Below are 72,089 nucleotides of genomic sequence, written 5' to 3'. Positions count from 1 at the left end.
GCAGATGCCAGGAGAACGCTACCTGCCCCAATGCATAGTGCCAACTGTAAAGAGGCATCATACAAATGGTCAGTTGTTCCTTCACAGCTAACTTTACCAGCAGAGGGTGCTATGGACACAGAAATACAATATTATGCCAGACCAATAAGCCATTGAAGCATTCTGTTTACTGTAACATGAGTGCTGGTTAAGGCGGTAAATACTCGTTATTTAGGCATAGGAACTTTTATATGAGGGACCTTTTGGATCCAGTCCGTCTCTAACAGGGCAAAAATATTTTAAAACCTGTTATAGGATCCTATGCCTAATGTTTGATATAGTCATTCTACCCTCATCTAACAATTTATTTCTCTCCCACTCACTACCCTTCCTCTCTCCATTCTCATCATTATCAATGTGAAATGGGAGACCCTGGCCTACTGTACTCTTCTGTCCATCCCCCCCTCCTCCCCCTGGCCAGCTGTTGAATACATACCCACCCTTTGGTGCAGACAGCTGCCCATAGCAGGAGGTCCAGCACAGTCACACCAGATTACATAACACCTCCCCCACGAGACACAACACCATCACACACACCATACTGGCATGGGAGGTATGTTTAGACGTACATCTATACATCATGGGAGATATGCCATGGACATCATTTATCTCTCATGTACAGTATGAAACCATTTCCACGAAGAGTAGTATATAGGCTACTGGATAGCAATGATTGAGTCAGAGAAAGGCAAGACCAATGAAGTCCTGAGCAGTGAAGGCTATGGCTAACATATAAAGTGCCTTCTGCCCTGTAACTCTGAAGCAGGCTTTACAATTACAGTGTTGTATGGGGTGGATATCTAATATCTCCCTGAAACTTTAGAAACACTCCATCATGAATACTTCCTTTCACCCCAATACGTTTGATTAGAGCAGGCTTTACACTTACAGCCAGTCTGAGCTGTCTTCTATACTGATACTGCAGAGCGTCATTGAGCGTTGAGGGACAGGCAGGAAACACGTCTTTCAGCGGGGTGTGAACAGAGACAGGAAGTGGAGGTGCCTGGCCCAGTAATATCTCTGCCTCTCTGGCCCCTCCCACAGGAAATGCCAGTCCAATGTGCGTCTGGATCAACAGGCTTCTGGAGGTCCTTAGACAGGGGACTGGAGTGCATCACAAATAACACCCTATCCTCTATATAGTGCAGTACTTTTGACCAGAGCCGTTTGGGCCCTGGTCAAAAGTACTGCACTATAAAGGGAATAGGGTACCATTTAGGACTAACCCTGGAGTGAGAAAGAGCAGGGCAGGGCAAGGGGTACGACCCAGTGAGGGGGCAGACTAGGCTGGGTTACATTCTTATAGTTTGGGTGTGATATTCCGGGAAAGGGGGGTAGGGGAACAGTAGTAACACACACGCAACCACATATCGGTACACATCCTCTGCTATTGTGACCCCCTTTGGTGGTTTAGAGTATATGTCCAAATGTGAAGGAATTCATAAGAGATAATACATGACGTTGTCCTAATTTTATAAATCCTATTCCTCCTATTCGTCCTCTGGAAACATGGAGGTATTTGAGCTGAATGTGCCCTCTGCTACTTGGAAGCTCAAGTTCAGCTCAGTGAGTAGTCCTCCCTCTCTGTCATTACATTTTGATGAGAGTATTTTCCATAGCAGCCTAAAGCCACCAATCTAATTATAAGACATTGTAAATACTTCCAGATATTCTTGGTTAGACCATGCAATGTCATGGTGGAAGACCACTCGACACACTAAATAAAAGGATTCTGACTAACCAACCATTGGATGATCAGTCATTTGACTAAGTTTCCATCTGCATCTCATTGACGAAACACTCCTATTAAAATATGTATCATTCAAATTCATAGGATGAAGTTATTAGAATATTTCAAACTTACTTCAACATTTACGTTATTCTACACCGATCTCGACAAACCATTTTTGTATGTACCTCACTTTGTGTACTGGGGCATTGTCATGCTGAAACAGGAAAGGGCCTTCCCCAAACTGTTGCCACAAAGTTGGAAGCACAGAAACGTCTAGAATGTAATTGTATGCTGTGGAATTAAGATTTCCCTTCACTTGCCTCCTGAGTGACGCGACCGGGAGACCCATGAGACGGTGCACAATTGGCCCAGTGTTGTCCAGGTTAGGGAAGGGTTTGGCTGTCCCATCGAGCTCTAACAACTCTTGTGGTGGGCAGGGCACATGTACGCTGACATGGTCGCCAGTTTGACGGTGTTTCCTCCGACACATTGGTGCGACTGTCTTCCGGGTTAAGCGAGCAGTGTGTCAAGAAGCAGTGCAGCTTGGCAGGGTCGTGTATCGGAGGACGCATGGCTTTAGACCTTCGCCTCTCCCGAGTCCATATGTGAGTTGCACTGATAGGACAAGACTGTAACTTCTAATTGGATATCACGAAAAAGGGGTAAAGAATATAATAATATTTATAATAATATTTCCATTCACTGGAACTAAAGGGCCTATCCCTAACCATGAAAAACAGCCCCAGACCATTAATCCTCCTTCACCAAACTTTACAGTTGGCACTTTGCAGTGTAGGTAGCATTCTCCTGGCATTCGCCTTAACACAGATTCATCCGTCGGACTGCCAGATAGTGAAGCGTGATTCATCACTCCAGTGAACGCGTTTACACTACTCCAGAGTCCAATGGCGGCGAGCTTTACATCACTCCAGACAATGCTTGGCATTGCGCATGGTGATCTTAGGTTTGTATGCGACTGTTTGGCCATAGAAACCCATTTCATGAAGGTCCTGACGAACAGTTCTTGTGCTGACGTTGCTTCCAGTTTGGAGCTCAGTAGTAAGTGTTGCAACCGAGGACAGGGAATTTTTAAGCACTCGGTCCCGTTTTGTAAGCTTGTGTGGCCCACCACTTCATGGCTGAGCCGTTGTTGCTCCTAGACGTTTCCACTTCACAATAACAGCACTGACAGTTGACCAGGGCAGCTCTAGCAGGGCAGAAATTTGATGAACTGACTTGTTGGAAAGGTGGCACACTATGACGGTGCCATGTTGAAAGTCAGTGAGCTCTTCAGTAAGGCCATTCTACTGCCAATGTTTGTCTATGGAGATTGCATGGCAGTGTGCTCGATTTTATACACCTGTGACAGGTGTGACTGAAATAGCTGTGCACTAATTTGAAGGGGTGTCCACATACTTATATATATATAGTGTATGTACAGTTGAAGTCGGAAGTTTACATACACCTTAGCCAAATACATTTAAGCTCAGTTTTTCACAATTCCTGACATTTAATCCTTGTAAAAATTCCCTGTCTTAGGTCAGTTAGGATCACCACTTTATTTTAAGAATGTGAAATGTCAGAATAATAGTAGAGAGAATGATTTATTTCAGCTTTTATTTCTTTCATCATATTCCCAGTGGGTCAGAAGTTTACAAACACTATATTAGTATTTGGTAGCATTGCCTTTAAATTGTTTAACTTGGGTCAAACGTTTCAGGTAGCCTTCCACAAGCTTCCTATAATAAGTTGGGTGAATTTTGGCCCATTCCTCCTGACAGAGCTGGTGTAACTGAATCAGATTTGTAGGCCTCCTTGTGTTGAGATGGTGTTCTTCTTTCTCTAGGAGACAGAACGCATCTCCTTCCTGAGCGGTAGGATGGCTGCGCGGTCCCATGGTGTTTATACTTGCGTACTATTGTTTGTACAGATGAACGTGGTACCTTCAGGCGTTTGGAAATTTCTCTGAAAGGTGAACCAGACTTGTGGAGGTCTACATTTTTTTCTGAGGTCTTGGCACAGTCAACTTAGTGTATGTAAACTTCTGACCCACTGGAATTGTGATACAGGGAATTATAAGTGAAATGATCTGTCTGTAAACAATTGTTGGAAAAATTACTTGTGTCATGCACAAAGTAGATGTCCTAACCGACTTGTCAAAACTATAGTTTGTTAAAAATAAATTTGTGGAGTGGTTGAAAAACAAGTGTATGTAAACTTCCGACTTCAACTATACATACAGTACCAGTCAAAAGTTTGGACACACCTACCCATTCCAGGGTTTTTCTTTATTTGTACTATTTTCTACAATGTCAAATAATAGTGAAGACATCAAAACTATGAAATAACACATATGGAATCATTTAGTAACCAAAGAAGTATTAGACAAATCGAAATATACAGTATTTTATATTTGAGATTCTTCAAAGTAGCCACTCTTTGCCTTTGACAGCTTTGCACAATCTAGGCTGTCTCATCGTCGTGGGTGATCAGGCTACCACCCTCGTGTCATCAGCAAACTTTTATTTATTTATCATATTTTTTTTTTTACCTCTTTATCGCCCCAATTTCGTGGTATCCAATTGGTAGTTACAGTCTTGTCTTATCGCTGCAACTCCCGAATGGACTCGGAAGAGGCAAAGGTCGAGAACCGTGCGTCCTCCGAAAACACAACCCAACCAAGCCGCACTGCTTCTTCACACAATGCCCACTTAACCCGGAAGCCAGCCACACCAATGTGTTGGAGGAAACACCGTACACCTGGCGACCGTGTCAGTGTGCACTGCGCCCGGCCTGCCACAGGAGTCGCTAGTGCACGATGGTAGAAGGACATCCCTGCCGGCCAAACCCTCCCCTAACCCGGACGACGCTGGGCCAATTGTGCGCTGCCCAATGAATCTCTAGTGGCACAGTTAGCACTGCAATTCAGTGCCTTAGACCACTGCGCCACTGGGGAAGCCCCGTCAGCAAACTTAATGATGTTGTTGGAGTCATGCTCTGCCACGCAGTTGTGGGTGAACAGGGAGTACATGAGGGGACTAAGCACGCACCCCTGGGGTGCCCACGTGTTGAGGGTCAGCTTGGTGGATGTGTTGTTGCCTACCCTCACCACCTGGGGGCGGCCCGTCAGAAAGTCCAGGATTCAGTTGCAGAGGGATGTGTTCAAGCCCAAGGTCCTGAACTTAGAGATGAGCTTGGATGGCACTATGGTGTTGAACACTGAGCTGTGGTCAATGAACAGCATTCTCACATAGGTGTTTCTCTTGTCTAGGTGGGAGAGGACAGTGTGGAGTGCAATAGAGATTGTGTCATCTGTGGATCTTTGGGGTGGTATGCGAATTGGAGTGGGTCCAGGGTGTCTGAGATGATGGTGTTGATCTGAGCCATGACCAGTCTTTCAAGGCATTTCATGGATACAGATGCTTGAAACATGTAGGTATTACAGACTGGGTCAGGCAGAGGTTGAAAATGTCAGTGAAGACACTTGCCTGATGGTCAGCGCATGCTCTGAGTACGCGTCCTGCTAATCCATCTGGCCCCACGACCTTATGAATGTTAACCTGTTTAAAGGTCTTACTCACATTGGCTATTTATAGGGAGATCATACAGTAGTCCGGAACAGCTGGTGCTCTAATTCATGGTTCAGTGTTGCTTGCCTCGAAGCGAGCATAGAAGGAATTTAGCTTGTCTTATAGGCCTGTGTCAATGGGCAGCTCGCAGCTGGGTTTTCCCTTTCTAACCCTCGATAGTTTGCAATTCCTGTCACATCCCTGCCATAGACCTGTATTGACGTTTTGACTGTTTGATGGCTCGTCAGAAGTCGTAGCGGGATCTCTTATAAGCGTCCGAATTAGTGTCCTGCTCCTTGAAAGTGGCAGCTCTAGCCTTTAGCTCAGTGCGGATGTTGCTTGTAATCCATGTTTTCTGGTTGCGATATGTACTGTACATATGGTCACTGTGGGGACGACTTCATCGATGCACTTATTAATAAAGCTGGTGACTGATGTGGTAAACTCCTGAATGTTATCGTATGAATACCAGAACATATTCCAGTCTGCTACCGAACAGTCCTGTGGCTCAAGGTTACCCAATGAGCAGTACATCCACAGCTGCCGACTCCTTGTATAAATCTTCATCCAAATCGAGGTTCGTGATCACTGTTCTGATGTCCAGAAGCTGTTTTCGGTCATAGGCGATATTATTTTTTAAAAAGTGAAGCTCAACGTAAAAAAAACACAAAATAGCAGAATTGGTCAGGAGCCCGTAAGACAGCAGCTATCCACTGCGGCGCAATTGTCTTCTTTTGTGTGTGTATGTGCGTGTGTGTGTGCGTGCGTGTGTGTTTGTATGTGAGAGAGGGGAGGAGGGCAGGGGCAGAATTGTCTTTAGCTGGGCAGTAAGGGCCCTGCATACGTGGCTCCTCAGTTGTAGTCAGGGTTTAGCACCAAGCCAAGCTCCATATCCACAGTCTGACTGTCCCCATGCCAGCAGCTCCCAATGAAGATACCATACACACATACACAAACACAAAAACTCACACACTTGCACATACACACTCAAACTAAAGTTCCTCAAAGAATGGTATGTGTATAACAGGTTGGAGTCCCTCCTGCAATCTCAGCATTACAGTGAATTTGTTCCAAACTGCCCTGTACATCATAAATCAAACCTAAGATATGACATTCCTTCCTTGTCTGTGTGTGCATGCATGCGTGCTTTCCTCCCTGCGTGTGTTTTCATAGCATTTTTGCCGATCATTTGTGTGGTAATGTGGCATATCTGTGTATACAGTAACAAGCAGTGCTTTGAGTGGCTGTCTTAGGAGAGTAGATGCGAGCTATAAACAGAGCTGTTGAAAGGAACATTTATGGTAAGTAAGCACTATCAAGACATACAAAATTACTTAAGACATAAAAAAATGTGTTTAAACCTCTCAGCAGGGTCAATGTGGATTTTACATGCAGTAAACCAGTGTCGCTGTGGAGAGAGTTGGGTCTCTATATAAGGAGGCCTCCTGTGCCTCACTCTGTTTCTGTCCCAAATGGCACCCTATTCCCTATATAAGGCCCTGGTCAAAAGTAGTGCACTATATAGGGAACAGGATACAATTTGGGATGCAGATCCTCTCTCTGGACCTGGCCTCAGGGTAAGGAAGGAATGCTACCCAGCGGTGGCTAGCCCTGGGTAGAAGGTCTGGGCTCTGTCCGCCTCCCTGGCCTGGCATCATCCCTACACCACCATCTGTCTTTCTGAGAATACACCAATACAAAGACCAGTACAGACTAGAAGATATACCAGCACAAACCAGTACAGATACCAGAGAGGACTAGTTAGAATAGCAAAGACCATCATGGATTTTCACATAATTGACAGACCAGATGCAAAGACCCGAATGGTCCACTTCAGAGACCAGCATAGAAGAGTGAACAGCAGCATACCAACCAGCACAGAAAAGCTCAGACCACAGGGACCCATTGGATGAAGACAACAAGTCCAGCTGTTTGTTTCTCATGGCAACAAAACGTTTGTTGGTTGTTTCTATAATTCTGGAGAGCAAGGACCTTTTAGCGCCCTCGTTGTTGAATAGAAAAATGGCCAATCTCTACCCCCACCACAGAATGGGTGACCGCATGCCTCTTTTTCAACTTACATGCCCACTGTTCAAATACACTCTACTGTTAAGATGCCACTCTTCACCACATGTTGAGTACTAATTACTCTGAGGTGAATACTGTCACGGTCGTGTGGAGAGACGGACCAAAGCGCAGCGTGATTGGAGTTCCACATCTTTATTTTAGTGAAACTTAACCTAACCAAACCGCAACCAACAACCATGCAGTACTGAAGTGCTACATGCACTCTCTCAAAAACAATATCCCACAAACACAGGTGGAAAAACGGCTACCTAAATATGATCCCCAATTAGAGGCAAAGATTACCAGCTGCCTCTAATTGGAAACCATACAAAACACCAACATAGACAATATAAACTAGAACACCCCCTAGTCACATCCTGACCTCCTACACCATAGAGAACCAAGGGCTCTCTATGGTCAGGGCGTGACAAATACAAACACACACTCTACTGTTAAGATGCCACTCTTCACCACATGTTGAGTACTAATTACTCTGAGGTGAATACAAACACACAGACACTGTCTCCAAAAACAGAATGGGAGAGAGTGTTATCCACATGTTGACTGACATACAAACACACACATTACATTTCAGTATGTTGCATGTCTTTTGCACGCAGGGAGGAGTCAAGAGTGTGCCTGGTTTGTGTGTGTGTGTGTGTGTGCGCGTGCGTGCGCCACTGTGCATGCTATGAGGAATGTCTGTGATCATGACTTTTGGGCTCCTGAGTGGCGAGGTCGTCTAAGGCACTGCATCTCAGTGCAAGAGGCAACACTACAGTCCCTGGTTCGAATCCAGGCGGAATCACATCTGGTTGTGATTGGGAGTCCCATAGGGCGGAGCACAATTGGCACAGTGTTGTCTGGGTTTGGCCGGGGTAGGACATCATTGTAAATAGGAACTTGTTCTTAACTGACTTGCCTAAATTAAATAAAAATAATAATAATCTGTGGACCACTGGCCTGAGAGGCTGACCCTTTATGTGTCTGCTACACACCTGGCTACACACACTGCTCCACTCCAGACACAGACACACGCTCTTGACCCCTCCTGTCCCCTGCTCCTCGGATATACGGCTCAAACTAAATAAACACATACAGTTTATGTAGCTAAGCTCCCCTTCTCTCTCTTATCACATGGACAGATACAGGCTTAGAGGACAACACTGGCTTTTTCCATAAGATCCCTGATAACTGGGACCTGGAGTCTCAGCATAGTCCTGTGAACTCAGACACGTCACCTTTACAACAAAAGAGAGGAGGGTTGGGACTGGGATGATCCATTTGTTTAGGATGGGTACGAAAGGATAAAATATCTATTGTGGGAGAGATTCAAAGCTATTTGGAGACTGTGAGGTATGTGTCAGACGATTTCTGTTTGTGAGTGTGTGGGTCTTTTGAGAGAGAGAGAGAGAGTGTGGGTGTGTGTGTGTGTTTCAGTCCGTTTTCCTGTTTTAGTCTTGCATGAGCATATTGCTGGACCTTATAATAGCCCATTGTCTCTGGTCCCCGCCACATTTCCTTCCAGGTCAGAATTCACGGAAATAGGGACACAGTCCAAACAAATACCAACAGCTACACCTCCATCCCTACCTCACTACTGCATCACTGGAGGAACCGTGTGCCTACAGGGGTCTTGTTTCCTAGAAGAAGCTAATCAACGTCGCACCTTGACCTGAGAAAAAGCCACATGCAATTGTGCTTGGGTGTGGGTACATAGAGATAAATGGGCGGATGAGGGTTTTAAAATGAAACCAAGACTGTGATATTCAATAGTAGCCCATGTAGCTTGTTTGGTCATAATCCAAGGTAAGGATTTGAGGAATGTAAACTGATCCTAGATCTGTGCGTACAGGCACCATCCACCCAGAGAGGTTCCACAGCAGATCACTGGCCTCAGGGATATAGACTGGGTACCAGGGATACAGGCCTCTCCTGTACATCCCCTCCACCTCCCACCTTCCCTTCTGAAGGCAACATCTGGGATTTATAATAACCAAATCCAGCTCTGCTCTCCAGCTCCTAATAGAGCTCAAATACCGCGGCTGCATGGCCAAGGGTCTCTGGGTCTATGCTTTGGCTGCTCTGACTGCTCCATTACATAAATATTTGCTTTCTGGGAAAACAAAAGAAGAAGAAAATTACCCAACATGTTAACTGTTGATGTCCCTGCTGTTCAGAGACTAGAAAAACAGAAAGTTGATATAGAGAAGTTTCTTTCATGATGTGAATGTAAACATATAAATACGCACACACTTGCACACACACGCAAGTACACACACAAACACACACAAACCTTTCCTACACTAAGCCCATGGCAGTATAGGAAAGGAAAGAGTAGGTCAGGATACAGACTTCATGAAAACAAGAATTTGGGGATTTTTCATCTGGCCACTAAGATTTCACTGTGACTGCAGTAAGTCACTCCAAAACATATCAAACCCTGTGCCATACTCCTGGAGAAGATGTACTATACCTGTGGTCCCTCCAGACTTCTCCCTCCCTCAGAGGGCTGAAAAACACAGTAGTTGCTGTTATTTTAGGAGTCAAATTAGTTTGGACCTCAACATGGAACCTCATTGCAGCTCTAGATGAGTAATTGAAAACAGTTGTTAAGCCCACAATTAAGCATTCACTGCAATAAAGATATGAAGATATTGGTTAGTGGTATCATTTGAATTGAACTAAGTTAAGTTACATTTGTGGTGTAAATTGCAATTTAAAACATAGTCTCATCATGGCACTTATTAGTAGTAGACCCAGTCCAAGATCTGCCCCAAACGGTGTGTCTATGTTATTAGCAAACTGTTGCTGGACCATTTGCAACACCATTTTTTTTCAAACCATTACATATACATTTGTAAAGTTGCTTATTACCGGAACATTTTAAATGATACAGTAAGATAAGCATCCTGCTAAATCCTGAAGTAAATCATTAAATTTAACAAAAAATGTGAGGAGGCGTTTGGTAAAAGGGTTTCAACATAGCTGGCAGACCTGCTATACTGTGAAAGTCATTTCCTGGAAAGACATCCCTGTTCTGTTTGTGATATATTTATCACATTTTACTGGCCCCTTGAAGAATGTAAGAATATCCAAACTGTTCTTCTATCCAATTACAATGACACAAACTCAAGACACAAATCACAAGCAAAGGTTTGGAAAAGATTGGCACATTTACACTTCCAAACACAAAACTCAGGAGACAACAGGAGACAACATGGGCTAATACTATGAACCAGACATACACACAGCCATGTACACACCTCCCCCTACCAAAGAACCCAAAAACAAAACACAAAGTCAGTCCACTAAAAATGAAAACCTGTGAGGCACGTTTGTCTCTCTTTGGTTCTTGGCCTCAACCTCTCTCTATCTCCCTTCTCTCTCTCTCTCGGTTATTGTTGCTCTGGTTATTGTGTAATTACACCCTCAACATGCTCAGGAAGCCAAACAGTTATCTGTATCTCTATATAGGAATGGTGGCCCAGTCTAAACACGGGATACCGTGTTTGTGTGTGTGTGTGTGTGTGTGTGTGTGTGTGTGTGTGTGTGTGTGTGTGTGTGTGTGTGTGTGTGTGTGTGTGTGTGTGTGTGTGTGTGTGTGTGTGTGCGTGTGTGTGCGTGTAGGATGCTGTGGTCTGACAGTAGCTCGCCTCGCCGGCTGGTTACTGTGCTTGGAGGACGGAGGTTGCTGTCATCGCACACTATCGCACAGCTGGTACACAGTGCTGATGGGCCGTAACACAAGGAGGGAGAGAGGAGAGAGAGGCAGACAGAGGGTAAAGAGATGCAGACAGACAGAGAGTGTTTAATGTCAAGCCAAGTACCAAAGACCACAAAAAAAAAAAAACAATCAAGACAATTATCCAAACCTAAAAGAGAATGTAGTGTGTTACCGCCAACTGTGTTGTTAAAGTGTGTGTGGGTGACTGTGTGTGTCTGTGCATGCTTATGTGTGTGAGCTCCTGTGGGACTATACTGAAGTTTAGCCATAGCTTTGAAGCCTGAGAACCAGAGGTTTTCCCCTTATGATAATTTAGGGAGAGTGTTGAAACCCCTGGCCAGTCATAGAAACATGTCAGTGATTGTTAAACAATGAGGGAGAGGGGGACTTGATACAGTATAACTGCTGAGCTATGGAGAGGGTGTGCAGGTCAAATGTAAGGGTGCCAGTATTACGGTACTGGGTGTGATAATTACGCAAATTGTGAGTCCACAGGGCCCTTTGAATGATTGACTTAAACCTCATCTGAGAGAGTGAGGGAATGAAAGAGCTAGTCAGACAAAGGGAGACAGAGAGAAAAATAAAAAGGATTACATTTGTAATCTTGCCTCCCTGTGGGGACCCATATATCTGAACAGTGTCCAAAATCTGTGGGCTTTTTTGGACAAATAGCTGGCATGCTTCAGCACGGGGTTGTTTATCTTGGGACGGAGGGGACGGGGGACGGGGACGGAGGGGGTGGGGGTAGTACAGAGGGACTCAGGGATAGCCTGTGAGAAAAGAAGGAGAAAACAGACCCAAATAGATGGATTGGAAGATAGAGTATGAGCTTATGCAAAGGCAACAGAATAAAGAAACACAGAGGGAGAGATGAGAAATATGAGAGAGAAAGAAAAAGAAGTAGGCTTAAGCCTGATGCTATCCCTTCATCCATCCCATGTTAAACCAGATTGGAAAGCCGGATCGGTTTACTTCAAATTGCTGATGTCACAATGCTCCTTGTCACAAGATAGATCACAATATCGATCAGGCATTGAACCTAGTTTGGGGGTGAAAAAAAGTCAACTTTGGTTTAAGACACCTAGAGCTGTGCACAGCAAGTGGTTTGTATAAGTACCAGCCTTGTCAACGTCTCATGCCACACCATTTGAATCAGAGAAACGTGGGTAGAGGTGGCAGCTGAACACAGCACAGACCATATACAGCCCTGCCATCCTCACATGCCCTAACCTATTTGTTTAAACTGATACAAGTGTGTGATCCACAATGGCCAGGCAGACACCTCAGCGAAGGCTTGGGGTAGACATTGTTGCTAGGCACAGATTTGGATCAGCTTATTGTTCGACAGGACTACAGCCATAAACATGTGGAGGTGAAAAGCAAAACTGACCATAGATCAGCACTGAGGGGAAACTTTGTCCTACATTTAAGTGATGAGATGAGGAAGGGTGTTTACTTGGTTTTTACAGTTCTACGGAGGTGGTGTGTTTGTGTTTGTGTGTGTGTGTAAAACATGAAGAGTGGGTGTCATCAAAACTCGAACAGCCTTGCCAGAAGCTCAGGCCACCTGGGAGTTGTTACTACTTAGCGGCCGACATAAAATACTTTGAAGACCATCTTCAGGATACTTCTGTGTTCCTGTTGATAAGAACGTAGTATCCTGTTGAACATGTCAGCATTGGAAACTGGAAATTGGTTTCATTACTGTGTATATGTATATGCCTCACAAGTCCTCAACTGGCAGCTTCATTAAATAGTACTTGCAAAACACCTGTCTCAATGTCAACAGCGAAGAGGCGACTCCAGGATGCTGGCCTTCTAGGCAGAGTTCCTCTGTCCAGTGTCTGTGTTCTTTTGCTCATCTTAATCTTTTATTTTTATTGGCCAGTCTGAGTTTGCAACTCTGCCTAGAAGGCCAGCATCCTGGAGTTGCCTTTTCACTGTTGACATTGAGACTGGTGTTTTGCGGGTACAATTTAATGAAGCTGCCAGTTGAGGACTTGTGAGGTGTCTGTTTCTCAAACTAGACACTCTAATGTACTTGTCCTCTTGCTCAGTTGTGCACCGGGGCCTCTCACTCCTCTTTCTATTCTGGTTAGAGACAGTTTGCGCTGTTCTGTGAAGGGAGTAGTACACAGCATTGTACGAGATCTTCGGTTTCTTGGCAATTTCTCGCATGGAATAGCCTTCATTTCTCATAGAATAGACTGACGAGTTTCAGAAGAAAGTTCTGTTTCTGGCCATTTTGAGCCTGTAATCGAACCCACAAATGCTGATGCTCCAGATACTCAACTAGTCTAAAGGCCAGTTTTATCGCTTCTTTAATCAGAACAACAGTTTTCAGCTGTGCTAACATAATTGCAAAAGGGTTTTCTAATGATCAATTAGCCTTTTAATTATAAACTTGGATTAGTTAACACAACGTGCCATTGGAACACAGGAGTGATGGTTGCTGATAATGGGCCTCTGTACGCCTATGTAGATATTCCCAAAAAATCTGCCGTTTCCAGCTACAATAGTAATTTACAACATTAACAATGTCTACACTGTATTTCTGATCAATTTGATGTTATTTTCATGGACAAAAGAAATGACCTTTTCTTTCAAAAACAAGGACATTTCTAAGTGACCACAAACTTTTGAACGGTAGTGTATATATATATATTTTTTTTAGGGGGTATATCAGTATTAATATTGCAGATAGATTGTGGCTTCTATCAATGTAATTGTCTGTATAATTTCCAATCTCCCAAGATTTTTAATTCTGCACAAATTATAGACCTACTACAGTCAGTGTCCAGATTTCCATTTAACCCATCTGAACAGTAGGCTACCGTTCCCTTGACGTGCCATAGGCCTATTTGAAGTCCTCGTCTTCTGACTGTCGAATTTGTATAGCACGCCTCAGTCATCTGTCACAGGCGTCATTAAGGACAGACCAAGGCGCAGTGGGTATAGTGCTCATTCTTACCTGTTTATTTCAAGAGAACACTTAAACAAAGAAAAAAACAAACGACTGCAAACAGTTCCGTAAGGTTCACAGACTATAACGGAAAATAACCACCCACAAAACCCAACGGAAAACAGGCTGCCTAAGTATGGCTTCCAATCAGAGACAACGAAAGACACCTGCCTCTGATTGGAAACCACACTTGGCCAAACCTGGAAAACGAAACATAGAAAATGAAAACTAGAACCAACATCCCCTAGACCAAAAACCCCAAAACACACAAAACAAACACCCCCTGCCACGCCCTGACCATACTACAATGTGTCACATGTTTCTTCGTCTTCAGACGATATAACGAAATCATCGTCGGAAAAGGTAGACCAATACGCAGCAGGTACGCGTATGCTCATTTTGACTTTTATTTAACTATCAAAAGAACACTCCAAAACAACAAAACATGAAAACGAACGAACAACAAAACAGTCTGGCAAAGCCTAGGGCTGAACACAGAACAATCACCCACAAATCACAAACACAAACACACCCTTATATATGGGACTCTCAATCAAAGGCAGATAGACAACACCTGCCTTCAACTGAGAGTCCCAACCCCAATTAACCAACATAGAAACACACTCACCAGACTAGACATAGAAATACATAAACAGACTATAAACCAAAACCCCGGAAATACTAAATCAAACACCCCCTTTGAACAAACACACCACCCTGAACCACATAAAACAAATACCCTCTGTCACGCCCTGACCAAACTACAAAACAATTAACCTTATATACTGGCCAGGACGTGACAGTACCCCCCCCCCTTAAAGGTGCTACCCCGGAAGCACCTTAACAAAAAAAAAAATACCCCCAAACAATACCCAAAAGAAAAATTCCCCCTTACTGAAGGGAGGGAAGGGAGGGTGGCTGCCGTCAACGACGGCACTGTGCTACACCCCCCCTCCCCAACCCACCTATTTTTGGAGGTGGCTCCGGCTCAGGCCGTTCCAGGCTGTCTGGGCAGTCTGGCAGCTCGGGACAGTCTGGGCAGTCTGGCAGCTCGGGACAGTCTGGCAGCTCGGGACAGTCTGGGCAGTCTGGCAACTCGGGGCAGTCTGGCAACTCGGGGCAGTCTGGCAACTCGGGACAGTCTGGGCAGTCTGGCAACTCGGGACAGTCTGGGTAGTCTGGCAACTCGGGACAGTCTGGGCAGTCTGGCAACTCGGGACAGTCTGGGCAGTCTGGCAACTCGGGGCAGTCTGGCAACTCGGGGCAGTCTGGCAACTCGGGGCAGTCTGGCAACTCGGGGCAGTCTGGCAACTCGGGGCAGTCTGGGCAGTCTGGAAACTCGGGACAGTCTGGGCAGTCTGGCAACTCGGGACAGTCTGGCAACTCGGGACAGTCTGGCAACTCGGGACAGTCTGGCCACTCGGGACAGTCTGGGCAGTCTGGCCACTCGGGACAGTCTGGGCAGTCTGGCCACTCGGGACAGTCTGGGCAGTCTGGCCACTCGGGACAGTCTGGGCAGTCTGGCCACTCGGGACAGTCTGGGCAGTCGGGACAGTCTGGGCAGTCGGGACAGTCTGGGCAGTCTGGCCACTCGGGACAGTCTGGGCAGTCTGGCCACTCGGGACAGTCTGGGCAGTCTGGCCACTCGGGACAGTCTGGCCACTCGGGACAGTCTGGCCACTCGGGACAGTCTGGCCACTCGGGACAGTCTGGGCAGTCTGGCCACTCGGGACAGTCTGGGCAGTCTGGCCACTCCGGCAGTTCAGCGCAGTCTGACCACTCCGGCGACTGTTGACTGGCGGGCAGCTCCGACGACTGTTGACTGGCGGGCAGCTCCGACGACTGTTGACTGGCGAGGCTGGGTTTACGCACTTGCCGTTTAGTGCGGGGAGCGGGAACAGGACGAGTCGGACTGGGTGGACGCACTTCCGGGTCCGCACGAGAGACAGGAGCTGGAAACCCAGGGCTATGGAGGCGCACAGCCGGTCTAGATCTTACCTCCTGCACAACCCGCCTTGGCTGGATGGAACTAGTAGTCCTGTACGAGCGGAGTGCTTGTACAGGGCAGACTAGGCTGTGCAGGGGCCTGATGGTAGCCGTGCGTAGAGCGGGAGTTGGGTAGCCTGGTCCTCGGAGGCGTACCGGCGACCAGATGCGCTGCGCAGGCATCCTCCTACCAGGCTGGATGCCCGCTCTAGCACGGCACCTGCGAGGGGCTGGAATAACTCGCACCGGACTGTGCGTGCGTATGGGTGAGATAGTGCGCTTCTCAGCAAAACATGGCGCTCCCCACCTCATACGCTCCTCCATATAACCACGGTTAGCTGGCTTCCGGCTCTTCCTTCGCCTAGCCAAACTACCCGTGTGCCCCCCCAAAAAAATTTCTTGGGGGTGCCTCTCGTGCTTCTCCCTCAGCGCGTCTCTGGCCTCGTACCATCGCCTCTCCGCCTTGGCTGCCTCAATTTCCCACTGCGGGCGCTGATAATCCCCAGCCTGATGCCAAGGTCCGGCCCCGTCCAGAATTTCTTCCCAAGTCCACTTCTCCCGCCAGTCCAACTCGAACGCCGTCTGCTCCTTCCTCTGCTGCTTGGTCCTTGAGTGGTGGGTGATTCTGTCACATGTTTCTTCGTCTTCAGACGATATAACGAAATCATCGTCGGAAAAGGTAGACCAATACGCAGCAGGTACGTGTATGCTCATTTTGACTTTTATTTAACTATCAAAAGAACACTCCAAAACATGAAAACGAACGAACAACAAAACAGTCTGGCAAAGCCTAGGGCTGAACACAGAACAATCACCCACAAATCACAAACACACCCTTATATATGGGACTCTCAATCAAAGGCAGATAGACAACACCTGCCTTCAACTGAGAGTCCCAACCCCAATTAACCAACATAGAAACACACTCACCAGACTAGACATAGAAATACATAAACAGACTATAAACCAAAACCCCGGAAATACTAAATCAAACACCCCCTTTGAACAAACACACCACCCTGAACCACATAAAACAAATACCCTCTGTCACGCCCGGACCAAACTACAAAACAATTAACCTTATATACTGGCCAGGACATGACACAATGACAAAAGACCCCTTTACTGGTCAGGACGTGACATCATCACACATAACATAGCCAGCACTGCTATTATCCTCTTTTACCACCTCAACTCCGGCATTGTCCTTTTTGCCTCAGTGGATCAAATCAAATTAAATGGTATTGGTCACATGCAGTGAAATTCTTACTTAACAGCCGATTCTCCAAAATGCTGAGTTTAAAAACTAAGACAAATATTTGCTAATTAAAAAAAGGAAATAATAACACAATAAAAACAATAACAAGGCTATATATACAAGGAGTACCAGTACGGAGTCAATGTGCAAGGGTACGAGGTAGTTCAGGTAATTGAGGGAATACAGTATGTACATGTTGGTAGGGGTAAAAGTGACTAGGCAATCAGGATATATAATAAACAGAGTAGCAGCAGCATATGTGAAGTGTGTGTGTGTGTGTGTGTGTGTGTGTGTGTGTGTGTGTGTGTGTGGAATGTCAGTGCAGTATGTGTGAGTGTCTGGGTAGAGTCTATAGAGTCAGGGCAAAACAATGAAGATCATTTATTTATTTTTTTATGTCACCTTTATTTAACCAGGTAGGCTAGTTGAGAACAAGTTCTCATTTACAACTGCGACCTGGCCAAGATAGAGCAAAGCAGTGCGACACAAACAACACAGAGTTACACATGGGATAAACAAACGTACAGTCAATAACACAATACAAAAGTCTATATACAGTGTGTGCAAATGTTGTAAGATTAGGGAGGTAAGGCAATAAATAGGCCATAGTGGCGAAATAATTACAATTTAGCAATTAAACACATAGATGTGCAGAAGATGACTTAGTACTTGGTGGCAAAACCCTTGTTGGCAATCACAGAGGTCAGACGTTTCTTGTAGTTGGCCACCAGGTTTGCACACATCTCAGGAGGGATTTTGTCCCACTCCTCTTTACAGACCTTCTCCAAGTCATTAAGGTTTCGAGGCTGATGTTTGGCAACTCGAACCTTCAGCTCCCTCCACAGATTTTCTATGGGATTAAGGTCTGGAGACTGGCTAGGCCACTCCAGGACCTTACTGTGCTTCTTCTTGAGCCACTCCTTTGTTGCCTTGGCCGTGTGTTTTGGGTCATTGTCATGCTGGAATACTCATCCACGACTCATTTTCAATGCCCTGGCTGAGGGAAGGAGGTTGTCACCCAAGATTTGACAGTACATGGCCCCGTCCATCGTCCCTTTGATGTGGTGAAGTTGTCCTGTCCCCTTAGCAGAAAAACACCCCCAAAGCATAATGTTTCCCCCTCCATGTTTGACGGTGGGGATGGTGTTCTTTTGGTCATAGGCAGCATTCATCCTCCTCCAAACACGGCGAGTTGAGTTGATGCCAAAGAGCTCCATTTTGGTCAAATCTGACCACAACACTTTCACCCAGTTGTCCTCTGAATCATTCAGATGTTCATCGGCAAACTTCAGACGGGCATGTATATGTGCTTTCTTGAGCAGGGGGACCTTGCGGGCGCTGCAGGATTTCAGTCCTTCACGGCGTAGTGTGTTACCAATTGTTTTCTTGGTGACAATGGTCCCAGCTGCCTTGAGATCATTGACAAGATCCTCCCGTGTAGTTCTGGGCTGATTCCTCACCGTTCTCATGATCATTGCAACTCCACGAGCTGAGATCTTGCATGGAGCCCCAGGCCGAGGGAGATTGACAGTTCTTTTGTGTTTCTTCCATTGGCGAATAATCGCACCAACTGTTGTCACCTTCTCACCAAGCTGCTTGGCGATGGTCTTGTAGCCCATTCCAGCCTTGTGTAGGTTTACAATCTTGTCCCTGACATCCTTGGAGAGCTCTTTGGTCTTGGCCATGGTGGAGAGTTTGGAATCTGATTGATTGATTGCTTCTGTGGACAGCTGTCTTTTATACAGGTAACAAGCTGAGATTAGGAGCACTCCCTTTAAGAGGGTGCTCCTTATCTCAGCTCGTTACCTGTATAAAAGACACCTGGGAGCCAGAAATCTTTCTGATTGAGAGGGGGTCAAATACTTATTTCCCTCATTAAAATGCAAATCAATTTATAACATTTTTGACATGCGTTTTTCTGGATTTTTTTGTTGTTATTCTGTCTCTCACTGTTCAAATAAACCTACCATTAAAATGATAGACTGATAATTTCTTTGTCAGTGGGCAAACGTACAAAATCAGCAGGGGATCAAATACTTTTTTCCCTCACTGTAGGTATTTGTAGTTGTCCACATATTCTAAGTCAGAACCGTCCAGAGTAGTGATGCGAGACGGGCGGGCGGGTGCGGACAGCAATCGGTTGAAGAGCATGCATTTAGTTTTGCTTGCATTTAAGGGCAGTTGGAGGCCATGGAAGGAGTGTTGTATGGCATTGAATCTTGTCTGGAGGTTTGTTAACACAGTGTCCAAAGATGGGCCAGAAGTATACAGAATGGTGTCGTCTGCATAGAGGTGGATCAGAGAATCACCAGCAGCAAGAGCGACATCATTGATGTATACAGAGAAGAGAGTCAGCCCGAGAATTGAACCCTGTGGCACCCCCATAGAGACTGCCAGAGGTCCGAACAACAGGCCCTCTGATTTGACACACTGAACTCTATCTGAGAAGTAGTTGGTGAACCAGGCGAGGCAGTCATTTTGGTCAGTGATCTGTTTGTTAACTTGGCTTTCGAAGACTTTAGAATGGCAGGGTAGGATAGATATAGGTCTGTAACAGTTTGGGTCTAGAGTGTCACCCCCTTTGAAGAGGGGGATGACCGCGGCAGCTTTCCAATCTTTAGGGATCTCAGACGATACGAAAGAGAGGTTGAACAGACTGATAATAGGGCTTGCAACAATTGTGGCGGATAATGTTAGAAAGAGAGGGTCCAGATTGTCTAGCCCGGCTGATTTGTAGGTCCAGATTTTGCATCTCTTTCAGAACATCAGCTATCTCGATTTGGGTGAAGGAGAAATGGGGGAGCCTTGGGCAAGTTGCTGTGGAAGGTGCAGAGCTGTTGACCGGTGTATAGGTAGCCAGGTGGAAAGCATGACCAGCCGTAGAAAAAGGCTTATTGAAATTCTCAATTATCGTAGATTTATCGGTGGTGACAGTGTTTCCTAGTCTCAGTGCAGTGGGCAGCTGGGAGGAGGTGCTCTTATTCTCCATGGACTTTACAATGTCCCAGAACTTTTTGGAGTTTTTGCTACAGGATGCAAATTTCTGTTTGAAAAAGCTAGTCTTCGCTTTCCTAACTGCCTGTGTATATTTGTTCCTAACTTCCCTGAAAAGTTGCATATCACAGGGGCTATTCGATGCTAATGCAGAACGCCACAGGATGTTTTTGTGCTGGTCAAGAGCAGTAAGTTCTGGAGTGAACCAAGGGCTATATCTGTTCTTAGTTCTACATTTTTTGAATGAGGCATGCTTATTTAAGATGGTGAGGAAAGCATAAAAAAAAAATATCCAGGCATCCTCTACTGACAGAATGAGGTCAATATCCTTTCAGGATACCCGGGCCAGGTCGATTATAAAGGCCTGCTCGCTGAAGTGTTTTAGGGAGCGTTTGACAGTGATGAGTGATAAAGATAAGTAAATAAATAATAAAAGGGATCAATGTAAATGAGCAGTCTTATGGCTTGAGGGTAGAAGCTGTTCAGATGCCTTTTGGTCCCAGACTTGGCACTCCGGTTTTGCCATTCAAGAAGCACTTCTACTTTTTCTTCTTGTTCTCGTTAGTGTGTGCTTTTTCCCTGTTGTTGCTCTACTGTTGACATCACGTTCATAGAATCTAGTGATTTTCTCTTCTGTAGCTTTGGTAATTATGTTGCACTGCTTTTTCCTGGAGTATTGAAGACTTGTTGGCCTGTTTTCATTTGCCCTTTGACCAGGCCGTACTTTCTCAGGATGTTGCCTGTGAGCATTTTTGAATCCACTTGTTTGCACTCCGCATTTTTTGATACTTTTGCTTTAGCTCTGCAATGGTGGCATTTTGAAACAATAAAATCCTTCTCAAGTTCTTCGGAGTTCCCTTCATTTGCTGTTTTGACTTTGTCTTTGTGGAATCTTGTCTCTCCATTTTCTTCATCAGTTGATCATACTTTTTTTCCTCAGCTTTCTGTAAAGTTTGATCAAGTTTGACATTTGTCATACTAAGATCTCTGTATGTTTTTGAGCAACCTCTTCCAACCTTTTTCCTTCCAGCAAGTATTCGACTTCTCATTCCTGTTGCAGATGAGAAAGGGGTATCAGGGCGTGCATCAGGGGCAGGTAAGTTAGGGGCAGGTAAGTTAGGGGCAGGTATGTTGGCCTCGTGTTCTGGCTGCAAATCATCTGGTGACTGAGGTGGTGTGTCTCCTGATAGGTAGGTCTCCATTGCAACTGTTCTCTTTAAAGTCTGTCTTCTATTCCATTGGTTACATTTCCATGGCCTCCTCTTGCTTCTTTGTTCTTGCTTTGTAAGCTCAGAGATAGATATCACTTCTCCCTTCTCTTTTTTCTTCCAGTATCTCTCCCTGTCTATTTGCAGATGTAACAGGTATGGTATAGGATATTTTTTAAATGTTGTTTCTATGGCTCTATGTCTTTATGTGGCATCTTTTAAAAGCAAAGAAAAATACTACTTAAGTTTTGAATTTGTGCACCAATTGGAGCATTTTCTAGATTAAATGAATTTAAAGCATGATTAAATAAGCCTAAAGCAAAACAAAGTAAAAAGTAATAACATAATGGATTTTTGTGAATACGTAAAATAAAACATAAATGATACTCCAAATTAACGAAATTATAGCCTGTTTGACCCTAAACCTGCATATAACTGCGGGACTGCAGGTTATGAGTCAACCCGCGTATCACTAGCTACTTCATACAGTAAATTCCTCTTGCCTGCTTCGCTGCTGCTGATTCGATGATGGCCCCGTCATCAGTTTTTGAGTAGCCCGCCCCATTCTTCACCGCCTACTCAAGCTCATTCTACTGAAGCTCAACGCGCTAGCAGTACTGTCCGGTTACAAGACCGGCTACTAGAACTCACACTACTTCATGATACTTCATTATAAATACGGATTTTTGGGGTTATCATAAAAAGTACTGGTTTTTAATCGTATCCTAACTGTGTGAACGTCTCAGTCTACTTGCCCAGGTAAGTTTTTCTTTACGCTCAACTTTTTTCTTCTTGTCTTGTATAAATATTAAGGCTATTAATTAGCCTTCTATAAATGTAATCTCTCAAATATCAATAGACTCTGTGTCAACTGAAAATAAAGTATGGAGGAAAACTTTTTTGTTGTTCAATTGTTTAATGTTCTCTTGCTGTCTATTCACAATCAAGTCATCATATTTGATATCTGAAATTATGAGCCATAGGCTGCCGATGTATACGGTTCTATGGCTCTGTAGCCTAACTGTAGCCTAACATGCACATGTGTTATTGTGCTAAAGGTTTTGTGGGTGACTGTCCATAGATCATTTGGCATGAAACATAATCTGTCCTGCATTATATTTAGGGTTGCTTGTGTTGCAATATATCACTGGTCTATGCTTAGGTCTTAGCAGATCAAAAATATTGTCCACAAATTATATGAATCTATCCTCTCCTGTGGTCTGCATTCTGCATATGCTCATCTGATGTTTTATGGGGTGAATCAGAACATTTACCATTGAGGATTCAACTATTCATTAAAATGACTTGTTTAACAGCATGGTTATTAAACTGTAGGGGACCCCCTGACTCACATATTGACAAGTTAATGATGCAGCCCCTGCTCCACATGTCAAGGGTAGCAACACCACATAACAGAGCTCTCATTACTCTGACCTCATTAGGGAGATCAGCCAATACAATTGGTTGGAGAGCGTGTTAGCTTCACACACAAGACAGATCAATGAAGAGGGCAGGCTCTGTGATAATAGCAATGGTTTCCTGGCGCTCTGCCTGCAACACCAGGCAGGTCTGCTGGATCAACTCTAGCTCACGCATGGCCACAGTAGACCTGTTTGACCATCGCATGCCTCTATTGATTTTTGTTTTTCAATTTTGACCTGCTGCCGGCCTTACTCATGCATATTGAACCAGAATAACCAAGCAAACACCTAGAATCAGAACCTGACGATGAGGTATTGGAATGTAGAGTTGGGGCATTCCTTCCCTGTTGGCCTCATCCAATGAGATTCCTTCATTTTAACTCTGGACAATTGTACCTGTGCCCCTCCTTCCTCCAATGTGACCTGTGTCATTGACGCCAGAGACAGAAGAGGAGGCGAGACACCCCACTCGCAGGTTTTTTTCTGCTTACATTGAAGTCAATGACCTAATCAGACCAGACTCAGATGCTATCGCATTGGTGTCTATGGGAGAGCCATCCCGTTAAGCAGACAGAAAATAATTCAATGGTAAACGGCCTGAGTGAACTATCTTCATTTATCCACCATCTTTGATTAACGCAGCCAGGAAAGAGTTCAGTTTAGGAGGCGTGAACTCCCAGTATGGGCGCACTGTCTGTTTTAACACCTGAGGCTACTTGTTGTTGGTGTCTTGGTTGCCACACATAAAGGGTAGGGGATACATGCTCCATCATGGCCTGTCAATGTCACCAAATGGGCCTGACTCATTCCTTCCCTGACCCCCTCAAAGTCTGTCCACAACAGCATAGCAAATGACAAATCGAGAGAAAGAGGGGTAGAGAGAGAGTGAGGGAGGTGGGAGAGAGCGCTGAAAGGGGGGAAAAGGAGGACAAAGAATGAAGGAAGGATAGATTCTTCAAGAGCCTATGGATGTTTGTTGAAGAAGCATTAAAAAAATGATTGGCTTAGGGGAAGTGTTGCTCTATTTTCCTTGGATTCAAATAGAGCACAGCTAAGGGGAAGATAAATTATTTGGATGTGGCGGGGGAGTGAAAAAATGCAGCCTTATCTTGTATGTTTGTTCACCTGGTTAACTTAGTTAGTGAGTACGGGACTTACAATAGGACCGGAGTTTGGAAAGGAGGAGAGGGGTCAAATGCTGGTTGGTATAACCAACAAAACATAATTCTGTATAAAATCTTGACTCATTCGATTCAATAAATGATGATTGAGAGTACAGTACAGTATCTCTCCAGTCCATTGATCTAGCCGTGTGTTTTTTTTTGCATGTGTGTGTGCCAACTGTATCTCTCCAAACCATGAGATCTTCATACAGTACTGTAACACAGCCAGCCTCAGAGAAGGGAAGCGGGATCAGACCTAAAGGTGTTTCTAATCAGGGATGTGGTTGGGTTCTTTTCTTCTCTGTCTGTTGTGATGGTTGTAATGGAGAGAGAGAGAGTCCAGTGATGTTGCTCCCAGGAATGTGTTCACACACACACGGCTCCTATTAGAGCCTGACTTCTCTGGTTTACATCTACAGTGCGTCCCAAATGGAACCCTATTCACTACATAGTGCACTACTTTTGACCTGACTATATAAGTAATATGGTGCCATTTGGGATGTAGCCATACCATACCTCACAGGCCAGGCAGTGAACATCCACCATCCCTCACCTTGGCTCACAGGTATGGAAGCTACATGGTGGAGGGGGTGGATTGGATGGATGGTTCTGGGATGTAGCCTACCAAAGAGATATTCGGGAAACCCCCTTAATACTCAGCTTGTGTAATTTTGGAGTTTTGCGTTATGTTTAGCCAGTTGAATTACAGTCAAACAGAAACTATTATATAGTTACTACTTGAGTAGTGGCAGGAAAGGAGTGGGAAAAAATATGGAATACAAACAAAAACAACTGTCAGTACCAGCTGCACTTTGAAAACAACTGTCAGTACCAGCTGCACTTTGAAAACAACTATCAGTACCAGCTGCACTTTGAAAACAACTGTCAGTACCAGCTGCACTTTGAAAACAACTGTCAGTACCAGCTGCACTTTGAAAACAACTGTCAGTACCAGCTGCACTTTGAAAACAACTGTCAGTACCAGCTGCACTTTGAAAACAACTGTCAGTACCAGCTGCACTTTGAAAACAACTGTCAGTACCAGCTGCACTTTGAAAACAACTGTCAGTACCAGCTGCACTTTGAAAACAACTGTCAGTACCAGCTGCACTTTGAAAACAACTATCAGTACCAGCTGCACTTTGAAAACAACTGTCAGTACCAGCTGCACTCCAAATGCCAGATGATTTATCTTTCATTATATTTATATGTGTGTCTTACCTACAGTTGAAAGCGGAAGTTTACATACACCTTAGCCAAATACATTTAAACTCAGTTTTTCATAATTCCTGACATTTTAATCCTAGTAAAAATTCCCTGTCTTAGTTCAGTTAGGATCACCACTTTATTTTAAGAATGTGAAATGTAAGAATAATAGTAGAGAGAATAATTTATTTAAGCTTTTATTTCTTTCATCACATTCCCAGCAGGTCAGAAGTTTACATACACTCAATTAGTATTTGGTAGCATTGCCTTTAAATTGTTTAACTTGGGTCAAACGTTTCGGGTTAGCCTTCCACAAGCTTCCCACAATAAATTGGGTGAATTTTGGCCCATTCCTCCTGACAGAGCTGGTGTAACTGAGTCAGGTTTGTAGGTCTCCTTGCTCGCACACGCTTTTTCAGTTCTGCCCACAAACTTTCTATAGGATTGAGGTCAGGGCTATGTGATGGCCACTCCAATAATTTTACTTTGTTGTCCTTAAGCCATTTTGCCACAACTTTGGAAGTATGCTCGGGGTCATTGTCCATTTGGAAGACCCATTTGCGACCAAGCTTTAACTTCCTGACTGCTGTCTTGAGATGTTGCTTCAATATATCCACATAATTTTCCTACCTCATGATGCCATCAATTTTGTGAAGTGCACCAGTCCCTCCTGCAGCAAAGCACTCCCACGACATGATGCTGCCACCCCCGTGCTTCACGGTTGGGATGGTATTCTTCGGCTTGCAGGCCTCCCCCTTTTTCCTCCAAACATAATGATGGTCATTATGGCCAAACAGTTCTATTTTTGTTTCATCAGACCAGAGGATATTTCTCCAAAAAGTACGAACTTTGTCCCAATGTGCAGTTGCAAACCATAGTCTGGCTTTTTTGTGGCGGTTTTGGAGCAGTGGCTTCTTCCTTGCTGAGCGGCCTTTCAGGTTATGTCGATATAGGACTCGTTTTACTGAAGATATAGATACTTTTGTACCTGTTTCCTCCAGCATCTTCACAAGTTTCTTTGCTGTTGTTCTGGGATTGATTTGCACTTTCCGCACGAAAGTAACTTCATCTCTTGGAGACAGAACGCGTCTTCTTCCTGAGCGGTATGACGGCTGCGTGGTCCCATGGTGTTTATACTTGTGTACTATTGTTTGTACAGATGAACGTGGTACCTTCAGGCGTTTGGAAATTTCTCCCAAGGATGGACCAGACTTGTGGAGGTCAACATTTTTTTTTCTGGGGTCTTGGCTGATTTCTTTAGATTTTTCCATGATGTCAAGCTAAGAGGCACTGAGTTTGAAGGTAGGCCTTGAAATACATCCACAGGTACACCTCCAATTGACTCAAATTATGTCAATTAGCCTATCAGAAGCTTCTAAAGCCATGACTTCATTTTCTGAAATTTTCCAAGCTGTTTAAAGGCACAGTCAACTTAGTGTATGTAAACTTCTGACCCACTGGAATTGTGATACAGTGACTTATAAGTGAAATTATCTGTCTGTAAACAATTGTTGGAAAAATGACTTGTGTCATGCACAAAGTAGATGTCCTAACCGACTTGCCAAAACTATAGTTTGTTAACAAGAAATTTGTGGAGTGGTTGAAAAACAAGTTTTAATGACTCCAACATAAGTGTATGTAAACTTCTGACTTCAACTCCCCTCTCTCTCTCCCACAGCAGACAACATTTTTTCAGGCGAAGGTAGCTTCTCAGACCCAGACAACCAGCAGATAACCAGCAGGCTTGGCGGAGAGAACCAGCACAGACCCAGAGAGAGGGAGGTCAGTGCCAGAACAGAGCCCAGAAAGAGGGAGGAGAGAGCCCAAAAAAAGTATTTACGGACAGGCGAGGGGAAGAAGAGATCCATGGATTAGGGGCTAATCCAGTCTACGACCAATCCCCTGAGGAGACCCCCCTTTTTCCTTCTGAAAACTCAGACAGCCGCCTGGATTACTGCATTAAACTTATTACCTTTTAGAGACTTCTGTTTTTGTTATTTTTTCTGAAACCAGCTGGTGCTCAGTTTCAGCCCTGCTCTATCAGATGCCTGGAGTGTGGGCGGCTGGATTTGCGTAACTCTGAAAACAAAGGATCAGAAGGAGAGGAGGAGGACAGAGCAGGGTATGGGGGGATGCTGGGACGTTTAGGAGACATCTAGGAGCGTTCCTTAAAGACCTGTGGGGATAAACCTTCGGGCTCCGGCTGTGTCTGCGGGAGTCAGACGAGAGGTCAAAAAGTCTCTCTCTCTCTCTCTTTCTCTTTCTTTCAACCATGAGAGAGAATCTGCTTTGCTTCACATTCACACACAAGCTGAGGATTGCATGATTGCTTTTGCGTCTGCAGCTCACAGTCACACAGGAGAGTTAGTCAGGGATGTTGAGGTGGTGGCTTGAACTGTAAGTATACGAAGTCTGGTTATGAGTGTCTGGTTCATGCTCTCGAGAGGTTAAGACCATCTGAAATTCAACATCACACCTAATAGAAGTCTGTTGGTCTGGTAAGTAGACCCCTGGTACTGCTCTCTCTATCTCTCTCTCGCTCCTCTCTCTCGCTCTCTCTCTTTCCAGTCTGTGGTATGAGGCGTGCTTTCTCCCTCTGTGCTGCTACCAGCTGCCCCTCTTAAAACGCCAGCCAGTGGAGACCTTAAGGAGAGGGCCTGGGACTGTGGTCAGGAGCAAATTAAAAGGCTGCTTTAACCCTGAAGCAATACCATTCAGAGGTCTGCTCCAAGTCATTAATAAAGACAGGCTATCGCGCGTGGGAGGGCCTCTGAAGTGGAAAGCTCTAAAAAGAACAAGAACACCTTGTCAGTGTACGTTACACTATCAAATTATTACAGAAAGCAATATCCATTACTTTGCTGGATAAAGATAACAGGAAAAGTCCATTATTTGCATACCTCCTGCCAGTGTTGACTTAATGGGGTATTTTGTGCAATAAAAGTCAGCTAAGTGATTTTCTTATCAGTACATTTGTCGGTATTTTATGAATTTTGGGCTAAAAATAGAACACTGTTTTTTTCTGGTGGAATATATTTTTCATGTTTGAAAACAAGATTTGGGGCTTCTGGTCAGATCAGTTGTAAGTGTTGAATGAGGGTCTCTGCTCTGCTTTTATAGAGATTTTGCAAATGTATTTCGGGGAAATATGTGATATGATTAAGTAGCACTCATGTTGTAACAAAACTTAGGACGAGAGAGAGACAAAATACCCTGAAACTCTCAGACAAAAAAAACAGACTTACATTTAATTTGTTCTCGAGGGCAGTGACAGGAGAGTCACTGTGGTCTACATTTAGAAGGTTCCAGAACAGTGGACTTTGAAACCCGGAACTTTGACGACTAACAGCAGGCAAGGGTCTTTAGAAAAACCTGATCCAGTTACTTTATGACTGAATGTTCCAGATAGTGATGTGTTCTGTCAGATCTCCTACCTGGTTCTACATCTTTACACTAAATCAGTCTCTAGCATAGAAAGTCCCCTCATGGTTACTGGACTGTTATAGCTGCGTTTGAGCCTCTTCTAGACAGAGAATTGAATAACGTTTTGTGCTTTCTTTTAATAAATGGTTCCAGTGTACAACCACAGGAGGGATATTTGCAGCTAAAACTGGGGTTATTCCTAAGCTGATGTTTTATAAACCCAAAGCCTAAAACAACTGTTGAGCATAGCGTCTCTGACCACACTCAAACTGGCAGTGGATTCCAGGAACTGAGCTGCATACTTTTTTCCTCCATTTCTCTCCACTTAATCCAGCTGGATATGGATGACAACAAACAGCAGAAAATGGGACTGAAATTGCAAACAGCACATGATAACAAGAGAATACAATAGACATCTCCATTACTGAGGTTGACCCTACAAGACCTGGTGGTGGAATTCTATTCAAAACCTAAACGATCACGATCATTACTTTTGAGCCACACAATCCCCCTGGGAGAATTTCTGAAGCAAATCTTTCACCAAAGATATTTAAATTCCTTTTCCATCCCTACTTTCAGTGGATTTAAAGGGATTTTTGTAATTTTGCCATCACCATGAACCTGGGGAAGATCCCTGGGCTGAAGGGCCTGGTGGCCGGCTCTCACGGTAAACGTCATTTCAAGGGTGACCTCACCTTGGACATGATCAGCCCTCCGCTGGGAGACTTCCGTCACACCATGCACGTGGGCCGCGGAGGGGACGTGTTCGGGGACACTTCATTCCTTAGCAATCATGGCGGGGCTGCCAACGGAAACGAGGATGATGTTTCCGTCACAAGTCCTGACAACAAGATCGGGGCTTTCTTCTCCCGGACCCTCCGGCATGTTCGGAAGACACCAGAGCATCCCAAGGGGGGGTCGAAGGACCTGTCCCTGCCACCCCCTCCCATCTCCCCCATCATCAAGAACGCAGTGTCCCTTCCCCGGCTGGATGTGGACGGCTGCCCTATTAAAAACCTCTTCCACACCCCTCCTACCTCCCTGGATGAGACCACTTATGGTTATGGTGAGTCTTACTGTACACCCACATACACACACACACAAACATATGCACGCATCCACACAATAAGTGAACATGCAACCATACCTGTGAAGACTTGCGGTAGATCCTGGACCTAAGGTCTAATCTTAAGCTCAGAAAGCTAACACTGTTTGTGGCATGCAGGAGACTTGGATTTTATACATTGTCATGTATCAAACATAGACGCAATAGCTGCTGTTGGACATGCTGTGAAAACGCTCTCATTTCCACAGTAATTCAAGCAAATTTTCCACAGCTGTCATGATGAATCACCTTGGCTGACACACAACAACCCTCACACTCTCTTTAGCTTGTTATGTGATGATAAGAGAGAGGCACATCAGACATTACTCTGCTGTTGTGTGTCTGGTCTGAGGCCCTATGTGACTGACTGCCCCACATTAATACCCTCATGTTTCACTGTCTGACCTCACTGCTCTATTTTGGTGTGTATGTGTGTGTTTGGAAGCATGTTTTTGTCTATGTGCGTGCATGCATGTTATTGGTGTAAGAGCCCTGTATTCCCAGGCAGAGGGCACTTCCCATTCAAACTATGTAGTGGTACTAATTTACCTTGTATCATGTTTGTTTCCAGCAGACCTGGGCAGAATATTTTAGCATTTTGTAGTTTATTTGAAAATACCAACTTTTTAAATACTTAAGGTAGTCGAATATACTGTAGTTTATATAGAGTTTAAACTAAAAGGCAACTATTTTCTTTGATATTTAAATACAGGTCCAGAAAAATAAATAATATTTGAATGTATTTGAATATATGCAAGTTATTCGAAATATATGATCATAAGCACATGGTTTGGAGGGCTCTTAGATAATAATCTTAATGTAGCCTATAGCCTACAATTAAATATACAAGGGACATGGAATCACCTCAACATTTCATTAGACCACTTTTGCAGCTTCAAAATTACTAACAAATATATTTTCATAATGTCTGAGTCATAAGGTAATACCAACAAACTCTCACAGTCTAACTTCATCCACATTCTCCAAACATTAAATTTCAATGTTGCTCAAAATGTCAAATTTCAAAGTGTTTTTCACACACTGGGTTTACTCCTGCTGCTCTTTATCGCTCCATTTCTCCAAATGTCAAATTTTGAAGTTAAGGGGTAAGTTTAGGCACTCTTTCTGAATGGTTAAGGTAAGTAAGGGTTAAGGTTCGGGATAGGGTTAAAACCCCAAAATGCCTCCAGAGTGGCGCAGCGTCACTGCATCGCAGCGCTAGAGGTGTCACTACAGATCCGGGTTCGAACCCGGGCTGTGTCGCAGTCGACCGCGACTGGGAGACTCATGAGGTGGCGCTCAATTGGCCCAGCGTCGTCTGGGTTAGGGGAGGGTTAGGCCGGCTGGGATGTCCTTGTCCCATCGCACTCTAGCGACTCCTTGTGGCGGGCCGGGCGCATGCACACTGACTTCGGTCACTAGCTGTTCGGTGTTTACTCTGACACATTGGTGCGGCTGGCTTCCGGGTTAAACGAGCAGTGTGTCAAGAAGCAGAGAGGCTTGGCGTGGTTGTGTTTCGGAGGAGTCCGTACGGGAGTTTCAGCTATTGGACAAGACTGTAACTACCAATTGGAAATCACGAAATTGAGGAGAAAAAGTGTTAAAAAGTAAAAAAACATATACAGTATATATAATTTTTTCTAATAAAAATAAAAGAACAGTGTTCATGACTGGGATCGAACATACAACCTTCTGATCCAGAGTCATGGGATTACTATTTTTGAATGGTTAAGGTAAGGGTTAAGGTTTGGGATAGGGTTAAAAGTATCATGCTTGAAGGTAAGACCCAGAGGTGGGGCAAAGGTACAGGACGGCAGGAAGGGTCAGGGGCAGGCAGAGTGGTCAGGCAGGCGGGCTCAGAGACAGGGCAGGCAAGGGTCAAAACCAGGAGGGCGCGAAAAAGAGAGACTGGGGAGAAGCAGGAGCTGAGATGAAAAACGCTGGTTGACTTGAAAAACAAGACAAACTGGCAACAGACAAACAGAGAACATAGGTATAAATACACAGGGGATAATGGGGAAGATGGGTGACATCTGGAGGGGGGTGGAGACAATCACAAAGACAGGTGAAACAGATCAGGGTGTGACTGTACCCCCCCCCTCCCCCTCTAGGGGCACCACCTGGTGTCCTACCTGGGCGCATATCTGGTTGACCGGGGTGTCAGCGTTGAAAATCCGCAATGAGGCCTGGGTCGAGGATGTCCCTGGTGGGGACCCAGCACCTCTCCTCCGGGCCATAACCCTCCCAGGCAACCAGGTACTGGAACCCCCTGCCCCGAGGCGAAACTTCAGGAGACGCCTCACCGTGTAAGCCGGTTGGCCATCGATGAGACAGGGAGAGGGGTGGGCCTGGAAACAGGAGACAAAGGGCTGTGAGACATGGGTTTAACTCTGGACACATGAAAGGTGGGATGTATACGAAGGGTATGTGGCAACAGAAGACGAACAGCTGAGGGGCTAATCATTTTGTCGATGGGAAATGGGCCAATAAACCGTGGGGAGAACTTGCGGGATTCCAACCGGAAGGGCAGTTCCCGGGTGGATAGCCATACCTTCTGCCCAAGATGATGCCGGGGAGCCGGGGTCCGATGGAGATCCGCTTGTTGTCGATATCTGGAGGTGGTCTTGAGGAGGGCCGACCGGGCTCTCCTCCAGGTATGATGACAGCGGCGGACAAACATCTGGGCAGAAGGAATGCTGACCTCTTCCTCCTGCTTGGGGAAGAGCGGGGGCTGATACCCCAAGGAACACTCAAAAGGAGATAGGCCCGTGTAATATGTCCGGTGGCGATTTTTATGAATTGTTCAGCAGTCTAATGGCTTGGGGGTAGAAGCTGTTGAGGAGCCTTTTGGTCCTAGTCTTGGCGCTCCGGTACCGCTTGCCGTGTGGTAGCAGAGAAAACAGTCTATAACTTGGGTGACTGGAGTCTTTGACAATTTTATGGGCTTTCCTCTGACACCGTCTATTTATAGGTCCTGGATGGCAGGAAGCTTGTACTGGGCCGTTCACACTACCCTCTGTAGCATCTTACAGTCAGATGCTGAGCAGTTGCCATACCAGGCGGTGATGCAACCGGTCAGGATGCTCTCGATGGTGCAGCTGTAGAACTTTTTGAGGATCTGGGGGCCCATGCCAAATCTTTTCAGTCTCCTGAGGGGGAAAAGGTTTTGTCGTGCCCTCTTCACGACTGTCTTGGTATGTTTGGACCATGATAGTGCGTTGGTGTTGTGGACACCAAGGAACTTGAATCTCTCAACCCGCTACACTACAGCCCCGTCGATGTTAATGGGGGCCTGTTCAGCCCGCCTTTTCCTGTAGTCCACGATCAGCTCCTTCGTCTTGCTCACATTGAGGGAGAGGTTGTTGTCCTGGCACCACACTGCCAGTTCTCTGACCTCCTCCCTATAGGCTGTCTCATCTTTGTCGGTGATCAGGTCTACCACTGTTGTGTCGTCAGCAAACTTAATGATGGTGTTGGAGTCGTGTTTGACCATGCAGTCGTGGGTGAACAGGGAATACAGGAGGGGACTAAGTACACACCCCTGAGGGGCCCTAGTGTTAAGGATCAGCGTGGCAGACGTATTGTTGCCTACTCTTTTCACATGGAGGCGGCCAGTCAGGAAGTCCAGGATCCAGTTGCAGAGAGAGGTGTTTAGTTACAGAATCCTTAGCTTACTGATTAGCTTTGTGGGCACTATGGTGTTGAATGCTGAGCTGTAGTTGATGAACAGCATTCTCACATAGGTGTTCCTTTTGTCCAGGTAAGAAAGGGCGAGTGTGGAGTGCAATTGAGATTGTGTCATCTGTGGATCTGTTGGGGCGTTATGCGAATTGGAGTGGGTCTAGGGTGTCCGGGAGGATACTGTTGATGTGAGCCATGACCAGCCTTTAAAAGCACTTCATGGCTACCGACGTGAGTGCCACGGGGCGGTAATCATTTAGGCAGGTTACCTTCGCTTCCTTGGGCACAGGGATTATGGTGGTCTGCTTGAAACATGTAGGTATTACAGACTCGGCCAGGGAGAGGTTGAAAATGTCAGTGAAGACACTTGACAGTTGGTGTGCGCATGCTTTGAGTACATGTCCTGATAATCCGTCTGGTCCAGCCACTTTGTGAATGGGACCTGTTTAAATAGTTTGTTCACATCGGCTACCGAGAGCGTTATCACACAGTCATCCAGAATAGCTGGTGCTCTCGTGCATGCTTCAGTGTTGCTTGCCTCGAAGCGAGCATAAAAGGCATTTAGCTTGTCTGGTAGGCTTGCGTCACTGGGCAGCTCGCATCTGGGTTTCCCTTTGTAGTCCGTAATAGTTTTCAAGCCCTGCCACATCCGACGAGCGTCAGAGTCGGTGTAGTAGGATTCAATCTTTATCCTGTATTGACGCTTTGCATGCTTGATGGTTCGTCTGAAGGCATAGGGGAATTTCCTACTAGTGTCTGGATTAGTCTAGCCTTTAGCTCGATGCGTATGTTGCCTGGAATCCATGGCTTCTGGTTGGGATATGTACGTACAGTCACTGTGGGGACGATGTCATCGATGCACTTATTGATGAAGCCAATGACTGAGGAGGTGTGTTCCTCAATGCCGTTGGATGAATCCCAGAACATATTGCAGTCTGTGCTAGCAAAACAGTCCTGTCGTGTAGCATTCGCGTCATCTGACCAGTTCCGGATTGAGCGAGTCACTGGTACTTCCTGCTTTAGTTTTTGCTTGTAAGCAGGAATCACGAGGCTAGAATTGTGGTCAGATTTGCCAAATGGAGGGCGGGGGAGAGCTTTGTATGCATCTCTGTGTGGAGTAGAGGTGGTCTAGGATTTTTTTCCCCTGGTTGCACATGTGACATGCTGGTAAGAATTTGGTAAAACTGTTTGCCTGCATCAAAGTCCCCGGCCACTAGGAGCACCACTTCTGGGTGAGCATTTTCTTCTTTGCTTATGGCCTTATACAGTTGGTTGAGAGTGGTCTTAGTGCCAGCTTCGCTTTGTGGTGGTAAATAGAAAACTACAAATAATAGATAGTGTGGTTGACAACTTATCATAAGGTACTCTACCTCAGGCGAGCAATACCTCGAGACTTCTTTAATATTAGACATCGTACACCAGCTGTTATTGATAAAAAGACACACACCCCCACCCCTCGTCTTACCAGAGGTAGCGTCTCTGTTATGCCGGTGCATGGAAAATCCCGCCAGCTCTATATTGTCCATTTCTTCATTCAGCCACGTCTCGGTGAAACATAGGATGTTACAATTTTTAATGTCCCGTTGGTAGGATAAGATGATTAAGATGGTGCAGAAAAAAATGGCTGACGTTTTACATTCTCCCAACCAATTGTGCAATTTTTTATTTTTATTTTGCATTTTGTGTAACTTATTTTTTTACTTATTGCGTACATATTGTTGCTGCTACCATCTCTTATGACCAAAAATAACTTCTGGACATCAGAAAAGCGATTACTTTCCACGGACTGGAAGAAACTTTTTCTTTTAACGAGCCCGACGAGAAGGATATCCTGCTTTCACTGGAACAGGCCCAGATCCACGCTTTTTGCGTGAAGAAAAGACACCAGAAAAGGGGACGCAGATCGATAATCCTTCTGAGAAGCCAGAGGCGAGCGAGTAAACTCCCAATGCCTTCCATTCTCCTTGCTAACGTGCAATCGCTAGAAAATAAAATTGATGACCTATTGTTAAGATATATGACCTATTACTATACTATATATGTCACTCCCTTTGGTTCCTTCCCCAAGCGTCATTGTTTCTGTTCCAGTGTCATGTCTGTGCATTGTTTGTGTTTCTTGTTTTGTATTTAGTTGTGTTTATTTATTAAAACACTCACTCCATGAACTTGTTTCCCGACTCTCAGCGCACACGTTACAATACTAAAGATAACAATGACATTTTAGAAAAACAATGGCAACACTAGCTATTCTCTTGTGGAATTTGAAAGGCCTTAATATTCTTAGCAAGTGTTCCAGCTGTCTTGATATTCTAGCAAGAAACTATATTGATATAATGCTCCAACACACCTGCTCCAAAAGCACATAGAATAGAGAACCATTTGTATAAACTTGCTGTTTTTTCATCAGCCCCAAACAGAACTAATGGTGTAATCATAATGACATAAATCCCCATCCTTGCTAAAGGTGAAGACCAAGAAGGCAGAATCACTTTCCTCAACTGTATCCATAATGGAAAGTACATTGCCTTTATTAATGTGTATGCTCCAAATTAATATGATCCTATGTTTTTGGATTATTTGAACAGCATGTTAGAATTAACTGAATTCCAACTGGTTAATGGGACAGACATGAATGCCATTCTTTAGGGGTGTGCCGACATAGCCATACTTGTATCCGTAAATTGACAGTTGATAGTCGGATCAGATAATACTCGTGATCTGAAAAAACGGAAGTGTTTTAATATGCCTAAAATGTTTGTACAATACCTCGCTGCACATTCTCACTGCAAAAAAGCTGCAGATTAGGATTGGGGGGGGGGGGGGTGTCTGTGCCGAGTAGTCAAACACTTCAGCGGGTAGCAAAGTTTGCTGTCACTGTCAGATTGCTCATCAGCTTTTTAACTTTTTTCCCTACCCTTGTCCCACTTGTTAGATATTATGCATATTGATAGCTTGATAGTTGAGTTAATTAGACCATGTAGGCACCTGAAAATTACAAAAAATACTCGGTTCATAATCGTATCCATAAAATTGCCCAATGTCCTTTACGATACTGTTTTGTCCGACTACTCGGCACACCCCTACCATTCTGGACATAAGGGACAAATCTAATAAGACCAACTAAAATCCACCGGGAACCAAGGCTCTCAACATATACTCTATGATTGATGCCTGGCGAGCTCATAATCCAAAAGCAGAAGAGTACACTTTCTATTCAAACAGGCACAAAACATTCTGCCAAATCGATTTAGTTTTATTATCATCTCCTCTATTGTCTTTAGTCAGGCTCATATGTCAAATGTATATTATATGTCAAATGTATATGATTATTACTGCCAGCTACACATTCCAGAATCTCCTAAAAGAGCCACAAGATGGCAATTTAATGTTTCCTTACTACAAAATCCTACTTTCTGTGAACATTTTGAAATTGATTTATAATGATTAATAAAAATTCAGTCAATCCTCAGATTTTATGGGACCATAAGGTTTTATTTAAGGATCTGACCCCTTTTTTTTACGCCTAAAATAACAACCCAAATCTAACTGCCTGTAGCTCAGGACCTGAAGCAAGGATATGCATATTCTTGATACCATTTGAAAGGAAACTCTTTGAAGTTTGTGGAAATGTGAAATTAATATAGGAGAATATAACACATTAGATTTGGTAAAAGATAATACAAAGAAAAAAACATGCTTTAAAAATGTTGAAATGCAAGAGAGAGGCCACACTGTATTATTCCAGCTTAGGTGCAATTTAGATTCTGGCCACTAGATGGCAGCAGTGTATGTGCAAAGTTTTAGACTGATCCAGTAAACCATTGCATTTCTGTTCAAAAAGTCTGCTCAAATGTGCCTAATTGGTTTATTAATGCATTTTCAAGTTCATAACTGTGCACTCTCCTCAAACAATAGCATGGTATTCTTTCACTGTAATAGCTACTGTAAATTGGACAGTGCAGGTAGATTAACAAGAATTTAAGCTTTCTGCCCATATCAGAAATGTCTATGCCCTTGGAAATGTTCTTGTTACTCACAACCTCATGCTAATCACATTAGCACACGTTAGCTCAACCGTCCTGTGGGGGAGGACACCTATCCTGTAGAGGTTACAATGCATTGTTTTAACCTCTACAGGATCGGTATATGGGCTGAATAAATCACAATTAAAGACGATATCAGAATTGGAAAAGTTAATGACGAGTTCTAACAACTTTTTTCAGACCAGGTAGCAACTACTCTCTTCAAAGTTAAGACAGAACTAAATTTATTGATTAGACAGAGAGCAGAATTTGCCATCCATCAAGTTAGACTCAACCATTACTTCCATGGTAATCGACCCAGTTGTCTACTGGCTAACGAGCTTTGCCGTAATGATCAATTAGCAATATTGCAACTATCGAATCTGAATCAGGTGAATTACTATCAGAACCCATATTAATCAACCAAAGATTATCCCATTTCTATAAAAGAATTGTACACCTCTGATTGTAAATCCACACCATTGGAGTTGGCTCCAATTTCATTAATATGCTTAAAATACTGTATGCCAGTCCCTCACCCATATTAATAACAGGCAATAACTACTCTGTTCTGTTCAGAATAACTAGAAGTGGTAGGCAAGGTGATCCCATCTCACCACTGCTATTTTTATTGTCTATGGAGCCCCTGGCTCAGGCAATTCAACAATCGAAAGAAATTACACATATCTTTCAATTCTACAGATCACGTAGTCTCATTATATGACAACGATATATTACTTTTGTCTAGATAATGTATCTCAATCCCTCCCAAAATCTTCATAGACAAATTCAGCTCCATCTCAAGTTATAAAATAAATTGAACAAAATATGCCCTACTGCCTCTCAAGATCCCGAACCCATCACTACTTATTTAAATATTTGGGAATAGATATATTTCCATCCTTAGATAAAACCATTTCCAAAAACTTTAACAGAACGCTCAAATCAATTCAATCCAACCTCAGTAGATGGATTAATATCCCAGTTGCTTTAACCTGCAGAATATCTATTGTCAAAATGAATATATTGCCACAGTTTAATGTGTGTAGTTCAATGCTTCTCTTGTCTTCCCCTTCTGGCTTTTGGGATAAAATCCACAGTGTGGTTTCAAAATGTACAGTACCAGTCAAAAGTTTGGACACACCTACTCATTCAAGGGTTTTTCTTTATCTTTACTATTTTCTACATTGTAGAATAATAGTGAAGACATCAAAACTATGAAATAACACATATGGAATCATGTTCTAACCAAAAAAGTGTTAATCAAATCAAAATATATTTAATATTTGAGATTCTTCAAAGTAGCCACCCTTTGCCTTGATGACAGCTTTGCGCACTCTTGGCATTCTCTCAACCAGCTTCACCTGGAATGCTTTTCCAACAGTCTTGAAGGAGTTCCCACATTTGCTGAGCACTTATTGGCTTTTTCTTCACTTTGTGGTCCAACTCATCCCAAACCATCTCAATTGGGTTGAGGTCGGGTGATTGTGGGGGCCAGGTCATCTGATGCAGCACTCCAGCACTCTCATTCTTGGTCATATAGCCCTTGGCCTGTTGAAAAACAAATTATAGTTCCACTAAGTGCAAACCAAATGAGATGGCGTTTCGCTGCAGAATGCTGTGGTAGCCATGCTGGTTAAGTGTGCCTTGAATTCGAAATAAATCACAGATCATCGGTTCACCTACTCTGCGTCTCACAAAGACATGGCGGTATGAACCAAAATCGCAATTTTGGACTCCTCAGACCAAAGGACAGATTTCCACCGGTCTAACGTCCATTGCTCGTGTTTCTTGGCCTGATTCACCCAGTCTCCACTGAACAGTTGATGTTGAGATGTGTCTGTTACTTGAACTCTGTGAAGCATTCATTTGGGCTGCAATTTCTGAGGCTGGTAACTCTAAGGAACTTGTCCTCTGCAGCAGAAGTAACTCTGGGTCTTCATTTCCTGTGGCGGTCTTTCTGAGAGCCAGTTTAATCATAGCTCTTGATGGTTTTTGTGACTGCACTTGAAGAAACTTTAAAAGTTCTTGAAATTTTCCAGATTGACTGACCTTCATGTTTTAAAGTAATGATGGACTGCCGTTTCTCTTTGCTTATTTTAGCTGTTCTTGCCATAATATGGACTTGGTCTTTTACCAAATAGGGCTATATTCTGTATACCACCCCTACTTTGTCACAACATAATTGATTGGCTCAAACGCATTAAGAAGGAAAGGAATTCCACAAACTAACTGTTAACAAGGCACACCTGGTATTTGAAATACATTCCAGGCGACTACCTCATGAAGCTGGTTGAGAGAATGCCAAGATTGTGCAAAGCTGTCATCAAGGCAAAGGGTGGCTACTTTGAAGAATCTCAAATTTAAAATATATTTTGTATAACACCCTTGGTTACTACATGATTCCATAAGTGTTATTTCATAGTTTTGATGTCTTCACTATTATTCTACAATGTAGAAAATAGCAAAAATAAAGATAAACCCTTGAATGAGTAGGTGTGTCCAAACTTTTGACTGGTAGGCCTACTGTATATGGCAAAGTAAGCTATAGTGCACCCTGGTAGAGGTGGACTTAACTGATATATTCATTAAACAATGTAACTAGGCTTTGGTCCTATTATTGCACACAATTGCGCACTCCTATTATTGTCCACTCCTTAATTTTCCCAGTGTTAGTGATTGCGTACCCACAGAAACTGCTTCTTCTTGCGTTTAGTTGATAGGAGTGGTCATCTGCTGCAATAGCCCATCCATGACAAGCACCGACGAGTTGTTCATTCAGAGATGCCGTTCTGCACACCACCGTTGTACTGCGTCGTTATTTGGCTGTTTGTGGCATGACTGTTATCTTGCACGATTATTGCCATTCTCCCTCGACCTCGATGTTTTATAAACATATAATTTTAAATGGATAATGTATATAGTGTTTTGGAACAAAGCGGTTAAGATATGACTGTCAGATCGATTGCAATAGTATAGGAGATTGTGTGTGCTCTATTCATTCTATCTTCAACATGCCGTTCCAGATACAGCCCTGCCATTAGTTGAAAGCAGCCAATCCGATAGTTTCAGAAAAGTAGTCACTTCCTGAGATCTGTATTCAAGTATTTTTTAAAAAGTAGTTACTTTCTGTGAACTGTATTCAAATATACTCAACAAAAATATGAATGCAACATATAAAGTGTTGGTCCCATGTTTCCTGAGCTGAAATAAAAGATCCCAGAAATGTCCCATACACACAAAAAGCCTATTTCTTTCAAATGTTGTGCACAAATTTGTTTACATCCCTGTTAGTGAGCATTTCTCCTTTGCCAAGAAAATCCATCCACCTGACAGGTGTGGCATATCAAGAAGCTGATTAAACAGCATGACCATTGCACAGGTGCACCTTATGCTGGAGACAATAAAAGGCCACTCTAAAATGTGCAGTTTTGTCAAACAACACAATGCCACAGATGTCTCAAGTTGAGGGAGTGTGCAATTGGCATGCTGACTGCAGGAATGTCCACCAGAGCTGTTGCCAGAGAATTGAATGTACATTTCTTTACCCTAAGCCGTCTCCAATGTTTTTTCAGAGAATTTGGCAGTACGTCCAACCGGCCTCACAACGACAGACCACGTGTAACTACGACAGCCCAGGACCTCCACATCCGAGATCCTGAGGCCCATTGTCGTGCCATTCATCCGGCGCCATCCCCTCATGTTTCAGCATGATAATGCATTGCCCCATGTAGCAAAGATCTGTACACAATTCCTGGAAGCTGAAAATGTCCCAGTTCTTCCATGGCCTGCATACCCACCAGACAGGTCAACCATTGAGCATGTTTGGGATGCTCTGGATCGACGTGTACGACCACGTGTTACAGTTCCCGTCAATATCCAGCAACTTCACACTGCCATTGAAGAGGAGTGGGACAACATTCCACAGGCCACAATCAACAGCCTGATCAACTCTATGCAAAGGAGATGTGTTGCGCTGCATAAGGAAAATGGTGGTCACACCAGATACTGACTGGTTTTCTGATCCATGCCCCTATCCCTTTTTTTAAGGTACTGTATCTGTGACCAACAGATGCATATCTGTATTCTCAGTCATGTGAAATCCATAGATTAGGACCTCATTTATTTATTTCAATTGACTGATTTCCTTATATGAACTGTAACTCAGTAAAATCTTTGAAATTGTTGCATGTTAGGTCTATATTTTTGTTCAGTGTAGTTTTTAAAAGTAGTCACTTTCTGAAATCTGTATTCTAGTAGTTTTAAAAATTAGTTATTTATGGGGATTCAAATAGTTGTCACCTCCAAAGTAACTATTTCTTCCCCCGGAATAATGTTTTACTTTCCACAAAGCATAGTTAAAACTATAGTTTATCCTAGGTCTTGTTTCAGCTATGAAAGCAGTAGGTCATGAGGGCACTGGTGTGTGACATGTCATGTGAGTAATCTGTCCTGGGAACAACGTGCCTGAGAGGTGATGTCTAACTCAGAGATAGAGATAGAGGTGGAATTTTTCAGCCTTTTGAAACTGGCAGGACTCACTATTTTATGACATAGCTTACACTGCCCTCTGTTGGTGATGGGAGATTATCTATAGTGCGTTCAGAAAGTATTCACACCCCTTGACTTTGTCCACATTTTGTTGTGTTACAAAGTGGGATTAACATTGATGTAATTTTTTGTCAACGATCTACACAAAAATGCTAACATTTCCCCCAATTTTTTTTTAAAGAAACACTAATATACAGTATCTTGATTATATAAGTATTCAACCTCCTGAGTCAATACATGTTAGAATCACCTTTGGCAGCGATTATAGCTGTGAGTCTTTCTGGGTAAATCTCTAAGCGCTTTCCACACCTGGATTGTGCAACATTTTCCCATTATTCTCAATTTATTTTTTCAAACTCTGTCAAATTAGTTGTTGATCATTGTCAGACAACCATTTTCAGGTCTTGCCATAGATTTTCAATCAGATTTAAGTAAAAACTGTAACTCGCCAACTCAGCAACATTCACTGCCTTCTTAGTAAGAAAATCCAGTGCAGATTTGGCCTTGTGTTTTAGGTTATTGTCCTGCTTAAAGTTGAATTAATCTCCTAGTGTCTGGTGGAAAATAGACTGAACCAGATTTTCCTATAGGATCCTGTGCTTAGCTCCATTCCATTTCTTTTTTCTCCTGAAAAACTCCCCAGTCCTTAACAATTACAAGCATACCCATAACATTATGTGGCCACCACTGTGCTTGAAAATATGGAGTGTGGTATTCAGTAATGTGTTTTATTGGATTTGACCCAAACATAACACTTTGTATTCAGGACCAAAAGTTAATTGCTTTGCTACATTTTCTGCTGTATTTTGTGCCTTGTTGCAAACAGGATGCATGTTTTTGAATATTTGTATTCTGTACAGGCTTCCTACTTTTCACTCTATCAATTAGGTTAGTATTGTGGAGTAAATACAAGGTTGTTGATCCATCCTCAGTTTTCTCCTATCACAGCCATTAAACTCTGTAACTGTTTTAAAGTCACCATTGGCCTTATGGTGAAATCCCTGAGTGGTTTCCTTCCTCTCTGGCAACTGAGTTAAGAAGGACACCTGTAACTTTGTAGTGACTGGGTGTATTGATACACAATCCAATATGTAATTAAATCTACCAATAGGTGCCCTTTGCGAAGCATTTGAAAACTTTGTGGTTGAATCTTTGTTTGAAATTCACTGCTCGACTGTTGGACCTTACAGATAATTGTATGAGTGGGGTACAAAGATTCAAAAATCACGTTAACTATTATTGAACACAGTGAGTCCATGCAAATTATTATGTGACTTATTAAGCACATGTTTATTTAATGTTAAAACTAGGGTGGCAACTGAAATTCCATGTATTATTTTACATTTTGAAGTTTCTGTCAAAATCTAAATCACAATACAGAATGTTATGCCTAAACTCCCTGTCTCTGCTCCACCTCAGGTCTGGAGTCAGGTTTCGTCACTCTGCCCCGCCTCTCACGCTCAGCGGAGCGTCAGTCGCAGCAGGGAGGCTCTAACTCCTGTACCCCCAACACCCACGGCGGCTCGCTCACCGACGTCTCTGCCCTCCTGTCCTCCTCCGCTGACCCGACCCTGACCTCTGACCCCGAACACATGATCCGGTTCGACTCCTTGTCCTCCATGGCATCCTTCACATTCGACCTGGGGCCCTCCCTCATGAGCGAGGTGTTCGGTTTGATTGACAGCCCTAATGGCCACCCAGAGCCCAGCCACACCTGGGAGGCAGAAGAGGCGGAAGAGCCAAGTGGCTTTGCGTTTGGGTTTGCGACCAATGACGGCTCGGAGATGGACTCGGAGATGGATGCCACCACTGCCTCATTGGTGGATTCTCTGCTTCGAGAGGACTGTAGTAGCAGCAGGAAGAGTCCATATGGGATGGAGTGGGAAGAGGAGGAAGAGGAGGCTAGGAGAATGAAGGTGAACGGAGGTGAACAGCATCTTAAAGGGGCGGTGCCTGATTTAGTTATGGGCTCCCCCTCTAGACAGAGGCTTACTATGGAGAGTGAGAGGTTCCAGGGTTCCGCTGATGTGCTGGGGGTGCTCTATGGGGTTGGAGGGCTCCTGAAGGGGCAGCAGAGGATGGAGCTGGAGGGAAAGGTGACCATGTGCCAGACCATGAAGAAAACCCCTTACATCTGCATTACACCTGATGAGGAGGAGGAGGAGGAAATCAAAGTCTGAACTACAATGACAGCCTCAATTGTGTTTAACCAGAATTACCTACAACAGATTTCCCACTGTGTACACACTGGTTGATTCAATGTTGTTTCCATGTCATTTCAATTAAATGACGTTGAACCAACATGAAACAGACGTTGAATTGACGTCTGTGCCCAGTGGGTTGTGATTATTGGTTAATTCCTTGTAAAGGCTTTTGTTTTAAGAAACTGGCTCTATTGACCTGACTCAGCTTTGAATCCTTCTTCTTCATAATTTTCCAATATTCCTTGCAGAAATGTAATGTTATGTCGTCAGAAGACTCACTTAAAGACTTTGATTGTTCCCAAATTGTTCCCAAATGTAATGGAAAGTATGTTTGTTGAAAGACTCACTGAAAGATTATGGATGCTGAAAGTTCCCCAAGCAAACATGCTGTATGGAAGGAGCTAGAACAGGCTAATAATAGCTAACTACATGTTATTTTAAAGGTCACTGGAACCAGTGGTGAACAAAGAAATAAAGAGATGGGGTAGAAAGTGTGAGAATGTACCAGAGAAAGTGGTTGGACACAGAGGAGTTACCATGGAAACCATAGGAGGTTGGTTGCACATTAATTGGGGAGAATGGGCTCGTGGTAATGACTGAAGTGGAGTAAGTGGAATGGTATCAAATACATTAAACACGTCGTTTTTCCAGATATTTGATGCCATCCATTTGTGCCGTTCTGGACATTATTATTAGCTGTTCTCCCCTCAGCAGCCTCCTGTGATGGAAACACTAAAGACCTTGCTCAACAGTGTGTAAGTCAGTTAACAGCTGGTTAAATATATACTGTGTGGACTTCCTGAGAAAAATGCTCAATGTGTGACTTCATAGAACTATTCAAGGCAAAAGGCAGGACACGAAGACAAAGCAGTAGCGGTTTCAACCCAACTTCATCTTTCCCTCACCACCAACCAGTCCCATGGGAAAAAACTACGCCAAGAGAGAGATCTTAACTCTTAGCACGTGACGTTAACTTCAGGAAAACAATCCCCTTTTGCCTGAAGATTACACCCAAGACAAACACTTCATATTCTACAGATACAGTATGAAGCCCAAACCATGAGAAATACACTCAGAAATGAAATAGAAGAAGATAATTTTTTACAATGTAATAATCACAAGTATAATGTTGTTACGGTATGTTTGTTAATTCACATATTTACATCATACCCCATTTAGACATGTTTCCCAAATTCATTATGGGTCTAGCTAACTCTCATCTTGTTTGTCTGCTATTGTGTCAACCAATGGTTGAATCCTATTTTTAGACTATATTTAGAAAAACTGTGTCCCCCATCCGCATAAATGTGCTGCTATTGATACCAATGATATTTCTATAATGATAAATGAAATAAAATGTTTTTAATAAGCATGGGCATTCATATTTTATTTACATGTCTGAAAACATTCATACAACTGTAATACAAAACATGCACTAAATAAATCACAACATATAATGCATGTATGGTAGCTCTCAAACTACAAAGCACTTTTTCTCTAAGAGTTGAACTGGCTGCAAAAGCACAATACATCTCTGGCCTTGATATGCAACCCAAAGCAGGTTACTCTAAATGTCAGGTTACGGTTAACATCTGTACCTAAAGCGTAAGAAAACTTCTTTACACAGGCTTAGATGATACACTATACACTACATGACCAAAAGTATGTGGACACCTGCTCGTCAAACATCTCATTCCAAAATCATGGAGTTGGTCCCCCCTTTGCTGCTCTAACAGCCTTCACTCTTCTGGGAAGGCTTTCCACTATATGTTGGAACATTGCTGCGGGGACTTGCTTCCATTCAGCCACAAGAGCATTAGTGAGGTCGGGCACGGATGTTGGGCGATTAGGCCTGGCTTGCAGTCGGCGTTCCAATTCATCCCAAAGGTGTTTGATGGGGTTGAGGTCAGGACTCTGCGCCGGCCAGTCAAGTTCTTCCACACCGATCTCGACAAACCATTTCTGTATGGACCTCGCTTTGTGCACGGGGAAATTGTCATGCTGAAACAGGAAAGAACCAAACTGTTGCCACAAAGTTGGATGCACAGAATTGTCTAGAATGTCATCGTATGCAGCAGCATTAAGATTTCCCTTCACTGGAACTAAGGGGCCTAGACCGAACCATGAAAAACAGCCCAAGACTATTATTCCTCCTCCACCAAACTTTACAGTTGGCACTATGCATTCGGGCAGGTAGCATTCTCCTGGTATCCACCAAACCCAGATTTTTTCCGTTGGACTAACAAATGGTGAAGAGTGATTCATCACTCCAGAGAAAGCGTTTCCACTGCTCCAGAGTCCAATGGCGGCGAGCTTTACATCACTCTAGTCGACACTTGGCATTGCACATGGTAGTCTTAGACTTGTGTGTGGCTGCTCGGCCATGGAAACCCATTTCATGAAGCTCCCGACAAACAGTTATTGTGCTGACGTTGCTTCAAGAGGCAGTTTGGAACTCTGTAGTGAGTGTTGCAACCAAGGACAGACGATTTTGACGCGTTACAAGCTTCAGAGGTCACATTCTGTGAGCTTGTGTGGCCTACCACTTCGTGGCTGAGCCGTTGTTGCTCCTAGACGTTTCCACTTCACAATAACATCACTTACAGTTGACCGGGCAGCTCTAGCAGGGAAGAAATTTGACGAACTGACTTGTTGAAAAGGTGGAATCCGATGCCACGTTGAAAGTCACTAAGCTCTTCTGTAAGGCCATTCTACTGCTAATGTTTGTCAATGGAGATTGCATGGCTGGCTGTGTGCTCCATTTTATACAGCTGTCAGTATTTTTATTTTATTTATTTTATTTCACCTTTATTTAACCAGGTAGGCCAGTTGAGAACAAGTTCTCATTTACAACTGCGACCTGGCCAAGATAAGGCAAAGCAGTGCAACAAAAACAACAACACAGAGTTACACATAAACAAATGGGTGTGGCTGAAATAACCAAATCCACTAATTTGAAGGGGTCCACATACTTTTGTATACAATATATAGTGTATCTCTACCCCCTCACTGCGCTATAGAGGTCACCTGTTTGCTTTCCAGTACTGGGGGCTTGGGAGGTGGGATTTGGGGGGGCCTAATTACACCCTTTTTGCTTAGGGTCTTCTTCAGGACCGGAGCTAGGGGCTTGGGTGCAGGTTGTAGCTGGGTTTTGGGTGCCTCTGCTGGTGCTAGAGGTGCTGGGACCCTGGGTTTGGAGTATGTAACGGCCACCTGCTCTTTACTCTGGATGGGCGGCATGTGTTGAAGGAAGGATTTCCTCGCTGTGAAAAGAGAAAAAAGAGAAAGGGGTGTTGAGGATACGTTTAGAATAAGTATTTTTGGAACTATAGATATTAGAGTATTATATTATATTAGAGTATTTGGGGTATGTATTTACAGTGTCTTTGGAAAGTATTTCGACCCCTTGACATTTTGCACATTTTGTTATGTTACAGCCAGGGGCGGAAATCCCAGGGGGGACGGGGGGGACACGACCCCCCCATCCTGGGAAAAATATGATTTGTCCCCCCCAATATATCACTGTAAACATAACTATGTAATTTAAATAATATTACTAATACGCAATGAAAGCAATTGTGCTGATTATAGACACTTAATAGCTCGTTTTTAAGTTTCAAAAGATTGCGCCCCCCCACCCTTTGCCTCACAATGGTTTGATCCACTGCCAGTTCCTTAGTTGGCAAGGTAACAGAGGGTTCGTATCTACTGTAAATTAGTGCTTCAAAGTCCCTGTGATAAGGTTAGTGATAAACTGAAGTCCAAACTGAACAGAACTACCCTCTGTTCTACCATTGTTTTAAATATATTTAATGGTCTCGTTGCAAAAGCTAAATTGTCGCAAGGGAACTTTTATTTATTTATTTTATTTCACCTTTATTTAACCCGGGTAGCAAAGATTATAGCAAACACCACTGAAATGGAATTGGTGCTCGCTAGCTTTGCAAATTCAGCTATTGTTGGAAGCTAGCCAATATGAAACAAACGATTAAAATGACAAAAGGTTGCAGCATATGTTGTGTAAATGGTGAACTCATACAGCTGTCAACTCTTGTCACTGCAATCCGTTTCACATTTGCTAGCTACCTTTTAGATCGAAGCCCATATAGAATGATAGAAGATAAGATGGTAGAAGCCCATCTCCTACTGTAAATAACCTGCACACTGTGTGTGTGTGTGTGTGTGTGTGTGTGTGTGTGTGTGTGTGTGTGTGTGTGTGTGTGTGTGTGTGTGTGTGTGTGTAGCCAGCCAGGTAGAAAAATGGCAGAAAAAAGACGGACATCAGAGTATTTTTCAGTATACCAAAACGCAAAGTAAGAACCCCAGTAGCCTAATATCTCAAAGACTAGTTGATAAAATGTTCATAAGAAAGAAGTGAAATACTAATGGAAATGTTTCACAATGATGTCATTAGGCAGAGCAGGCAACAGATGGCACACAGACAGCAGAGTTGGGGACAGATATGCAGGGACAGACTGGCAGAGACAGGGAGTCTCAGGTAAGTTTGTTGAGTCTTTGTTTGGCAACATTATGAAAGGTTCTCCATTTTTTTTACTTGTAAAATAGGAACATAATTGGAAAATGCCATGGATACCCCCACTCTCAACTTAAACTGGTGACTGAACTAAGATTTGTTAAAGGCAATGGTATTGCTGTTGTGATTAGTTGTGTAGTTTTGGGTACCGGTAGTTAGGAGTACGGCAAACACCGTATTTCTTTGGTTCCTCAATATACATTTACCATATTACAACGTAGGCTATGTGTTACAGCATTACTTTTGGTGTCCCCCTCAGGAATTGCTCTTGAGAAAATTTCATGTAATTGTCCCCTCCAAAGTTGATATCAGATTTTCGCCCCTGGTTACAGCCTTATTCTAAAATGGATTAAATAAAAACGTTTCCTCATAAATCTACACACAATACCCCATAATAACAAAACAGGTTTGTAGACATTTTTGCAAAAATGTATTAAAAACAAAAAACTGAAATACCTTATTTGCATAAATATTCAGACTCTTTGTTATGAGAATCGAAATTGAGCTCAGGTGCATCCTGTTTCCATTGATCATCCTTGAGATTTTTTAAAAATTTGATTGGAGTCCACCTGTGGTAAATTCAATTGATTGGACATGATTTGGAAAGGCACACATCTGTCTATATAAGGTCTCACAGTTGACAGTGCATGTCAGAGCAAAAACCAAACCATGAGATCGAAGGAATTGTCCAAGAGCTCTGAGACAGGAATGTGTCGAGGCACAGATCTGGGGAAGGGTACCAAAACATTTCCAAAGGTCCTCGAGAACACAGTGGCCTCCATCATTCTTAAACGAAAGAAGTTTGGAACCACCAAGACTCTTCCTAGAGCTGGCCGCTTGGCCAAACTGAGCAATCGGAGGAGAAGGGACTTGGTCAGGGAGGTGACCAAGAACCTGATGGTCACTCTGACAGAGCTCCAGCGTTCTTCTGTGGAGATGGGAGAACCTTCCAAAAGGACAACCATCTTTACAGCACTCCACCAATCAGGGCTTTATGGTAGAGTGGGCAGACAGAAGCAGTAAAATGCAACACATTTTTTTTAACCTTTATTTTAAGTCAATTAAGAACAAATTATTATTTACAATGACGGCCTACCCCAGCCAAACCCGGACAACACTGGGCCAGTTGTGCACCGCCCTATTGTACTCCCAGTCACAGCCAGATGTGATGCAGGCTGGATTTGAAGTAGGGACTGCAATGACACCTCTTACACTGAGATGAAGTGCCTTAGACCGCTGCGCCACTCGGGAGCCCCTCCAGGCACATGACAACCTGCTGGCACCTAAAGGATTCTCAGACCATGAGAAACAAGATTCTCTGGAAACCAAGATTGAACTCTTTGGCCTGAATGCCAAGCGTTACGTCTATAGGAAAGCTGGCACCATCCCTATGGTGAAGCATGGTGGTGGCATCATGCTGTGGGGATGTTTTTCAGCGGCAGGACTGGGAGACTAGTCAGGATCGAGGCAAAGATGAACGGAGCGAAGTACAGAGAGATCCTTGATAAGAACCTGCTCCAGAGTGCTCAGGACCTCAGACTGGGGCAAAGGTTCACCTTCGAAAGGGCAACGACTCTAAACACACAGCCAAGAAACGCAGGATTGGCTTTGGGACAAGTCTCTCAATGTCCTTGAGTGGCCCAGCCAGAGTCCAGGCTTGAACCTGATCTAACATCTCTGGAGAGACCTGAAAATAGCTGTGCAGTAACTCTCCCCATCCAACAGACAGAGCTTGAGAGGATCTGCAGAGAAGAATGGGATTAACTCCCCAAATACAGGTGTGCCAAGCTTGTAGCATCATACCCAAGAAGACTTGAGGCTGTAATCGATACCAAAGGTGCTTCAACAAAGTACTGACTAAAGCGTCTGAATACTTATGTAAATGTGATATTTCAGGTTATTTTTTTCAAGGGGTCTGATTACTTTCCAAAGGCACTGTATATCTACTTGAAACCAGAACTGTGGGTTGTGGTAGTGCAACAGTTTTTTATCAGGACAGTTTTGTCATTAGAAGACGTTGGTTATTTTAGCCACTGCTGCCGGGGATCGTGGCTTCCTTGTACTAAAGTGGGGCAGTGGTTTGTCACTTATGCTGGGTGGACTATAATGCAACATGAGTGCTCTGAGGGACTTTAGTATCGTCTAAGTAAGTATTGTCTTCACTACTGTCTAAGCATTAGATATCGTTAGCTAGCTAGCACGAGTTATGCGCTTTACATTTGAGTAATTTAGCAGATGCTCATATTCACAGGGACTTACAGTAGTGAGCGTATACATTTGATACTTTTTCATACTTGTCCCTCGTGGGAATCGAAAACACAACTCCGTCGTGGACGGCCACCTACGTTTGTATGGTGAGGTGATCTTCAGTATAGCTCTGGGGGAGTCCGGTGGGGCCTCTAGGATGGGTTCTAGTGAGCCCGATTCAGGGCTCTGCTTCTGGGTCGGACTGCAGACAGACACTGGTGGTGGGGAGGGAACCAGGGTTGGGCCAGGTGCCAGTTTGGGGCTGGGTAGTGGGGATGGGTTGTGGACCAGTGTCGGGCTTGGGACAGGGGACGGGCTCTGGGTATGGACTGGGGTAGGGTTAATTGGGGTTGAGCATGGTGGGTCTGAGGCAGGGTTCCCCCAGGTGGTGGTTCTACGACCAATGGAGCCTGACTTGATGATGAAAAAACCTCCACTGTCCTGAGATGCTGAGCTGTGGAGGAGACGGTCGATGTTAGATAACACACTGTTATAATAGAAAGTGAACATACATCCTGTTCAGTCTGTGCCTGTGGTACCTGATTGTTTTACAGAGAGAAGAATGAGAAGAGGAAGAGGAAGCGCATGTTGAAGAGGAGGAGGTCATTCTGGCAAGGTTCTCTTTCACAGACTCTGAAGGTTGAGGTTCTAACATTTTCAAATCTGGGACCCCAGGAAGCTCAGGAATCTCAAAGTCCACCTCTGGAAAGGAACACAACACAGGCCTACTTTGAGAAACTGTGTTCCATAAAAAATACATAGACCTACCTGACATACAGTAGCTCAATATAGTGAGACAAAAATAAGTGAATGAATAAAAATACTATCCAAAGGTCATAAGAGGTTCAAGCATCCCTCTCAGTTATCTAGTAGCTAACTTCCACACATTTCATGCATATCAACTCATCACTAAAAAGACTCCCACTGCTCCTCCCTCGAACACACAAACATCACATTGAATGTGGTACTGTACCTTCTGGAAACAGGCTGCTGGAGTGTTGTATGAGAGGCTCAACCACCGCCACCACCTGGACGGAGGAGGCAGATGCCATGTCCAACAGCGCTGCCTCCCTGAAAGAGAGGGAGAGAGGTTGATGGAGAGATGTGAAGAGAAAAATGTATGATGGTACAGAATTGGGAGAGGGAGATTGAAAGGAAGAAAGAGAAGCGGGATGAGAAAGTGAGACAGAAAGAGAGGGAGAGAGAGAAAGAAAGACACATAGGTTAAAGTCAAGTACTAAAAAACACAGAGACATAGCTAAACAGACATAATCAGATTAATAACAATCATGTAACAATAGAAAGTGACACCAGGAACAACATTGAGACATAGGGCTATTATGACAGACTAATAGAGGGGTTCAGTTTCCTCTCTCTGTCAGTACATCAGTAGTACCCACCCCTCCATGCGAGGCCACAGCAGGTTGGGACCCAGTACTATGGCAATGTTACTGGGACTCATCCTGTTAACCGCCTGCTGCTCTGACAGACACGACAGGAACTGTACCAGGTACCTAATGGGGGAGGGGGGGGGAGCGAGAGGGGAGGGAGGGAGGGAAGGAGAAGTACATATAGTGGCGTGTATTCATCAAATAAATCACATTTTATTTGTCACATGCGCTGAATACAACAGGTGTGTACAACAGTGAAATGCTTACTTACAATGCTTTAACCAACAATGGAGTTCAAGAAATAGAGTTAAGAAAATATTTACTAAATAAACTAAAGTAAAAACATTTTATCAAAATGAAAAAGTAACACAAGAAAATGACATAACAATAATGTGGTTATATACAGGAGGTACCGGTACCGAGTCAGTGTGTGGGGGTACAGGTAAATCGAGGTAGTTTGTAAAGTGATGCATAGATAATAAACAGTGAGTAGAAGCAGTGTAAAAACAGAGGGGGGGAGGTTCAATGTAAATAGTCCGGGGTGGCCATTTGATTAATTGTTCAGCAGTGTTATGGCTTGGGGGGAGCCTTTAGGTCCTAGACTTGACGCTCCGGTACCACTTGCCGTGTGGTAGCAGAGAGAACAGTCTATGACTTGGGTGACTGGAGTCTTTGACCATTTTTTGGGCCTTCCTCTGACACTGCATAGTATATAGGTCCTGGATGTCAGGAAGCTTGGCCCCATTGATGTACTGGGCCGTATGCACTACCCTCTGTAGCGCCTTACGGTCAGATGCCGAGCAGTTGCCATACCAGGCGGTGATGCAACCAGTCAGGATGCTCTCGATGGTGCAGCTGTATAACTTTTTGAGACTCTGGGGACCCATGCCAAGTCTTTTCAGTCTCCTGAGGGGGAAAATGTGTTGTCGTGCCCTCTTCACAACTGTCTTGGCGTGTTTGGACCATGATAGGTCATTGGTGATGTGGACACCAAGGAACTTGAAACTCTCAACCCGCTCCCCTTCTGGCATGATGGTGTTGATTTGAGCCATGACCAGCCTTTCAAAATCTTTCAAAGCACTTTATGGCTACTGACGTGAATGCTACGGGGCGGTAATCATTTAGACAGGTTACCTTTGCTTTCTTGGGCTCAGGGACTATGGTGGTCTGTTTGAAACATGTAGGTATTACAGACTCGGTCAGGGAGAGGTTGAAAATGTCAGTGAAGACACTTGCCAGTTGGTCATCGCATGCTATGAGTACACGTCCTGGTAATCCGTCTGACCCTGCGGCTTTGTGAATGTTGACCTGTCTGAAGGTCTTGCTCACATTGGCTACGAGAGCGTGATCACACAATCATCCGGAACAGCTGGTGCTCTCATGCATGTAGAAATTAGGTAAAACGGATTTAAGTTTGCCTGCATTAAAATCCCCGGCCACTAGGAGCGCCACTTCTGCATAAGCATTTTCTTATTTGCATATGGCCTTATACAGCTCGTTGAGTGTGGTCTTAGTGCCAGCATTGGTTTGTGGTGGTAAATAGATGGCTACGAATAATATAGATGAGAACTCTCTTGGTAGATAGTGTGGTCTACAGCTTATCATGAGGTATTCTACCTCAGGCGAGCAATACCTCAAGACTTTTTTAATATTAGACATCGCGCAGCAGCAGTTATTGACAAATAGACACACATTTCACCCCTCGTCTTACCAGACGTAGTTGCTCTGTCCTGCCGATGCACGGAAAAGCCAGCCAGCTCTATATTGTCCATGTCGTTGTTCAGCCACCTCTTGGTGAAACATAAGATATTACAGTTTTTAATATCCCGTTGGTCGGATTGTTTTAATCGTAGATCGTTTGTTTTCCAATGATTGCACGTTGGCCAATAATACGGAGAGTAGTGGTGGTTTACCTACTCGTCAGCGAATTCTTACAAGGCACCCCGCCCTCTTCCCCGTTTTTTCTCTGTCTTTTCTTCACGCTGATGACAGGGATATCTTTCGAGTCGGACTCATTACAGAAAGAAATCGCTGTTCTGATGTCCAGAAGCTCTTTTCAGTCATAAGAGACGGTAGTAGCAACATTATGTAGAAAATGAGTTACAAACAATATGAAAAAACTAACAAAATAGCACAGTTGGTTAGCAGCCCGTAAAAAGGTAGCCATCCCCTCTGGCGCCATTATTATAATGGATGCCAAGGGAAGCCAGGCTTCCCAAAAAGATGTACTAAGAAAAAAAGAAAAAAACATAATTTGTCTTTTGTCTCTCTGTGTTACATACATTTCCTTCAATTCTGATTCTGTCTGGTCAAAAAGAGTATGACATTGTTGCTGCCCAGAGCATTGAATGCAAGGGAAGCCAGCGAGCATTTGGCCTACCTTGATAAAAAAATATAAAATAATGGCCAACCAGAGTTGAGCTAAACTGAGTGAACTCAGTTGTGAATGGTCCTGGCACACCAAAAAAAGTGTCAAGGGAAGCCAGTTTGGATTTGGCTTCAGACCAGCCACATTGCATCAGAAGGCAAACGTCATTGACAGAAAAAAACTTTAATTGTTGCATCTCACTGTGTCACTGTCCTCTGGTGGCTAGCAAGCTAAAATTGTCCCTTTTCTAAATTAGCCAAGGATGGAGATAGGGATTTGGACTTGTGGTTTTACTTAATTCTCCGTACTGGCCAATGATTATAACGGCGATACGGATCCAACCATAAATTCATACATTGTGCCCCTGGCCTGAGAGGATGGAAGTTCAACATGTAGCTAGATGTAGTAGGCTAATTTTAACTAGCTGGCCTGGCGCATCATTGCCCATGAAAGGAAGTTAGGCTAGTGAGCTAAAATCTTTGCCAGGTAGCCTAGGACAACAAAAACTAAAAGAGTGTACTAATTGACAGAGTCATAGACCGTTTAGACAACATGAGGAGGACTGCATTGGCATTTCTCTACAAGTAGGGTGAGTCAACATATTTTCTACTTACACACACACACACGCACACACACACACACACACACACACACACACACACACACACACACACACACACACACACACACACACACACACACACACACACACACACACACACACAGAAATCAATACCATGGACAGCCACATCATATTTAGCTTACATTGGTTGGACTAAATAGTTTTGGGCATTTTAGGCATAGGTTATTAGATGATGTTGAAATGTTGAACTTGAAATGGCGCTGGAATAGTGAAGGCAGTTCCTGTTTTCTTTGTGACTTGCGGTAAATCTCCGTGGTTCTAAATCAATAGTTGTTTAGTGGTCAGAAAATGTCAGAAACATTACCTTGCATGACCATGCTGTAGGTCATGTAACTGTGTTACTGTAATATGCTTTGTGAACTTCACCGGACAGATGTTGCTCTCCGGGTTTTGTAATGAAACAAATGTGTGGTTGAATTAGTTCTGCCACTGTGTCTTCTTATCGTCTCGACCTTTAGGCGTATATATCACTGTGCCAAGGCATATGAACTAACAGGTCATAAAGCAAACAACGCAATTATCACAACACATAGTTGTAATATGGCTAGGGAGATATTCCCAATCATACACCATGCATCATTCTTGAGTTTTTACAACTTCACACAGGAATCGGTCAAGATCCAAGAGAGCTATGGGTTACAGAGATATGGACATACCGGAGGTTGTTGTAGTTTTCTGATGGTAACTTCTTCAGTACAATTTTAAACTGCTCAAGTTTGTCTGTCAATTCTTTCTCCCTAAATAAAGAGGGGAACAGAGAGACATTTGAAGAGCAGAAATTAGAGGGGAGAGAAATCATGTAAAGACACTATGTACTGTATGCTTTTAAGATGTAGACCAATCAAGGACCTTACCCTGCTGCTTGAAACCAATCATTGTAGAGTTCAAAGGTCATGAGTGGTTCAGGCAGCTCTCTCAGGTAGCTTTTCAAAGCCCCTACATGGATAAAAGAGAAAATGCTGCTTAGTGCATATGTGTTGTTTAACTGTCAAGTAAAGACATTTGAAACTTGAAAACCTTGAATAAGGGGTACTGTCAACAGGGACGGTCTCTCTGACCTGCGACTGCATGAGGGTCAGTGAATTCACTGTGGTTCACAACCCCTCCATCCAGACTGCTCTTCAGTCTCTTCACTACTGAGGCTGCTGCTGCCAGACGAAACAGACCCTGGGAGAGAGATGAAAGGAGAGAGAGATAGACAGATTTTATCCAAGAGGGCAAACATGATCGTAGATGGCTACAGAGTCCTTTCACCTGCTCAGTTAATTAATAATATCCCATTCACATGTATACCATGTAGTAGATTAATAATCCCAGTCCTCACCTCCTCCCTCATGCCGGTGTGCAGCAGCATGTGAACACACTCGTGGATGGGAACAGCGATCTCCCTGCCGCTGTTGTACAGATGAGTCAGCAGGGACTCCCCGTATACCTTCCCCTTATAGTTATTCTCCTGGGAGTCTGTGTTAACACACACACTGGTGACACACTGGACAAATCCTAGGCAAGTGGGTGCTACACATTGGATAGGGGGGGGGTTACCCGTGTACACTAAGTATGGCCTGGGTATTTTAATTGCAAACACACACACACACACATACATACAGTGCATACATGCACACACCCTATTCACCTGTTTGACTGTGGTTGTCTTTCAGCTCACTGATGTTTCGTTCCAGGAAGTCATGGGAATTCTTATGATGTTCTGCTTGTAGTTCCAGCAGCTAAGGAGAGAGCACAACCCAGACACTTATCAATTATAATTCCTAATAGCTAATAGCACATGATAATTAACAGGAAGTACAGCTTGAAAGAGAGAACAATTAGTGGGCCACACTCACACGAATGAAGTAGTTGGCATAGTCATCTTCTTTAGTGGCAAAGTGATACAGATCTGCAGAGTATTGGTCCTGCAGAGAATGTACAGCCACACAAAAAGTGAATACTGTATGTTAGAGGCTGAAACTACTGCATAAAACAACAAAGTGTCTGAAACAGTAACATCCAACACCATCCAACACCTTGATGCTCTCCAGTTTCCTCCAGGCCTCCTCCACCTCCTCTTTCAGCCCATCCTGCTTTGCCTGAGGTCCCGTACTAGCCTGGGACCTGAAGGGGCAAAGTCATTCATGATCAGAAGCCATAAAAAGTAAAAGAAAGGACACAATGGAGAAACTGACTAAAGTTAGTTATTATATATGAATAAATGAACTGTGTACTGTCTGGAGCATATAGGGCTGTCAAATACAAACACACAGAATGTGTGACCCACTTGTTGCGTGCATTGTGCCAGTCCATTGTGAGTTTGGCAAACTGCTTCTTGTTTTTGAGAATCTCTGGAAGGTCTTCCTACAGATAGTATTCATATGTCATTACATCTCTCACTAAAAGCTTCACTAATGCTCCAGTAGATTACTAAGAAAGGCTTTGTTTAAAAATTGCCTTTTGGCCTTTATACAGATTACAACTTCTCATTTTTGGTTAATTGAAAATGAAACCTTGTTCAAAGTATCACCCTTCCTTAAACAAGTCCTGCAAAGCTGGTTACAATTTCAATATTATCTTCCAGAAAATACAGAAAAAATATTACAACCAATATTATGGTTCAACTCAAATATACTGATTGATAAAAAAACATTATGTTTTTTTTTAAATGGTATTATATTTATTAAAGATATTATGAATAGGAACGGTGTAGTTATGTCACATATGCAGCTATCGAAAACATATGGAAATGTTTTCTCAATCCGAAGTTATACTGATTGCAGCATTACCTCAACAATGAATGAGTCAAGTGGAAGGGAGAGAAGGTAGGGAATTGTATGTCTGCCATACTGTATATTAAAGACCAAAATTGGCAGAAAAAGGTTGGCATATACAGAAAAATATACCAGTTTGATTTGAGGACAAAAATATTGACAACTGCGCTATACACGTTGCAAAAATATCTGGGAAGAGATTTTCGATGTACCGATTCCATGCACATGGTGTATGAATTGATATACAAAATAACGCTTCATTCAACATTGAGTTTTTCAATTTAAATTATTATACAAAATTCTTGCCACCAACAGAGTGTTATATATATGGGACATACAACAATCTCAGCTCTGTATATTTTGCTGTGAAGAAACAGAATCCTTAGATAATATATTATCGTATTGTCCCCATCCAGCTTGTTTCTGGCTGAAAACACAACATTCTTTTAAAATGATCCCTACAAACAGCAGTGTTGGGCAATTTGGAAAGCCATAGTCAGTCAATCAACAATATAATAATACTCTTAGGAAAAATGTTCCTCTTTAACTCACAATCTGTGGATACCATGCGATTAGAAAGGTTCGAAATGAATGTAAAACATCACAGCACAGTTGAAAAATACATGGCACGTGGATATCAAAAGAGGATGTCTACAGAGATAGGTGGGACGGGCTGAGAGTAGCCCAAAATGTAATGTGTATAATCAAAAAACAATATCTTTGTTGTGTAATTACTGTGTGTAAAAGTACCATGTATGTAAAATGTGTGTAAAATGTATATGTAACCAAAAAAGTGTAAAAAAAACTAAAATATAAAACAAAGTCCTCCGAAGAGGGGGGGGCAGTACAATTTTTTAAACAATAATATATATATTTTTTAAGTATTCATATGTAATACTACATAATCACAAACTTCAATTGTTATCCAAAAATGGCTGAATAACTCTTGCTAATGCAGCCCTTACCTCACTGAGTTTATTGAGAGGTTCCAAAACCTCCTTCTCCAGCTTCAGCTCAAAGTCAGACAGTGTTGCGGCCAGGTGACTCTCCATGAAGCAACACATCTCCAATACTTTCCTATCAGAGAGGAAATAGACTAATTGATTAATTGATGAATGTTCAACTGATCATTTGGAGGGTTGAATACATGGTTTGGTTACTTAAAGTACCTGATAGAAGAGTCTGGATCAAAGTCTTTTAAGCTCTCAGCCATGCTAACAGAGAGCAGCATGAGAGGGAGTTTTTTCTGGAGAGAGAGCGAGAGAATTTTATACTGATAATCATAATAGAGTGACTTCAAGTCAAGGGTCAGGGATGAAAGGTGAAAGAGTAGACTTTACCATTCGTCTCTCTGTGTCCAGCCCTAGTTGACTCTGCAGACAGCCCAGCAGCTTCTTGTGAATAACCTGCGCTGCCTTCTTGGCTGGCTCCACCCGCTGCTCCACCTTAGACCAATGAAAATGACAGGTATAGAGCGTGTCTTATGTTCACACTGAGCTAGGTACAAATGTATTCACTGAGAAATCTTTTCACGTAGTGAAATGAGCCACCACTGTCCCCCTTTATCATCAGCCTTAACTCACCATAACCAGATCTTCTGTGAGAAGATCTGTGGCATCCTGTGACCTATTAATAAGAATAAAAAAGGCTTTCAGGCAGTATTTGTGTTACAGTGTGTTGCAGTCTTATTTGGCAATGTTCTTGGTAAGTGGAGTGTGCCAATACAGTATATTTTGCATTATGCTTCTTTGACTAGAATACTGACATTACACAAAATAAAAAAGACAGTAAGGTACATTTCCGCATATGACCAGATGCAACATTTATGCTTAAAGTTTCATACCTACATCTATGTGCTTTTATGAAGAAAGAAAACATTTAGGCTATGAGGACATTTATATTCATAGCCACATCCATCGTAAAAATAAATAGATGACAATAGTGGTCATGTCGACTCGGTGTATTTTTTCCCCCAACTCCTATGGCTGATTGGTGGTGCAGTCTGCTAAGGTTGTGAGTTCTAATCCCACACGGGACAGATATTTCTGGTTTTCAAATCCTTTATTTACAATATTCATCCCTTGCCCACATACTTCTAATTCTGATAAGTGAAAGCATACCTGTGTGAGAGGTCGCCCTGGTAGTAGTTGTAGGTTTTTATTCAGTATCCAAAACCAATATGTGAGTTCATTTGACCACTGGAAAAAGAGCTACTGCGTAAATACTGCAACGCGGGTGGGATTCATTTTCAATGTAATGATTACACTGTTCCTACCAACACAATAGTACATTAGAAAGATTTTATTTTCTGTCCAGAGCTGTATTTGCTCACAATGCACATCATTGTATGATAAAAGCGTGCCAGTGGACAGGTAAGTATGCTTTAGTGAGAAAATGTTGGGATCAAGTGCAACCATCTCCCAAATCAATATTTATGAGGAATTCCCTCCAACCCACAACTTCTCACTTGAATGCATTTTATAGAAATTGGATAGTGGTTGGGCAAATGCTGAAATTGGGGTTGAGAGTTATCCTTTAAAGTTAGAGAGTGGAGGCTACTGCTGTGGGCTGAAACCAGGCCAGAGAAGGGGGGGGGGGGCTGTTTTAGGGGACTTAAAGGTGGGGATGAGAGAGAGAGTGAGTGAGTGACAGGCAGAGAGAGAGAGAGAGAGAAAGAGTGAGAGAAACAGAGAGAGAGAGAGAGAAAGAGACAGCGAGAAAGCGAGAGAGAGAGAGAAAGAAAGAGAAAGAGATAGAGACAGCGAGAAAGCGCGCGCAAGAGAGAGAGAGAGAGAATGAAAGAATGGCAAGGAAGTTTCAGCAGCATCTGATAGAGAGCAGTGTTTCAGCAGCATCTGATAGAGAGCAGTGTTTCAGCAGTGAAACAGCTGCAGTGTAACCGTGAAACCCAAGCATTTTCTAACAGTTTTTTTCTTCTTCAACTAAACCAAAGCCCATAGGCGTCTTTCTATCTGTGTGTGTGTGTGTTTTTATAGTTAAGGTCACATTCAGTTATTCTGAACAAAGTGAGAATAGTGTAGGTAGGGGCTCCTTTACTGTGGTTAGAGCTCTGTTCTGGTGCAGCCGCCCTGTTAGTTACCAGGGATTATTAATAGCCTGAAACGCGTCAGTGGCATGGAGGCCTGCAAACACACAACTTCCATGGTCTGTTGCAACCTGCTGCAGACGCGCTCAGCTAACAGCCAGGGTAGTGTGGGTATCAACAACCCGACGTGGGTGTCCAATTCCATATTTTTGCTGATCTGAAGCATAATACACGTACGTACACATGCACAGATTGGCTTTTGTACATGGGACATTACTGGATCAAAGGACATTCGGGGGCACAGTTAACTCTTTAAGGTACAGGGGAATCTCAAATCAAATTGTATTTGTCACAACTTTCACAAACAACAGGTGTAGACTAACAGTGAAATGCTGACTTACAGGCCCTTCCCAACAGGAGAGAAAAATAATAGCATGAGGAATAAATACACAATGATTAACGATAACTTGGCTATATACACAGGGTACCAGTACTGAGTTGATGTGCAGGGGTACGATGTAATTCAGGTAGATATGAATCTTGTGGGCGGGGATGTGCCCTCAAGTTAACAATTTAACCCCCCAGAGTCATGTATTTAGAGAGTTGGGCGAATGTAGTTACTGCATTATCAATCAAACTTATTTATAGAGCCCTTTTTACAACAGCAGTTGTCACAAAGTGCATATACAGAAACCCAGCCTAAAACTCCAGAGAGCATGCAGTGCAGATGTAGAGGCACGTTGGCTAGGAAAAACTCCTTAGAAAGGCAGGAACCTAGGAAGAAACCTAGAGGACCAGGCTCTGAGGTGTGGCTAGTCGTTTTCTGGCTAATGTATTTATTGTACATGACACTTCAACATTCTATGGCAGCCATGTTAGCTCCCCATTAACATGACATGGCAAATATTTAAACAATGCTATGTAACTGAATGTCTAGAATTAGAAGAATGTTCTAAATTCTAAAAGTTGGCCTAACTCTCTTAAATATGTGGCTCTGCTGTGGCATTGTGTCACAGGCCACACGCAAAGTAAGACATGATGCACGTCATCTCGCCGTGACACCGCTCAAACAAACTATTCGTTGTTATGGTTGTTCTCTCACTCATCAAGATGAATTATTACAGTCATCCACCATTCGCACTACACCATGCAACCCTGTCTGCTTCACTCTTCCTCCTACTTTCATATCAACGGTGGCATGATGATCATGAACTCTGTGGTTGTCCTCAGACACCAAAGATACTCTGTCCTTTGCAGAAGTCAGATGACTCTACCACATGAGGCTGCTGAGGGGAGGACGGCTCATAATAATGGCCGGAACGGAGCAAACGGAATGGCATCCATGTGTTTGATGTATTTGACCCCATTCCCCTGATTCTGCTCCAGCCATTACCACGAGCTCATCCTGCCCAATTAAGGTGCCACCAACCTCCTGTGGACTCTACCAAACAGGCTCCCCACTCACCAAAAGCTTGTCTAAAGGTTCTCTTTTCACCCACAGATGCTCATGATGAAAATAACTAAGATTAGAACGTAGAATCAGACTGGAGTTTAGATTGTCACAAAACTTGATAGCATTGGTTAGAAGTACAGTATCTCGCCATTTATTCTCCATTCTATGCAGTTAGTTCCAAGTTCTTTGAAAATAACTATTGTACTAGAACTGAAAAGAAATAGGCTATTGTATTTTCACAAATGTATACCCCAAAAACAAACGAAAAGTCCAAAATGGCACATGAAAGTACTTACTTCCCCACAGAGCCAAGCTGCTTTAAGAGGTTGAAAGATTTAAGCATGGTTGCTTAGGAGTCAGCCCGCCTCTAACAAGTTATCCCTCTGTCTTGACTCCAACCAGGTCCTCAGTCATGTGTCGCCAAGTCAGTGTCTGTATTATTTTGTTGAGCAGACACCACTGCAAGTGGTTTTCATCAGTGTGTGTTGTTAGTGTTTTGCTCTGTCATCCAGCAGTATTTGTTCTTGTTTTGAAAATGTGCTCCGTGACTGTGTTCAACCACCACTCAGTCACACAGAGCTCTAAGAGAACAGGAAGTTGCCTCAACCGAAGCAGCAGGAGGGGAAGAGGGGGTTTTCAATATCAATGTGAAATAATATATACAGTGAATTCAGAAAGCATTCAGACTCTTGACTTTTTACACATTTTATTATGTTACAGCCTTATTCTAAAATTGATTAAATAAAAACATTTCCTCATAAATCTACACACAATACTCATAATAACAAAGCAAAAACAGGTTTGTAGACATTTTTGTTTATGTTTTCTTTATTTTTAGTATTTTCTACATTGTAGAATAATAGTGAAGACATCAAAACTATGAAATAACACATATGGAATCATGTAGTAACCAAAAACGTATTAAACAAATCAAATTATATTTTATATTTGAGATTCTTCAAAGTAGCCACGCTTTGCCTTGATGACAGCTTTGCACACTCTTGGCATTCTCTCAACCAGGTAGTCAGCTGGAATGCATTTCAATTAACAGGCGTGACTTCCTAAAAGTTAAAAGACCAAGTCAATATTATGGCAAGAACAGCATGAATAAGCAGAGAAATGACAGTCCATCATTACTTTGACATGAAGGTTAGTCAATATGGAAAATTTCAAGAACTTTGAAAGTTTCTTCAAGTGCAGCCGCAAAAACCATCAAGCGCTATGATGAAACTGGCTCTCAAGAAGACCGCCACAGGAAAGGAAAACCCAGAGTTACCTCTGCTGCAGAGGATAAGTTCATTAGAGTTACCAGCCTCAGAAATTGCAGCCCAAATAAATGCTTCACAGGGTTCAAGTAACAGACACATCTCAACATCAACTGTTCAGAGGAGACCGTGTGAATCAGGCCTTCATGGTCGAATTGCTGCAACGAAACCATGACTAAAGGACACCAATAAGAAGAAGAGACTTGCTTAGGCCATAAAACACGAGCAATGGACATTAGACCAGTGTAAATCTGTCCTTTGGTCTGAGGAGTCAAAATTTGAGATTTTTTGTTCCAACCGCATCTTTGTGAGATGCAGAGTAGGTGAACAGATGATTTTCGCATGTGTGGTTCCCACCATGAAGCATGGAGGAGGATGTGTGGGGGTGCTTTGCTGGTGACACTGTCAGTGATTTATTTAGAATTCAAGGCACACTTAACCAGCATGTCTACCACAGCATTCTGAGGTGATACGCCATCCCATCTGGTTTGCGTTTTTGTAGTTTATTTGTCTCTTGCGCCAAATACAACAGGTGTAGACCTTACAGTGAAAAGCTTACTTACAAGCCCTAACCAACAGTGCAATTTTTAAGTAAAAAAATAGGTATTAGGTAAACAATAGATAAGCAAAGAAAAAAAACGGTAAAATGACAGTGAAAATAACAGTAGCGAGGCTATATACAGGTGGTACTGGTACAGAGTTAATGTGTGGGGGCACTGCTTAGTCGGGCTAATTGAGGTAATATGTACATGTAGGTATAGTTAAAGTGACTATGCATAGACGATAAACAGAGAGTCATAGCAGCGTAAAAGAGGGGTTGGCGGGTGAGGGGTGGTGGGACACAATGCATATAGTCTGGGTAGCCAATGTGTGGGGGCACCGGTTAGTTGGGCTAATTGAGGTAATATGTACATGAACGTATAGTTAAAGTAACTAAGCATAGAAGATAAACAGAGAGTAGCAGCAGCGTAAAAGAGGAGTCTTATGGCTTGGGGGTAAAAACTGTTGAGAAGCCTTTTGGTCCTAGACTTGGTACTCCGGTACTGCTTGACATGCGGTAGCAGAGAGAACAGTCTATGACTGGGGTGGCTGGGGTCTTTGACCATTTTTAGGGCCTTCCTCTGACAACGCCTGGTGTAGAGGTGCTGGATGACAGGCACCTTAGCCACAGTGATGTACTGGGCTGTACGCACTACCCTCTGTAGTTCCTTGCGCTCGGAGGCCGAGCAGTTGCCGCACCAGGCAGTGATGCAACCAGTCAGGATGCTCTCGATGTTGCAGCTGTAGAATCTTTTGAGGATCTGAGGACCCATGCCAAATCTTTTCAGTCTCCTGAGGGGGAATAGGTATTGTCGTTCTCTCTTCACGACTGTCTTGGTGTGTTTGGACCATTCTAGTTTGTTGGTGATGTGGACACCAAGGAACTTGAAGGTCTCAACCTGCTCCACTACAGCCCTGTCGATGAGAATGGGGGCGTGCTCGGTCCTCCTTTTCCTGTAGTCCACAATCATCTCCTTTGTCTTGAATACGTTGAGGGAGAGGTTCTTGTCCTTGCACCAGACGGCCAGGTCTCTGACCTCCTCCCTATAGGCTGTCTCGTTGTTGTCGGTGATCAGGCGTACCACTGTTGTGTCGTCTGCAAACTTAATGATGGTGTTGGAGTCGTGCCTGGCCATGCAGTCGTGGGTGAACAGGGAGTACAGGAGGGGACTGAGCACGCACCCCTGAGGGGCTCCAGTGTTGAGGATCAGCGTGGCAGATGTGTTGCTACCTACCCTCACCACCTGGGGGCGGCCCGTCAGGAAGTTCAGAATCCAGTTGCAGAGGGAGGTGTTTAGTTGCAGAGGGAGATGTTTAGTCCCAGGATCCTTAGCTTAGTGATGAGCTTTGAGGGCACTATGGTGTTGAACGCTGAGCTGTAGCCCATGAATAGCATTCCTTTTGTCCAGGTGGGAAAGTGCAGTGTGGAGTGCAATAGAGATTGAATCATCTGTGGATCTGTTTGAGCGGTATGCAAATTCGAGTGGGTCTAGGGTTTCTGGGATAATGGTGTTAATGTGAGCCATTACCAGCCTTTCAAAGCACATCATGGCTACGGATGTGAGTGCTACGGATCTGTAGTCAATTGGGCAGGTTACCTTAGTGTTCTTGGGCACAGGGACTATGGTGGTCTGCTTATAGCTTCCATCAATCAATCAATCAATCAAATGTATTTATAAAGCCCTTCTTACATCAGCTGATGTCACAAAATGCTGTACAGAAACCCAGCCTAAAACCCCAAACAGCAAGCAATGCAGGTGTAGAAGCACAGTGGCTAGGAAAAACTCCCTAGAAAGGCCAGAACCTAGGAAGAAACCTAGAGAGGAACCAGGCTATGAGGGGTGGACAGTCCTCTTCTGGCTGTGCTGGGTGGAGATTACAACAGAACATGGCCAAGATGTTCAAATGTTCATAAACGACCAGCAGGGTCAAATAATAATAATCACAGTGGTTGGCGGGGGTGCAATAGGTCAGCACCTCAAGAGTAAATGTCGGTTGGCTTTTCATGGCCGATCATTCAGAGTATCTCTACCACTCCTGCTGTCTCTAGGGAGTTGAAAACAGCAGGTCTGGGACAGGTAGCACGTCCGGTGAACAGGTCAGGGTTCCATAGCCGCAGGCAGAACAGTTGAAACTGGAGCAGCAGCAGCACGGCCAGGTGGACTGGGGACAGCAAGGAGTCATCAGACCAGGTAGTCCTGAGGCATGATCCTAGGGCTCAGGTCCTCCGAGAGAGAGAGAGAAAGAAAGAAAGAAAGAAAAAGAGAAAGAAAGAGAAAAAGAGAGAAAGAGAGAGAGAATTAGAGCGAGTATACTTAAATTCACACAGGACACTGGATAAGACAGAAGAAATACTCCAGATATAACAGACTGACCCTAGCTCCCAGACACATAAACTACTGCAGCATAAATACTGGAGGCTAAGACAGGAGGGGTCGGGAGACACTGTGGCCCCGTCCGACGATACCTCCGGACAGGACCAAACAGGCAGGATATAACCCCACCCACTTTGCCAAAGAACAGCCCCCACACCACTAAGGGATATCTTCAACCACCCCCAAGGGGGGGCGCCAACCCGGACAGAAAGATCACGTCAGTGACTCAACCCAAATCAGTTTAATTGTCTGCATCATTTCCAATCCCCCATATATCTTTTGGGGTAAATATATATATTTAAATACATACATACACATACCCCCATATATATATAAATATACACATACATATACATACAAATACACATACATATCTTTTTAAAATGTATTTCACTTTATTATTTACCGGAAATTTTACTCCCCTAATTGGAGTAAACTACTAGACAACAACACTTAGGCTTCTACTTCCAGCTTATGCATACTATATATATTTTACAGACTATTTTACAATAGTTATATTTTGTTTGGTTTTAGTCCTGGCCTTCGTCTATTTCTGATGTCCATTCAGTTGGATGTCTATTTGCTATATATTTTTAACTGTGCTATTTCACAAAAGTTCTGAACCTATATATACATTTTACAGACACAGTATATTTTACATTTATTATCTTGTTGTTATTAGTCCCACCCTTCAGCTCCACTCAACCCCTCCCATCTATCTCTGAACACCATCTAGTTTTGGATTTCCATTTGCCCTATATTTTTCAACTGTGCTGTGATTCTTCACAAAAGTTCTGAACATTTGTATTCTCATAGTTTCAACAGATTGTAAATTAAAGATAAACATTTTTGCTAAAAGTATTATTATATTATTGTTCGATTGACTATGACTTTTCAAATCACCCAGTATTGCTATCTACAGTGTTAGCTCCAGGTAAATTATTAAATTCTTCAGCCATTCCTGGACCTGTGACCAAAACGAGCTACGTATGGACAGTACCAAATGAAAGTGGGACTATCATTTGTTTTTCAACAGGACAATGACCCAAAACACTCCTCCAGGCTGTGTAAGGGCTATTTGACCAAGAAGGAGAGTGATGGAGCACTGCATCAGATGACCTGGCCTCCACAATCACTCGACCTCAACCCAATTGAGATGGTTTGGGATGAGTTGGACCGCAGAGTGAAGGAAAAGCAGCAAACAAGTGCTCAGCATATGTGGAAACTCCTTCAAGACTGTTGGAAAAGCATTCCTCATGAAGCTGGTTGAGAGAATGCCAAGAGTGTGCAAAGCTGTCATCAAGGCAAAGGGTGGCTACTTTGAAGAATCTCAAAAATAACATGTATTTTGATTTGTCTAACACTTTGCTTACTACCTGATTCCATATGTTATTACATAGTTTTGATGTCTTCACTATTATTCACCATGTAGAAAAGAGTAAAAATAAAGAAAAACCCTTGAATGAGAAGGTGTGTCCAGACTTTTGACTGGTACTGTAAGTATTCAGACCTTTTGCTATGAGACTCGAATTTAAGCTCAGGTGCATCCTGTTTACATTGATCATCCTTGAGATGTTTCTAAAACATGATTGGAGTCCACCTGTGGTAAATTCAAGTGATTGGACATGATTTGAAAAGGCACACACCTGTATTTACAAGGTCCCACAGTTGGCAGTGCATGTCAGAGCAAAAACCAAGCCATGAGGTTGAAGGAATTGTCCGTAGAGCTCCGAGACAGGATTGTGTCGAGGAACAGATCTGGTGAAGGGTACCAAAACATTTCTGCAGCATTGAAGGTCCCCAAGAACACAGTGGCCTACATCATTCTTAAATGGAAGAAGTTTGGAACTATCAAGACTCTTCCTAGAGCTGGCTGCCCGGACAAACTGAGCAATCGGAGGAGAAGGGCCTTGGTCAGGGAGGTGACCAAGAACCCGATGGTCACTCTGACAGAGCTCCAGAGTTCCTTTGTACATATGGGAGAAACTTCCAGAAACCCAACAATCTCTGCAGCACTTCACCAATCAGGCCTTTAGGGTATAGTGGCCAAACGGAGTTTGCCAAAAGGCACCTAAAGAACTCTCAGACCACGAGAAAACAAGATTCTCTAATCTGATGAAACCAAGATTGAACTCTTTGGCCTGAATGCCAAGCGTCACGTCTGGAGGAAAACTGGCACCATCCCTACGGTGAAGCATGGTGATGGCAGCATCATCCTGTAGGGATGTTTTTCAGACCAGGGACTGGGAGACTAGTCAGGCTTGAGGGAAAGATGAACGGAGCAAAGTACAGAGAGATCCTTGATGAAAACCTACTCCAGAGCACTCAGGACCTCAGACTGGGGCGAAGGTTCACTTTCCAAAAGGACAACAACCCTAAGCACACAGCCAAGACAACGCAGGAGTGGCTTCGGGACAATTCTCTGAATGTCCTTGAGTGGCCCAGCCAGAGCCCAGACTTGAACCCGATCGAACATCTCTGGAGAGTCCGGAAAATAGCTGTGCAGTAACGCTCAAAATCCAACCTCACAGAGTTTGAGAGGATCTGCTGAGAAGAATGGGAGAAAATACCCAAATACAGGTGTACCAAGCTTGTAGCATCATACCCAAGAAGACTTGAGGTTATAATTGCTGCTAAAGGTGCTTCAACAAAGTACTTAGTGAAGGGTATGAATACTTATGTAAATGTGATATTTCAGTTTTTAATTAGCAAAAAAATAGAAAAAACTGTTTTGGTTTTGTCATTATGGGGTATTGTGTGTAGATTGATAAGGGGGAAAAAACAAGTTCATCCATTTTAGAATAAGGCTGTAGCGTAACAAAATATGGAAAAAGTCAAGGGGTCTAAATACTTTCCGAATGCACTGTATATACAGTATCTGAGTCATAGATAGTCTTACAGTGCATTCGGAAAGTATTCTGAGCTCAATTTTGAGTCACATATCAAAGGGTCTGAATACTTATGTCAATAAGGTATTTCTGTGTACATTTACATTTTAGTCATTTAGCAGACGCTCTTATCCAGAGCGACTTACAGCAGTGAATGAATACATTTCATTTCATGCATTTAAAAAAATATATATATTTGTACTGCTCTCCCATGGGAATCGAACCCACAACCCTAGCATTGCACACACCATGCTGGCATTGCAAACACCATGCTCTACCAACTGAGCCACAGGGAAGGACTGTTCTCTCATGCATTTGCAAAAATTTCTAAAAACCTATTTTCTCTTTGTCATGTCGTATTGTGTGTAGATTGATGAGGAAAAACATTTATTTAACCAATTTTAGGATAAGACTGTAACATCATAAAATTTTGAAAAAGTCAAGGGGTCTGAATACTTTCCAAATGCATTGTATATCTGCCTAGATGTAGTAATCTGCACCTTTAACTGAGGATGATCAGTTTGATGAAATATATTACTGTACTATACAGTTATAGGATGTAAACTTCCATATGTATGATTGATGATATAAACTAATGGTCTGAGTCATATACATTGATTATACAAAACATTAGCAACACCTGATCTTTCCATGACATAGACTGACCAGGTGAATCCAGTTGAAAGCTATGATCTCTTATTGATGTAACCTGTTAAATCCACTTCAATCAGTGTAGAGATGAAGGGGAAGAGACAGGTTGGAGAACGATTTTTAATCCTTGAGACAATTGAGACATGAATTGTGTATGTGTCCCATTCAGAGGGTGAATGGGCAAGACAAAATGTTTAAATGCTTTTGAACGAGGGATGGTAGTAGGTGCCAGGCCGGTTTTTGTCCAGAACTGCAACGCTGCTGTGTTTTTCCTGCTCAACAGTTTCCCGTGTGTATCAAGAATGGTCCACCACCCAAAGGACATCCAGCCAACTTGACACAACTGTGGGAAGCATTGGAGTCAACATGGGCCAGTATCCCTGTGGAACGCTTTTAACACCTTGTAGAGTCCACGCCCTTATGAATTGATGCTGTTCTGAGAGCAAAAGTGGGTGCAACTCAATATTAGGAGGTTGTTCCTAATGTTTTGTACACTCAAAGTATACTGTATACCAGGGTTCCCTAACTGGCGACCCACGGGTGGTTTTATGTGGCCCCTCATGTTTTATGAGCATAAATAAAATAATTTTCATTGTTGGACATAATAGACTGTAAAAACTCCAGGAAATCAGCTCCAAGTTATATTAATTTTGTAAATCTGTTCCCAAGTATTCCAAAACATAATAGAGAGACATGTGATTTTATACAAACGTAAGCAAGGTTGGAAATTATGTTCTAGTCAAATATTATATCTGTTTTGGCTTCTTGTGGTTAATTTGTAATCTAATCTAGAAAGTATTTGTAATTATGTTCCCGCCCCCCAAACTGAGCAATCGGAGAAGTGCCTTGGTCAAGAAAAAATCTGCCGTGGCTGAATCTAGTTGATGATCCCTGCTGTATACTGTATGTCTGCCTAGATGTAGTATTCTGCATCTTTAATTTTGGATGTGCTGGTTGAGGACACACCATGCATACTAGATTGTGCAAGGGCCCTTGGTAAATGTTGTACTAGCTACTAACAAGGATTTACCAAGACACACACACACCTATCAATTTCTTTTCAAATCACATCACTGAATACAGGCCTGTCTGTGTCAACATCAGTCCCCCAATGACTTGAGGATATGCACGATTCTTTTACTTTACATGAGAATCTAAATACAACGTCTATGGTGATATTATGGGCTAATAATACTGGACGATCTGACATTCACGGCTTCTGTTCTGTCTCTGCTTCTGTAAATGGAAGCGGTCTGTACACAGCATTCATAGGAGCAGGATGTGAGAGACAGAAAAGGGGAAACACCATCTATTGAAGTCTGGGCTTCACTTCTCATATTGAGTCTAATAATTATGGTATGTGAGTGGTGACACAATAGCAATCTATCCTAGCTATGCTTTCTGATAGGCTTATACTATAGTTGACACCACTGGTTAAATACAGATGTCATGCTTTTCTGAAAATGTCCAGTTTATCTACAACATCAGTACAGTTGCATGTAGGCCCATGGCAGATTGGCTGTTATGGCCTTATCAAATACTGCAGCCTGGTGGTCACAGTGAAATTGCAAAGAGATGGTCACTAGGTATGGGGTGATGGGTAGATTGGTG

The 72,089-nt window shown here is 43.4% G+C and overlaps 2 protein-coding genes and 1 pseudogene across 2 annotated transcripts; 1 reads left to right on the top strand and 2 right to left on the bottom strand.

Annotated features, from left to right (window-relative positions):
* Positions 1-972, bottom strand: part of LOC115200809 (trinucleotide repeat-containing gene 6B protein-like) — a 45,242-nt pseudogene extending 44,270 nt beyond the window's left edge.
* A 21,170-nt stretch (positions 973-22,142) lies between these two features.
* LOC115201333 (cdc42 effector protein 1-like) lies at positions 22,143-45,690 on the top strand. Its single transcript, XM_029764875.1, has 4 exons — positions 22,143-22,301; positions 27,011-27,830; positions 29,090-29,821; positions 43,534-45,690. The coding sequence occupies exons 3-4, from the start codon at positions 29,371-29,373 to the stop codon at positions 44,292-44,294; spliced, it is 1,212 nt and encodes a 403-aa protein (XP_029620735.1). The 5' UTR covers positions 22,143-22,301; positions 27,011-27,830; positions 29,090-29,370; the 3' UTR covers positions 44,295-45,690.
* Positions 45,691-47,212: 1,522 nt separating this feature from the next.
* On the bottom strand, positions 47,213-63,353 carry sh3bp1 (SH3-domain binding protein 1). The gene is made up of 18 exons (XM_029764873.1): positions 63,056-63,353; positions 59,844-59,886; positions 59,601-59,705; positions 59,430-59,506; positions 59,226-59,337; positions 57,774-57,850; positions 57,523-57,610; positions 57,343-57,411; positions 57,135-57,225; positions 56,826-56,962; positions 56,560-56,668; positions 56,356-56,437; positions 56,158-56,238; positions 52,500-52,613; positions 52,073-52,170; positions 51,639-51,801; positions 51,198-51,553; positions 47,213-47,581 (listed from the first exon to the last, which is right to left on the bottom strand). Exons 1-18 carry the CDS (start codon positions 63,100-63,102, stop codon positions 47,325-47,327), a joined length of 2,106 nt encoding a protein of 701 aa, XP_029620733.1. The 5' UTR covers positions 63,103-63,353; the 3' UTR covers positions 47,213-47,324.
* Between the last annotated feature and the right edge of the window lie 8,736 nt (positions 63,354-72,089).

Source organism: Salmo trutta, chromosome 10, assembly GCF_901001165.1.
Source record: "Salmo trutta chromosome 10, fSalTru1.1, whole genome shotgun sequence".
Classification (NCBI taxonomy): domain Eukaryota; kingdom Metazoa; phylum Chordata; class Actinopteri; order Salmoniformes; family Salmonidae; genus Salmo; species Salmo trutta.
Note: the sequence above shows the minus strand (reverse complement) of the source record. Positions and strands in the feature narration are given on the sequence as shown.

Coding starts and splice junctions, on each gene's coding strand:
- LOC115201333 (XM_029764875.1), top strand. CDS start 29,371: ATGAACCTGGGGAAGATCCCTGGGCTGAAGGGCCTGGTGGCCGGCTCT. Junction 29,822..43,533: donor TGAGACCACTTATGGTTATG/GTGAGTCTTACT, acceptor GCTCCACCTCAG/GTCTGGAGTCAGGTTTCGTC.
- sh3bp1 (XM_029764873.1), bottom strand. CDS start 63,102: ATGCTTAAATCTTTCAACCTCTTAAAGCAGCTTGGCTCTGTGGGGAA. Junction 57,611..57,773: donor TGGCACAATGCACGCAACAA/GTGGGTCACACA, acceptor TTGCCCCTTCAG/GTCCCAGGCTAGTACGGGAC. Junction 51,802..52,072: donor CAGCAGCCTGTTTCCAGAAG/GTACAGTACCAC, acceptor GTTCCTTTCCAG/AGGTGGACTTTGAGATTCCT.